The sequence below is a fragment of the Leptodactylus fuscus genome, chromosome 8 (assembly GCF_031893055.1).
Source record: "Leptodactylus fuscus isolate aLepFus1 chromosome 8, aLepFus1.hap2, whole genome shotgun sequence".
Lineage (NCBI taxonomy): Eukaryota > Metazoa > Chordata > Amphibia > Anura > Leptodactylidae > Leptodactylus > Leptodactylus fuscus.
The window spans coordinates 81648514-81709958 of record NC_134272.1 but is presented as its reverse complement, the minus strand read 5'-3'; the positions used below and the strand labels follow the sequence as shown (position 1 = coordinate 81709958).

Here is a 61445-nt window from a genome sequence, read left to right as displayed (position 1 = left end):
CGGTGCCGACTGGAGGGGGTCAATGCCGGGGGGTGGGGGGGTTCCCTGTGTAACAAGGCAAGTAACGGGTCTGAAATTTAGTCTGATTCTTAACTGTTGGACACTTTGCTAATGTTTAGTGATTTGTTATTTTTTTTATACATTTTTTTTATTTTACCTTTTTTGTATTTTTTATACCATTTCCTGTAAAACGAGATGTGTAGTTCTCCTCTCTATCAGAATGTTCGTCGATGCACTAGTTCAGACAATTTTTTTCCCTGTTACTTGTTCTTGATGAGTGAAAAACTGCAGGGAAATAAAAACAAACGGAAAAAAAAAAAACATAAAAAAATTTCTCGGATAATTTTGCATACCTTTATTATGCCGATGGGGTCAAGACTGAAACACTTGCTGGGGTCATGAGAAGAGGAAGAAACACTATGTTTCCACAGCGTGGGGTCTTATCCTAACGCTGAGGCCCCACGTTGCGGAAACGCAGATTTTTTTGTTGCGGTTTTTTGAGCCAAAGTCAAGAATGGCTACAGAAGGAATGGGGAATGTATAGGGAGTTCTTATACTTCTTCCTTCTGCTCAATCCACTCCTGGTTTCGGCTCAAAAAACCACAACAAAATCTGCAACAAAGAGAAGTTGCGTTTCTGCAACGTGGGGCTTTAGCCTTAGGCCAGGGCCCACCAGCCAGAAACCCCACAATTTGGCCTTATCAATTATTTTGGCACAGATTACACCTGAACTTTCCGTCTGGTCCAACCACAAAGCCCTCTTAGGCTAAGGCCCCACGGGCCGTAAACACAGTGATAAAGCGCTGCGTGAACACATTGCGGTTCTTTCCGCAGCGCTTTGAAGAGAAAGTTCACAGAGTTTTCCTCCGCGGACTTTCTCTTAACATTATATCTACGGGAAAGCCGCAGATGTTTCCGTAGATATAATTGACATGCAGCGATTTGCAAAGCCGCAACGGCTTTGCAAATCACAGCGTGTCCGCGCTGCGATTTCTTCTGCAAAGTGGGGATGGGATTCGCATGAATCCTATCCACTTTGCTTGCACTGTACAGCGGCGTTTACGTGGCCTTAATAGTCACGGCCAGCAGGAATCTGTGTGGAATTAAGACGTTGCAGAATTTAAAGGAAGTGTATAAGCTAAGACAAAGGGTCTATGTAGAATTTTTGTTTATTCTCCTTCCTGACACAGCGCTGCACTTGTCCAAAGGCCGTGCCTGTTATTGCAATTCACTTTAGAAGTAAATACTGCAATACTATATAATGGTGATGGAGAGCTGCGGTGCTGATTCTGGAAGCCGACCCTTTGTCTGATCCTCCTGCGAAAAGTTTATTTACACAGAACTGGAAAATCTCTTTAAACGGGCTCTATCAACAAAATTATGCTGTATGAGCCCGACATATGCATGAAGGCTATTCAGGCACTGCTAGTCTTATTTTAACCCCCCCCCCCCCCGTTTTAAAATAAAACTATAAAAATATATATGTAAATCATACCTTGGCGTGCACGCTGGGTGGTGATCCACGGTCTGACGTCATCTTCTGGCACGCCTTCCTCTTCTTTATTCTTCTTTCGGCGGCGCCCTCTGGTCCTGGCTCTTCTCTGGCTCTATCGTCGTATTCTTCCGGCGGTTCAAATCCGGCGCTCCCTCCAGCGCCATTTTTCTCAATGGCAGTGCGCTCGCACCAGATTGGATCCAATCGGATTTGAACAGCTGAAAGAAGATAACAGTGAAGCCGGGGAAGAGCCAGGACCGGAGGGCATCACCGAAAGCAGTAGAAAGAAGAGATAGGTGTGCCAGAAGATGACATCGGATCGTGCACGCCCACCCAGCGTGCACGCTAAGGTATGATCTACCTATATGTCTTTATAGTTTTATTTTAAAACGGGGGGGGGGGGGGTGTTAGAATAAGATTAGTGGTGCCTGAATAGCCTATTCACACACATGTGGGGCTCATACAGCATAATTTTGCTGATAACGCCCCTTTAAGGTTTGGGCCCATGGCAGAAACACTGCGGGAAAAATTGTGGCATTTTACAGTCAGGGCAAAATGGATGGGATTCTAGCAAATCCCATGCCCACTTTGTGGTACAAACCGCGGTGCGGACACGCCATGGTTTTGGAAGTCGTAGCATGTCTACGGAAAATCCGGCGGTGTCCTCATAGGTGTAATTGTAACAAAGTCTGCAGAGGAAACCTGCAAACTTTCTAAACTGTCTAAAACACTGCGGGAAGAACCGCGCTGCGTTACCGCCAAGGTTTTTCCCCACAGTGTTTTTTTTTTTTTATTGCGGGATGTCCCGTGGATCCTTAGCCTAAGAGCGGGTTCACACCAGCGCCCGGTCTTCACTTCATGGGTTTCCGTCTTCTGCCCGATAAGCTAGACAGGAGACGGAAACCCGGCAGTCAGTGTCCGCCTGTGAGTGTCTTCTGGTCTCCGGCGAAACCGTTTGTTTTTGTTTTTTAACCGGACACAAACTCCTGCATGTCCGACTTTGTGTCCGGTTAAAAAAAAAAAACGGATTCATCGCGGAGAGGCAGAAGACGGTCACGGCAGGTCACTTTGCAAACCCATTCAAATAAATGGGTTTGAAAACTGCTGGTTTCGTCTCCTGTCCAGTTTCTTGGGCAGAAGACGGAAACCTGCAAAGCAGAGACCGGGCGCAGGTGTGAACCAGCCCTAAGGCTGAGGCGCCATGTTGCAGAAACGCAGCAGTTTTTTGAACCAAAGCCAATAACGGCTACAAAATGAATGGGACTTATAAGGGCAGTTCTTCTACTTCTCCCTTCTGTTCAATCAACTCCTGGATTTGACACAAAAAGAACTGCTTTTCCGCAACGTGAGGCCTCAGCCAAAAAAGGATTTTACCTTCGCCTTTTGACCCATAGTTTTGGGATTTTCCATCTGTCCGTATATGGCCTGTCTACATATGGAGTTACTGATCTTATCCTGGTTCCTGCCAGGTCTGTGGGTTACGAAGCTGAATACTCCGCCATTGCTAATATGGGGCCATCACAATAGATTGGCGTGTCGCCCTGCAATGCTTTCACTCGTGTTAGTGAATGGGAGTTACATTGTTAGCCCCAGGGTCAAAATGTGACTCAATTAGTTAACATGAGTGCAGGTGTCCCGGGGTGAGACTGCAATCTTTTGTTTGCTCAGCGTTGCGGCTAAAGTCCCCAGGTGGAACGATCCTTAGCTTATATTAGAACAACCAAGGGTGAAAAACGGATGTTGCGCCCATTGTCCTGGATCCCTCATCCATTACTATATAATGACAAAAATAGACCTATACGGACCGTCAAAATATCAATCATGTAAATGGCCCCTTATTAAAACTGAGAATTGCAGATTTTGCTGCGGGGATTATGACTTTAAAATGAATCGGAAATATTAAAGAATCTCTTATTCTTCTCCCTCCTGCTAGAAGCGCAGCAAAATCAGCAATGCAAAAAAAAATTCAATTGGAATATGTGATCTAGAGCTCTTGGTGGTATGACCAGTAGGGGGCGCTGTTCCTTTAAGGTTCTAGGCAGTTATTCCAGTTATAAAGAAGTCCCCAGGCCATCTACATCCTATACAGAGCCTATAGTGACATTATTAGAGGGGAGCGAACACTCTGACGTGGCGCTGCTTGTGTATTATCTCTTTTACTGGCAGGTGATGACGGATGAACATGAACGTCTTTTCCAGAATTATTTTAATAAAGCAAATCCTGTCTGAATATTACACCTGAGAGATCTGTGTTATATCCAGGCCGCGACCTACGGGCAGCAAGAAAAATCGTGCAGGTCATATCGGAAAGTAAAATGCTTAGGGGCGTCAGCATGCAATGGGTGTCGTGTACTGCTAGGACAGAACTTAGAAGAGGATGGTGGGGGTGGTAGTATGGAAGTGCGAATGTCACAGATTTTGGAAGGTGCTTTACATGGCTGTATTTTTGGTCAATGTTGCTTATCTATGTGTTTTTTTTTGGGGGGGGGGAGTTATACAACGTATCAGGTCTTTGCATAGTCTCAGGGTTCTAGGGAGCTGATGTATGGCAGCCATAGACTTTTAAAGGGGCATCGCTTAGATTGGAGAGGGGAACAGTCTCTAGGTTTCCATGTGGCTTTTCCCATACAGTACAGACCAAAAGTTTGGACACACCTTCTCATTCAAAGAGTTTTCTGTATTTTCCTGACTATGACAATTGTAGATTCACACTGAAGCCATCAAAACTATGAAGTAACACGTGGAATTATATACTTAACAAAAAAAGTGTGACACAACTGAAAATCTGTCTTATATTCTCGGTTCTTCACAGTAGCCACCTTTTGCTTTGATTCCTGCTTTGCATACTCTTGGCATTCTCTTGATGAGCTTCAGGAGGTAGCCACCGGAAATGGTTTTCACTTCCCAGGTGTGCCCTGTCAGGTTTAATAAGTGGGATTTCTTGCCTTATAAATGGGGTTGGGACCATCAGTTGTGTTGTGCAGAAGTCAGGTGGATACACAGCTGATAGTCCTACTGAATAGACTGTTAGAATGTGTGTTATGGCAAGAAAAAAGCTAAGTAAAGAAAAACGAGTGGCCATCATTACTTTAAGAAATGAAGGTCAGTCAGTCTGAAAAATTGGGAAAACTTTGAAAGTGTCCCCAAGTGCAGTTGCAAAAACCATCAAGCGCTACAAAGAAACTGGTTCACATGAGGACCGCTCCAGGAAAGGAAGACCAAGAGTCACCTCTGCTGCGGAGGACAAGTTCATCCGAGTCACCAGCCTCAGAAATCGCAGGTTACCAGCAGCTCAGATTAGAGAGCAGGTCAATGCCACACAGAGTTCTAGCAGCAGACACATCTCTACAACAACTGGTAAGAGGAGACTTTGTGCAGCCGCCGGCCTTCATGGTAAAATAACTGCTAGAAAACCACTGCTAAGGACAGGCAACAAGCAGAAGAGACTTGTGTGGGCTAAAGAACACAAGGAATGGACATTAGACCAGTGGAAATCTGTGCTTTGGCGCAGAAAGGGTGACCGGATGGGCTCTACATGCCTGGTTCCCACCGTGAAGCATGGAGGAGGAGGTTTGATGGTGTGGGGGGGCTTTGCTGGTGACACTGTCGGGGATTTATTCAAAACTGAAGGCGTACTGACAGCATGGCTACCACAGCATCTTGCAGCGGCATGCTATTCCATCCGGTTTGCATTTAGTTGGACAATCGTTTATTTTTCAACAGGACAATGACCTCAAACACCTCCAGTCTGGGTTAGGGCTATTTGACCAAGAAGGAGAGTGATGGGGGGCTACACCAGATGACCTGGCCTCCACAGTCACCAGACCTGAAACCCAATCGAGATAGTTTGGAGTGAACTGGACCACAGAGTGAAGGCAAAAGGGCCAACAAGTGCTAAGCATCTCTGGGAACTCCTTCAAGACTGTTGGAAGACCATTTCAAGTGACTACCTCTTGAAGCTCATCAAGAGAATGCCAAGAGTGTGCAAGGCAGGAATCAAAGCAAAAGGTGGCTACTTTGAAGAACCAACACAACCGAGAGGCACAATAGACAAACACAAGAAATAGCAGCTACTCCAGGGTGCTGCACATGTGTTCTTAATAGAGGAGGAAAAAAGGTCAATGCCAAATATCACTGACAGCAACTTATCTCCCTGTGATAGGTGCCTTATATTAGCTCAGTAATACAAGGGCTCCATTGCATGGGGGCATTATACCGTGTGAAAGCACTAAGGGGACATTATATTATGTGCAGCAGTCCAATATAAAGTATGGAGGGTGTAGCAAAAGAATCTTGGCATTACACCGGCCAGAATAGAAGAGCATTCTGCATTATTTTGTCTAGATTTTTTGACCTGTAAATAGGGGGCAGTTTCTGTAAACGGGGGACATTGCGCGTAAACATGAGTGTTGTCTAAACTTTGGGCCCCAGAAATCGCAGATTCCACAATGGGTCACTTTCAACTGCCATCTCTTCTGAGCGCCCCTTATATGATAAGAGGGACATATAATGAAGACCGTCACAACAGAGGCGGCCTGGAGCAAAAGACAATGGAGCCCAAAATCCTGACAACATGAAGGTAAGGTCAGATATAAGGCTGGAGGTGAAAAAATGTACCCCAAAAAAGGTGCAATGGGATTGGTAAAGTGTCTACAGCTGTACGGACCCACACACAGGGCGGCTACAGCAGTGCGGACCCATATACAAATCAAGTATTGTACTGTATGGAGGCATTATAGTGTAGGGGCCACGGTGAGGGAGCATTATAGTGTGGGGGCCACAGTGATGGAGCATTATAGTGTGGGGGCCATAATGTTAGTGTATTGTACTGTATGGAGGCATTATAGTGTAGGGGTCACAATGAGGGAGAGTTATAGCGTGGGGGCCATAATGTTGGAGTATTGTACTGTATAGAGGCATTAGTGGAGGGGCCACAGTGTGGGAGCATTATAGTGTGGGGGTCATAATGTTGGAGTATTGTACTGTATGGATGCATTATAGTGTAGGGGCCACAGTGAGGGAGAATTATAGTGTGAGGGCCATAATGTTGGAGTATTGTACTGTATAGATGCATTATAGTGTAGGGGCCACAGTGAGGGAGAATTATAGTGTGGGGGCCATAGTGTTGGAGTATTGTACTGTATGGAGGCATTATAGTGTAGGGGCCACAGTGAGGGAGAATTATAGTGTGGGGGCCATAGTGTTGGAGTATTGTACTGTATAGAGGCATTATAGTGTAGGGGCCACAGTGTGGGAGCATTATAGTGTGGGGGTCATAATGTTGGAGTATTGTACTGTATGGATGCATTATAGTGTAGGGGCCACAGTGAGGGAGAATTATAGTGTGAGGGCCATAATGTTGGAGTATTGTACTGTATGGAGGCATTATAGTGTAGGGGCCACAGTGAGGGAGAATTATAGTGTGGGGGCCATAGTGTTGGAGTATTGTACTGTATGGAGGCATTATAGTGTAGGGGTCACAATGAGGGAGAGTTATAGCGTGGAGGCCATAATGTTGGAGTATTGTACTGTATAGAGGCATTAGTGGAGGGGCCACGGTGTGGGAGCATTATAGTGTGGGGGTCATAATGTTGGAGTATTGTACTGTATGGAGGCATTATAGTGTAGTGGTCACAATGAGGGAGAGTTATAGCGTGGGGGCCACAGTGAGGGAGCATTATATTCTGTGGGGACACAATAAGGGGGATTATGACATAGGGGACCATGATGAGGAAGCATTATACTATGTGGGGTCAGATGGAAGGTGCATTATACTGTGGGGGGCCACAGGGAGAGGGTATTATACTGTGATATGGCCACAAGGGGGCATGATACTTTAGGACCTTTAAGAAAATTGATGTTTTTCGCTATTAACAAGAATCAGTAACTGCTCATCTCCTGCCTGCACTGAGCCTGATAGGAGTTGTAGTCTCCTCCGGTCAGCACAGTCTCTCAGGCGGCCCCTGCACCTGTCAGTCTCCCCGGACTACACTTCCCGTCCTGCAGTGCGGGTAGGCGGGCCGGTGGGCGGAGCAGTGGGCGGGGCTCCGCTGATGCAGTGAGCTGGGGATGAGGCGGCTGGTGCTGATGCAGGATGGCTGAGCTGCTGAGCGCACACACCGGAGCCTGAGGCGGGAGCGGCCCCGGGGCTGGCTGTAGGGGACAGGCGGGAGCGCTGCGCCTTCTTACACTGGGACATATTGATGCGCTAATTGACTCTCAGGGAAGATGGCAGACCCCGCGGAGTGCAGCATCAAGGTGATGTGCCGCTTCCGGCCTCTGAACAGCGCCGAGATCCAGAGGGGCGACAAGTTCATCCCAGCCTTCAAGGGAGACGACACCATCGTGATCGGGGTGAGTGAGGCATCGGCACCGCAGTCTCTGCATCATCATCATCACCTGTGTGCGGGGGGAGGGGGCGCTATGTGATGGATGGATACAGTGTATATACACCAGGGAATCACACCTATGTATATGGCTGTACAGATAATAGGGATGGAGGGGTCAGTGGGGTATATACTGCTGGATATGGAGTATACAATGTATATACATCAGGGGCTGGATATGGGAGCTGTATATATGGATGGATATATAATAGAGACATAAAGAAAATCAGTGATCAATAAGTAATGTATATGAAAGAATACAATGTATACACATCAGGGACTGTATATAGGAGCTGCAGGCATCAGGCACTTCTATAAGGGGATAGGTATATAGTGGTCAGGGGTCAGTGCTATATAAGAGTGGAGGCCATACGCTTCTATATAGGGATTGACACAATGTGTTTGTATATAATCTCAGGGCCTGCACTGTATATGTGAACCTATACACAATATATAGAGGTGGTGCAGACCTAGAAGTTCTTTCTGCACACTCCATCTACAGCACAGGTATATAGATGTACAGGGAGGGGTGCAGACCTTAAATCAATGGACCTATGTGGTGAATAGATATATAGCAAATATATACGTAATAAAGATGTACAACAAATCAGGGACTGGTGATATATATAAATATGGATAGATATAGTGTATATACCTCTGGGCCTGTGCTATATGTGACAGGATGCGATCCTCAGGACTATATGGATGGAGCCTGCACCAGGGGCCTGTGCTGTATAGAGAGCTGCAGACACAATACATTTGTTAGGCTGCAGTCATCAGATGCTATGAATATATATATATATATATATATATATATATATATATATATATATATATATATATATAACGGTGGAGAGAAGCGTTTGACGTGTATCCAGAGGGCGCAGTCCTAATTCACATGTATGTACAGAGACAAATTCTATATATATATGCAATATATGTTATATATATATATATATATATATATATATATATATATATATATATATATATATATATATATATACTCCATATGGAATTGTCAGACACTTTGTGTGATATATATGTATACATATACAATTCTTTATATGTACTTGTGAAGGATGGAATTACCATATTCCTGTATATCATGGCAGTATGCACCATATGGAGAGGAAAGGTATAAACCTGTGTCTCCTAAGGATGCCATGTACTTGTACATAAGACGCTGTTCACATGGTCATTATGCCTTTGTGTTGAATCTGAGAGGAGGCGAGCAATCATCACAACATACAAGAATGTATATATAATATATACTGTGCAGATAATACTCATAGACCGAGGTACACATGAAGGGCATGGTGAATATATGATATATGAGGAGCGGTTTAGGTGTCATTGGTTTATATATGTATCCTACAATTATATAACCTATTCACAAGCGCTGTGTCCTTGTGTTATATAAGGGGAAGGGGTTTCTGTTACCTGTATATGCCTGTCAATATCTACAGAGGGCATATACATCAGTACATCTCTGTATACATGAGGCACAGGCTACATTGTTATGGGGTCAGGGTTAGGGTTGCAGGGTATAATAGAGGAGGGGGCTGTATTTTTTTCCTTGTATTGATTATACATGGGTGGGGGCTCTCCGGCTTATTCAGCAGATCACTAGGGAGGGGGGATGTGCAGATCTGAGGGGGTTAATTGGATGAATCGGATCAGAGAGGTTTCCTTTGGAGACCTCCTGGGATCTGGGGCCTGACCTGCTGACGGTGTCCTTCATTCATTGATAGATAATACCCTGCATCCAGATTCTGGGGCCACATATCTAACAGGGGCCACAGGCATGACCATTGTTATTAGGACTGTGTGAGTGGTGGGATGGGGTTGATTTAGTATTGTGCTTCATCTGTCCCGTCCACATCCCCATCATCATCATCAGGCATTGTATGCCGAGCCGGAGAGCCGCTCCTCATCCTCACATTATTCCCTGGCAGCCGGGGACATTCTGGCTGTTTCTGCTGCAGCCTCAGGATGAAGTCATAGAGCTGTGGGCATGCTCAGTGCGGCCCCTGCAGAGGACCAGCTGATAGACACATTGCTGCCCCCATGGTTTGGAGTGGTCTAGGCCACAAAGGATATAGAGAGCAGAGTATTTGTTACATTTGTATCCAGTCCCTGCAGCCTGGAATCCGTAATGATACATTTCATCCATACTGATACATTGTAACAAACTAGCAGGGTGGGATAGAGATTTGTGTTGCTGATGTGTGGGATTGTATCCATATCATTAGATCCATCACTCTGCGGTGTATTTGGCATGTTCAGGTTTTCACGTCCTGGATATAAAGGAGAACGCAAGCGAGGTGGAGATCTACAAGTGATGAGATGAAACACATTATGCTAAGGATGTCAGATTGTCTTACAAGGTCGTAGTCTTTTGACATAGCTTCATGACTGGGGGGGAGGGGGGGTGATGGCTGACAGATGGTGACCTCCATCAGGGCAACTTTTAATTCCTTGTTCCCCTCTAAAAAAAAATCTAGGACCTTATTCACACAGCAGTGAAAAACTGCCACTTTTTTTGTAACCCCCATCACACAGTCACTTTTTGGAACAGAACCCCTTTCTCTGGATTGATGGTGGTCTCAGTGGTCGGACCCCTAACAATCTGCAATTTATCCTGTGGATAGAGAATAAGATGATTTCAGGGGCAGACCCCCTTAAAGGTGCTATATTTAAAGGGGATGTACTGGTTCACAAAAACAAACTGCTTTATTCCAAAAATAACAGCACCCCCTATCCGCAGGATGTGTGTGATAGTGTGGCTCATCCCCATTCATTTCATTTTGGCCAAACTACGATACTTAACAAAATCAAAGGACAGATGGGGTGGGGGCAGGGGAGCCAGATCCCCCTGTGGGTAACTAGAATGGCAGAGCACCCCGTCCTCAAAAGCTTCTTCCCAATTATGATGGATCATTTGAATCTGTTTATGTCGAACATGTCCAATCTTCTCTTGTAAGGAGAGCTATGTGTTGTTATAAGAGTCTGACAACAATGTTCTGGGTAAGTGTATATGGACAGATAGTTGTCAGCAGAAATAAAGTGATCATACTTGTGCAGCAACATCCCGCTGTATACTGATATCACATGATTGATGGCCATGTTATTCCAGTATGGCTATACTTGGTCCACAGTGATGCTATGTGACTATGGTGGACAGTCTTCTGGCGGGGTGACATCACGTCATGGTGGTGCTCATGTCTGTAGTGACGTCACTTATAGTACCGCTCAGTTCTTGCTGACATGGTGGCGTTTGGTCCATATTCACTTCATGTGACCATGTGGTTGTATTCTGTCAGTGGAAGGGAGGCAACAATGACGCCGGCGCCCCCTCCCTCCAGTGACAGGATACAGGTGAGGTCACGGCTCCGAGGAGAACAGATGTGAGGAATCCCAAATCCTGTCTCCCTGCTTTCCCCATTAGCCTGCTTGTAACGGATGCCATTACTATAATACATATATACCGTACAATTCTGTAATCCGATGTGGCGGAGAGAAGTTGGGGTTTATTCACACTGTGCAGTAAAATATATATATTTTTTTTGCTATTTCTTTTGACAAAGAATGACCCCTTAGAAATCTATAAAAATCTTAGGATACATTCACATCTGTGTGTGGAAATCTGAAGCAGAGACCACATAAAATCATGGACTGAATGACCTGTAAGCATGACTACAACTCCCAGCATGCTCCATTCACTTCTATGGGCGTTTCGAGGAAGGATGCATGCTGGGAGTTGTAGTTTCGCCACAGCTGCAGTGCTGAAGGTTGCCTTTTCCTGTAATATCCAACTGTGAACATCAGATGTGCAGCCCAAACATAGTATGAACAGAGGCTAAGACTTTTGGACGGTATTCATACCGAGTTGTCGTATTTCAGATTTTGCAAAATTTGCAAAAAACACAATATGGCCGCATGATGTGAAAACCAGAATCAGGTATTAGGTTAGACCATAGGTAAAGGTGAAAAGTAAATCACTGTCTAGATTTAGGATCTATTCATAGGGTGCACTTTTCGTCACAAAAACTGGTCTGTGTGAGTAGACCCCTAGGGTGAGGCTTTCTAGATCCCCCCACCAGAATGTATATAGTTAATCGGCCTATGAACTTTTTAGGCCTGGTCAAATACCCAGTAAATATGTTTTGCCTGTTTGGACGTCGGTCTCCATTTCTTGGAATGAGGACTTTGCTGGCCTCAGCCGTTTCCCTCGCGTGCTTTTGTTACAGTGTGTGCGCTGGGGCTGGAAAGATTAGTGATGCACAATGGGAACGTACTGGAGAGCGGCCGATTCCTGTTTGTCTCATTTATACCCAATATGTTTTTCTTTTATTTCAGCAAGGGAAGCCTTACGTCTTCGATAAAGTTTTGCCCCCCAACACGACCCAGGAGCAAGTATATAACGCCTGCGCCAAACAGATTGTCAAAGGTAAGGCGACCCTTGTTACTATTACTGGCAGAACCTAAGGAGCAAAATGTCTTTGTTCACTCTCAGGCCAGAGATGGGACAGCTGAGTCACGTCCATGAGTGGCCATAGTACCTGGTCTGAACTGGCCTGTGTGCATAGGAGTCTTTGCATTGCAGCGGCACGTAACAAAGTGACGTAACGCCATCACCTCATTACTGTAATGATCGGGCCATTTGGGAGCTCACCGTATGACTATGCATATGGGCCGGATCACTACGGGTACTACGGCCCGCATATGGACTCCTTTTGTTATGTGCAAGGAGTCTTTTTGGTTTAGGAAGCTGAGCATCCATGCTGGAGCGCTCATTTGGGTTACGTGGAGGGGACACGCTGTGATCACCTACTAATTTTTGGCCTCCTGACTAAAATCAGTATCAAGGGCAAGCTATTATACTGTTCTGCCATTTTGTTATTTGGAGGGGGTGAAAATCGCTGGTGAACACAAATGGGGTGAGGGGTATTTTTTTCTGTGCCAGTCTTTATTAAGAGGCACGTACCTCTTAAAGGGGTTGTCCACTTGATTTTTTTTTGATGACCTATCTTTAGGACTGGACAACCCCTTTAATAAATCCAGTGCTTTGTTGCGTATCGGTGTATATTTGAGGTGCAGGTTCTGGTAAATCCGCTGGGCCCCAGGAGATGGCCCATTACATGCCCACTTTTCTGGGAAGTGGTTTGCTTGGAGGTTTCGTTACCAACTTGGGGATATTGTGACTGATTTCTAGTTGCAAAAACCGATCAGTATTGTTTTTTTCTACTTGGTCACCATCAGGTCACAGTACGACTCCATTACGTTAGTGAAGGATTCTCGGCGTAATGTTGCGATGGTTGGTCTTGTAGTAGGAGTTGCGGCCAATGTTCCTGTGAAGTCTTGGTCTAAATTGGAGTTCCTTTACGTTGCGTTTATGGTGTTTGTCAGATGAGGACATTAGTATTGGCTTGTGTATAGCTCCATGTAGGCCATTGAATAGGTAAACAGTGGCCTCCATAGGTTCCCGTGTTAAGTGTATGTATATACAGGTATATCTACATATACACCATGTAATATCTGCTGTTTTTTGTTTTCTTTATTATATGGTGCAGGCGACTATTCCGTGTGAAAAAATACGTACTCCGGCCTGAAAGAGGTCCAAAAAAACAGAGTTTTGGCTACCTTGGGATGAATAGGGGCCTATGGATATGTTTCACATATACGCCAAGACATTTCCCAATGCATATATTGAATGCCCCATATAAAAGCAGCGTAATTGCACCATAAAGAGCATTTTATAAAGCTGGGTAACCAACCAGCGAGATGTGAAGTGATTTACTGTAATTAAAGGGCTTCTCAAGAGCCTCCTGTTTCAGCCCATTGATATGGAGACTATGAGCACGGCGATAGTCAGGGGGAACCCTTGTGTAGGATAATTCCGCAGCAGTAAACCGCATCAGTACGTCATTGCTTGTGGCCGGCGAGTTATTAGCGAGCGCTTCCACAGTTGCCAGGCAATAGCTTTTTATGAAGTGACTGAAGTCTGCCGTACGCAGGCCGTGCTTTCCCTGAATTATAGGTTTTCTCCAGATTATGTCTGTCTGCTGTTTTTTGGTTTGGTGTCCATGAATGGTTGATAACAGGGAACAACGGCTTGCACAGGAGGACCAGGCATAGAAGTTACTATAGGAGCCAAATAAAGGGGCCCATCTCCACTTGGATATAATGTGCTGTTAATAATCACAATGGATAATAGAAGGGAGTGTGAAAAATTGGATATACCCCCGTCCTACATCGTAATATGGAGCCCTATAAGTTCCCAGCTGTGTACACCATCTCTTCTCTGCTGCATGACCTGTACTATGACATCATAATGCTGTAGCCTGACATCATTACACCTTTTTTTTAGTTGCCTTTGTTGTGATGTCACAATGCAAATGGTTAGTTTTTGTGTGACATATTCCTGAGGTAAAGTGTCATGGTGTGCAGTATCCCTGTACTCTGACATCACTGTGTGTATTATCTCTGTACTGTGACATCACTGTGTGTATTATCCTGTACTGTGACATCACTGTGTGTATTATCCCTGTACTGTGACATCACTGTGTGTATTATCTCTGTACTGTGACATCACTGTGTGTATTATCCTGTACTGTGACATCACTGTGTGTATTATCCCTGTACTGTGACATCACTGTGTGTATTATCTCTGTACTGTGACATCACTGTGTGTATTATCTCTGTAGTGTGACATCACTGTGTGTATTATCCCTGTAGTGTGACATCACTGTGTGTATTATCTCTGTACTGTGACATCACTGTGTGTATTATCCTGTACTGTGACATCACTGTGTGTATTATCTCTGTACTGTGACATCACTGTGTGTATTATCCTGTACTGTGACATCACTGTGTGTATTATCTCTGTACTGTGACATCACTGTGTGTATTATCTCTGTAGTGTGACATCACTGTGTGTATTATCCCTGTAGTGTGACATCACTGTGTGTATTATCTCTGTACTGTGACATCACTGTGTGTATTATCCTGTACTGTGACATCACTGTGTGTATTATCCCTGTACTGTGACATCACTGTGTGTATTATCCCTGTACTGTGACATCACTGTGTGTATTATCCCTGTACTGTGACATCACTGTGTGTATTATCCCTGTACTGTGACATCACTGTGTGTATTATCCCTGTACTATGACATCACTGTGTATTATCCCTGTACTGTGACATCACTGTGTGTATTATCCCTGTACTGTGACATCACTGTGTGTATTATCCTGTACTGTGACATCACTGTGTGTATTATCTCTGTACTGTGACATCACTGTGTGTATTATCCCTGTACTGTGACATCACTGTGTGTATTATCCCTGTACTGTGACATCACTGTGTGTATTATCCCTGTACTGTGACATCACTGTGTGTATTATCCCTGTACTATGACATCACTGTGTATTATCCCTGTACTGTGACATCACTGTGTGTATTATCCCTGTACTGTGACATCACTGTGTGTATTATCCTGTACTGTGACATCACTGTGTGTATTATCCTGTACTGTGACATCACTGTGTGTATTATCCCTGTACTGTGACATCACTGTGTGTATTATCCCTGTACTGTGACATCACTGTGTATTATCCCTGTACTGTGACATCACTGTGTATTATCCCTGTACTGTGACATCACTGTGTATTATCCCTGTACTGTGACATCACTGTGTATTATCCCTGTACTGTGACATCACTGTGTATTATCCCTGTACTGTGACATCACTGAGCAGTCAGTATGTAGAGATATATTTGGCTATTGATAAGAGTGGAGCTGTAACTACCTCTGTCAGTTTAAGGAACTTGAGATAGGTTGTCATCAGGGATTGAAAAATACTGTTGAGATATACGGTACAGTATACAGTAGACAACAGATAGCTGCTGGTCTAACGTTCCATATATATATATATATATATATATTTATTTACACACTTCTGCTGAGCACGCCTGTTTATTTCGTAGCTGTAGGAGGAATACTATCTCTTCTATCTGTCCAGTCCTGTCACAACCTTTATTAGCTATTGCAAAATATCAGATTTCACATGACTTGTACAAGGGAGATTCAGTTGCCCATAGCAACCAATTAAGTTGCTCCTTTCATTTTCCTCAGGCCCTCTAAGATATCTGGTTGCTATGGGTAACGCCGCCATGTTTCTTTTGCTCTAGGATTGATTGTTTTCCGTCATTGGTTTTGTCGGAACCTAATTGTAGCAATTTAGAGGGTTTTACCACAAAAGATGGGTTATGGACCCCATTTCCAAGACCCCTGACCATCGCAAGGACAAGACATGGTGATGAGAGAGAGTGATCAATGATCACATATTTATCTCCCAATCTGTGGATTTTCTGTGTGGGGAAACTCTTGTAGGCCGAGACCACATGATGGTTGGTTACCTCATACATGCGGAGGGGGCGGCCATTTACACCAGCGGGTCTGCGGAGGTCCCTTAAAGGCATGAAACCCAAAGTGACCAACGTTTGGGTATTAACGTCCAGGAGAATGGTGTGCACTGCCCACCACCAAATGTTTGGGTGTTACCCACACCCTTCCTGTCACATGACAGACCTAGCGTCCATGATAAATGTCTACCTCGGTCCTATGAAGGGCCTTACGATAGGCTCACACAGATCCTTTGGGGGATCCAAATGTCGGAGAGCTGGCCTGCCATAACAGCGGTTACGCACACAGCCTGGTGGACCCCATTGACTTTAATGGGGCCTGTTGGGTGCCGCCATTTTGAAACTGACAATAGGGTCCTCTGTGCAGGACTTTTTTCATTGCTGATATTCGGCGGTCTCTGTGACACCGATGTGAACCAAGCCTTAGTCGTATGACTGAATACCAATTCCAAATATGACCATCCCATGGCTGCTGTGTGAATGAAGCCTTAGTCTTAAAGGGATGGTGTAAATGCTATAATGACTGCGTAAATGGTGAGAGTAGCGGTCCCCAGTCTGTAGCTCTACGCAATTTCAAGCATGCCATCAGCTGGAAGGCTATGCTGGGGGTTGTAGTTTTGTCACCATTGAGGACCTGCTATTTGGATACCCATGTGGCGAGCAGACGGTTTGTTGTTACGTATATTATCGGAAACTAACGATTATTTGGTGAATACCTTACAATTCAGTAATGGAAGCGATTTTTTTTTTTTTTTTTCCTGTCCGCGTCCTTGAAGGTGTAGTCAGCCGTCTCTATATGATATTTGTCTGTATGGGGGAGGGGGGGTCTTTGTATAGTCCCAGTTTTCGCTTTTCTTCCATTGTCTCCTGAATCTGCTGTATAATGTGTTTCTTCGGCAAGCGCTTGCTTGCTAAATGTTAATAATTTATGTGTACGGTCGCTCTTCCACGCCACGTTACTTACTGCTGACATAGCTGGTGGTGGTTATCCCGCTCCATCGTCTCATGGCGTGTAATTATGGCGCTTTTTACACCGTTTTAGGATAATAGGCCCCTAATCGCAGGTGTAAACGGGTATTTTGTATATCAATGTGATGGATAAAAAATGTATGCGCATTTTATGTAGTCAGATGTGGCTATTATCGAACGTTATCAGCGCTCGCACTCAAGGGAGCGACGTGTGTGCGAAGACCCGACCTCCATGTTAAATGCTCTGTGTGTGGGGGGTGGGGGCGTCTTCCAGGGTCACCGGTCTGACAGCAGATTCTCCAGTGAATATTGCGCTTGGCTATAAATCAATGGTGCAGAAATGCCGCTCTTTGTTCCATCGGAGATTTTCTGGAGATGTCAGTACTAAAGATGGTGTCTGGCGGGTTTTAGCATGCAGAGAGGGTATAGATTTCAGCATTGTTATGGATGTCGGGTGAGGCGACAGTCTGAAATAAGGAGGAATTACAACTAGTTTTAGATATTACTGAACTACACAGAGTATTCTTGTAAGTGCAAAAGTCACCATCTCGATCGCTAACTAAGACGCTGTGAACTAAAAAGGGTTACGTACCAAGTGAGAAGAATGCGGTCACTTTTCTTCTGTCCCTACGTATTATTATAGCTGTATTTGGTAACTGAATAATAACGGGTTATATCGTCTTCTAATCTACATTGTCTATTACATTGTTGTGGCTTGTTTGTGTATCTCTGCTTGATGCCATTGAATGGAATCCATCATTGGTTTCTGTCCTGGTCATGTGATTGGTCACGGTTATTGATAGTTTCTATAATTTAGCCGTATTAGACAATAAAGACTAAAATAATTAAAGTACAGATCCAGGTTACGAAACTTGCCCATCTGCAATATGATCTCTATTATATAATAATCTCTCCAGTTTTGGGGGTCATTCTTACATCGCTATGGGAAAACACATTAACCTGAATCATACAACTGCACAAGGGGGTAACAAAAAATGTACAGTTGTTTTAGTCTCCTTTAAACATAGGAATAATGTACTTTGTGATGTCACAGTACAGAGATAATACACACAGTGATGTCACAGTACAGGGATAATACACACAGTGATGTCACAGTACAGGGATAATACACACAGTGATGTCACAGTACAGGGATAATACACACAGTGATGTCACAGTACAGGGATAATACACACAGTGATGTCACAGTACAGAGATAATACACACAGTGATGTCACAGTACAGGGATAATACACACAGTGATGTCACAGTACAGGATAATACACACAGTGATGTCACAGTACAGAGATAATACACACAGTGATGTCACAGTACAGGGATAATACACACAGTGATGTCACAGTACAGGGATAATACACACAATGATGTCACAGTACAGGATAATACACACAGTGATGTCACAATACAGAGATAATACACACAGTGATGTCACAGTACAGGATAATACACACAGTGATGTCACAGTACAGGATAATACACACAGTGATGTCACAGTACAGGGATAATACATACAGTGATGTCACAGTACAGGGATAATACACACAGTGATGTCACAGTACAGGGATAATACACACAGTGATGTCACAGTACAGGGATAATACACACAGTGATGTCACAGTACAGGATAATACACACAGTGATGTCACTGTACAGGATAATACACACAGTGATGTCACAGTACAGAGATAATACACACAGTGATGTCACAGTACAGAGATAATACACACAGTGATGTCACAGTACAGAGATAATACACACAGTGATGTCACAGTACAGGATAATACACACAGTGATGTCACAGTACAGGGATAATACATACAGTGATGTCACAGTACAGGATAATACACACAGTGATGTCACAGTATAGAGATAATACACACAGTGATGTCACAGTACAGGGATAATACACACAGTGATGTCACAGTACAGGGATAATACACACAGTGATGTCACAGTACAGAGATAATACACACAGTGATGTCACAGTACAGGATAATACACACAGTGATGTCACAGTATAGAGATAATACACACAGTGATGTCACAGTACAGGATAATACACACAGTGATGTCACAGTACAGGGATAATACACACAGTGATGTCATAGTACACAAAAAGTTCACTATGTCAGCATATGAAGAATGTCACATGCAGGTATTGTGATGTCCTAGTAATGAGGGCACATTCAGTTTTCCAGTAGAAGTGGCCTCTTAGTTGTTGTTGCTGCCCTGATAGTTACGCCAAAGCTACATCACTGTTTCTTATAATGGGCTGTGACCACTTTGTCAAATGTTTTCAGTTGTCACCATTAGTTTATTAAGTTTCTATCAGTTCTGATTTGTATGAGAACAACTTTGATATGTGAGGTCCAGTCCCAGTCAGGGTTCTATAATCCATACTATGTCCTATGGTCAGTGGGCCGGTAAGCGTGTCAGTTATATGTGAGATTAAAATAATCCGTTTTTATTCTTCTCACTTGTCTTTATTCTTTTCAGATGTTTTGGATGGCTATAATGGAACCATTTTTGCCTACGGCCAGACCTCGTCTGGAAAAACCCACACAATGGAGGTAACATATGCATCAAGATTTGTGATGTTGGTCTTCATGTGGCTTCTCCTACAAGACTGACTCTGACATGTTATCTTATATGCGGGAAATGGTAGCCTATAAGGAAGGCAGGAATGGGTGAACAAGCATGCAAAATCCGAGTACCCCTTTCTAAACAAAAATGACTTGATTCTATTCTTGAGAATATGATCATATCCCCGCAGGGTGCGCATATGACAGGTTGAGAACCTAAGGGGAGACCTAAGCGGCTGCCAAGTAAACTTTTATCTATTGGTTGTAATGAAATGCCATTTTGTCTCCCCAGGGGAAGCTGCACGATTCTCAACTCATGGGAATTATCCCTAGGATTGCACGTGACATATTCGATCACATCTATTCAATGGACGAAAACCTAGAATTTCATATAAAGGTAAGTTTGACATGGCTCTCTGATTGCCTAGGGATAGATAATAAGTTGTTACTGTGGGATAACCCCTTTAAAGCTTCTGTATATGGCCATAGTACATGGGGCTGGATACAGAGACTAACCGAAAAAATAGTGTTACATACTGTATTAGGACTAGGCGGTTACAGGTAGTCCTCGACTTACGACGTTGATGCGTTCTTACACGGCGTCGTAAACCGAATTTCAACGTAAGTCGGAAACATACCATACTACGCTGCGTAGGAACGGATCAACGTGATTTAGTGTGCAGCGGCTCGGAAACAAGGAAGACTGTAACATATACAGTATAGTACAGTACAGTCTTCCTCGGTTCTGAGCCACTGCACACTAAATCACATACTGTACAGGGAGAGCTGGCAGCTTGCTTTTATGCGGAAGCTGACTTTTTCTCATAGGAATGCATTGGCCAGCGTTGATTGACCAGTGTACAGCATTCGGCCAATCAACGCTGGCCAGGAGGCGGAGTCTAAGATCGGACCACAATGGAGGAGACTGCTGTGGTCCGATCTTAGACTCCGCCTCCTCACAGACGAGCCTCCAGCAGAACCAGCATTGATTGGCCGAATGCTGTACACTGGCCAATCAACGTTGGTCAATTCATTGCTATGAGAAAAAGTAAGCTCCCTCATAACTGCAAGCTGCCTGCTCTCCTGACTAGCAAGGACGAGCCTGCTGCAGAACCAGCGTTGATTTGCCACAGGCTTATCCTTGCTAGTCGGGAGAGAGCTGGCAGCTTTCTGTTACGAGGGAGCTTTACTTTTTAGCTCATCTCTAGTCGTAACCACGAAACGTCGTAACCCGAGGACTACCTGTATATGGCCATACAGGCTCAGGACAGGAATCTATCTATCTATCTATCTATCTATCTATCTATCTATCTATCTATCTCCTATCTATCTATCTATCTATCTATCTATCTATCTATCTATCTATTATCTATCTATCTAGCTATCTATCTACCATGGAGATGCATACTACTCTTCAAACCGACTCATAATGATAAAAACTTGTAAAGTTTTGGCAAAGTTTCTTCATTTTGGGTAGATTGAGACAATCCAAAAATGTCATTTTGGTGATATCCAAAGTCTTACAATAATGTGACCCTATCATTGCTGGCCATAAATACTCTTACTTTTCTCTGACAGGTCTCTTACTTTGAAATTTATTTAGACAAAATCCGGGATTTGCTGGATGGTAAGAAGCTTATCTGTGTGCAAAAAATATCTAAAACTGTTATCTGTGCTGTGCTGGTTGTCCAGATGTGGAGCTGTGCACATGAACAATCTGTAGTATGGAGGATCCAGAATTTCAGAAAAAAATTATTAAACAATAAAAATTTCAGAATTTGTAAAAACTTTCTTTTTTTGTGTAATCCTTCACAGTGTCTAAAACAAACCTGGCTGTGCACGAAGATAAAAACCGGGTCCCCTATGTGAAGGTGTGTATACTGTCTGTCCGCTTTACAATAGAAGAAGTGTCTGTTCCTGCCCTATTAGAGTTCATCAGTCCCAAGTGTATCTTCTAAGTCCTCTCTACATGGACCAGATTACTCAATGCCTATATTACTATATTATAATATGGCTTCTGAGTATCCACATACGTTACATTTTCTTATAGATAATTTCATATGACGGATGTAGCAGAGCTGGGTTTGTCATATACCAGCTCTGTGATAAATGGGTCCAGATCATGCAGTATATTTACCTGTCTCACCGCTATAGTGTAGTGGATGACGTATATATTTTTAATTTTCTTGCTGTATAACTAGGGCTGCACAGAGAGGTTTGTATCAAGTCCAGAGGAAGTGATGGATGTTATAGATGAAGGGAAGACAAACAGACACGTTGCGGTCACAAGTAAGTTACCGATGAATTTAATGCCACATTTGTCACTGTCATGTTTGTCAGTGTCTGGTATTGTAGTTTACCCATTAAGGTGAATGCAATATCAGACACTGCCTATAGGAATCAGTGGTGCTGGAAGGAAAAACACTGGCCCCTATTTCTAATATCTCTACAAGCTCTTTAATGTGTAAGGAGTTGTCCAAGACAAATCAAAGTAAAGGTGAGACACCCGAAAGCCTACACCGATCCACCGATCAGCTGATTTTGCTGCTGGATGACATATAATGGAGATGGACACTGCAGCAGTGTTTTTGGGGAACTGCAGCTCTTCTCCCATTCACTTCAATAAGAGCAGAGCTGCTTCTACTATATACCACATTTAAGGGTCCATTCACACGGAGGAAAATGGTAAGGAATTTCAGCAGCTGATTTATCCGATAGGTGCAGGGCTCGGGTGTTGGATCACCTCCCATCAGATACTAATGAGCTATCCTATGGACACGCCATCGGTATCTAGTACCCATAGGTCTCAGACAAACCTTTTAAGATGACTTAATGGACCTAATATCTTTTAGTTAAAGGGGCTGGTTGTGCAGTAATTTGGTTTGTGCTTTTGATTTTGCTTGTTATTCCTCGTTCACATCTTGCATTTGTATTCCGTTCGGGGGAGTCCGCATGAAGACCCCCGCGAACGGAATACCAAACACATTTGCAAGCGGTGTGCAGTGAAAGCGCATCGATCCCCATAGATCATAATAGGGTCCGTGTACTTGCTGCGAGATCTCCTCAGGGAACATGCAGACAGGAGAGTAATTCACAATCTACTTTCCTATCCTCATAATTCGTGCGGGCTGTGCGCGGCAAGCACATGGACTCCATTATAGTCTATGGGGTCCGTGTGCTTTCACTGCACAGCGCTTGCAAATGCATTTGGTAGTCCGTTCGGGGGGGTCCCCATGCGGACTCACCAAACAGATTTCCAAACGCAGATGTAAACGAGGGGTAAGACTGAAGTCTGCTTCCTGCCGTCACCATGCTTACACTTGAGTTCACAGTTACGGTACAAACTATGTTACATATGTAAACGTTACTTGCTTCCAGCTTCAACTATCTTTAAAATCCAAAATGCCCCCACTACAGTATCGTGCACAGGTTCTGTGATGTTGACTGGGTATTGTATTGTTGCCCAGAATCCTGAAATGTGAACGGTAACATTGTGGGGACTCTTAGGACTACAATATAAATGGATATGCCGCCTGATGTCATATTGTTATTTCCTATGCAGATATGAATGAGCACAGCTCTAGAAGTCACAGTATTTTCCTTATTAATATAAAGCAAGAAAACGTCGAGACTGAGAAGAAGTTGTGCGGGAAACTCTACCTGGTTGATCTTGCGGGAAGTGAAAAGGTGAGGATCTGTCTATGGCGAGTAATCTACTCACATCAATTAAAGGGGTTGGGCTGTTAAGAACACTTATCTGGGCATCAACAGCTGAAAGTTTCCCTACTGCCTCCTTGTGAATGGAGCTCCAGTACAGCACCACAAAAGTGAATGGAGTGGCAGTCGTGCAAGGACAATGGTACTCTACTCACAAGGAGGCTTTTGGTCCTCCACCCTCCCTGATATCTGGAGGACCAGGCACTTGGGCTCCCAGTGACAACACAACCCCACTAATGCCACTATATGAATAGAAATATCTAAGTTTTTCTCCCTAGCATTTTACTTGAACTCTTACTCTTCTGTCATCCTTAAGGTCAGCAAAACCGGAGCCGAGGGAGCAGTTTTGGACGAAGCTAAAAACATCAATAAGTCTTTATCCGCACTGGGTAACGTCATCTCCGCCCTGGCTGAGGGAACGGTGAGCACCAGGTTCTGGCATGGAGTTTTATACCCATCCTTAATTTCAAGAGGACTGCAGTACTATATATACTGGCTATTTCGTACTGTACCAAAGTTGCGTGATGGCTAATATGATCGCCAGTACGATACTTAGGTAATGCTGTGCTTTGCTTTTCGAGAGTGGTGAAAGGGTAACCTGACTAATTAGTAAGGGCTATATCCCTGCATAACTAGGCGTAGTTGCTAGAGATGAGCGAACAGTAAAATGTTTGAAATTCGATATTCGTTTCGAGTAGCCCCTCAATATTCGACTACTCAAATCGAATATCGAATCCTATTATACTCTATGGGGGGAAAATGCTCGTTTCAGGGGTGGCAACGTTCGATCAAATTATACTTACCAAGTCCACGAGTGAGGGTCGTGCTGGATCCTCCGAGAAGTCTTCTCCGTGCAGCGTCCCCGCGGCGTCTTCTGGCTCTGAATTCACTCTGCCAGGCATCGGACCTGGGCAGAGCCGACTGCGCATGCCCGCACTACAAGCGGGCATGCGCAGTCAGCTCAGCCCAGGCCCGATGCCTGGCAGAGTGAATTCAGAGCCGGAAGACGCTGCGGGGAAGCTGCACGGAGAAGACTTCTAAAGGGAGAAGAACCAGCGTTGATTGGCCGACTGTATAGCATTCGGTCAATCAATGCTGGTTCTGCATCAAACTTTTCCATTCGAATAGTGAGTGGTACTCTACCGAGTACGAGTATTTCGAATACCGTAGTATTCGATCGAATACCTACTTGATTGAATACTACTCGCTCATCTCTAGTAGTTGCCATTCAAGAGACTGAGATAGTTGTGTGATTCTGGACACATGCCCGTATTCCCATCTACGTCGGGGCCTCTTAATAATCGGGACCATATCATACTAGTTGGGGACTTTATTAAGGCTAGTGTACCAAACTCTGGTTTTAATAAATTCTCCCCATTTGCTGTCACTCAGCTTTCCCAGGATCCCGGAATTGATCTATATCATTGACCAAGAGATGGCTTGTATATCAGATATCTCATTTTGTACCATCAGTGTTTGGTCTGACTGATCCTGAGGATGGAAGTGATGCAGCGTTGGCATAGTGCTGTGTGTCCTATTAGACTTTCTTTGCACAGCGGTGCCCTGATCATCTGGCTGTGCAGGTGCTAGCTATAATTTTGGTGTTGTCTTATGTCACAGAGAGTCCTTTGAACCTTATCAGGCTTCAAGGCCTGATACCGATTGCTCTCTCTGCACCCCTTCTACTTACGCCCCTGAATCAAACCCCCACCAATCATGGGAATAACTTTTTGAGTTTTCCGGCCTTGTCTTGTTTGCTTCCTAGAAAACCCATGTTCCATATAGAGACAGCAAGATGACCAGAATACTGCAGGACTCCCTTGGTGGCAACTGTCGGACAACCATCATCATCTGCTGCTCCCCGTCTGTCTTCAATGAAGCCGAAACAAAATCCACGCTCATGTTTGGCCAGCGGTAAATCCATGTCCGTGAAACCCATGGACCCCAGCAGAGAAGCCATTCTTGTTGCTAATATAAGTGTCTCTTGTACCAGGGCCAAGACTATTAAGAACACCGTGTCTGTTAATCTGGAGCTGACTGCTGAGGAGTGGAAGAAGAAATATGAGAAAGAAAAGGAGAAAAACAAGTCACTTAAGAATATCATTCAGCATCTTGAGATGGAATTGAACAGATGGAGAGGCGGTAAGAAAATGGCTTTCAAAATGAATAGTGGATAAGTATTAGGAATACATTTAAGAAAAGGACAGTGTGATATGGTTGTGCTGCCATTAACTCCTTGCCGACATCCGTCATACTATTCCGACCCTCGGAGGGGGCTGCAACAGCTGATCTATGCAAGGTCTGGGTGTCGGACCTCGACAGATATCTAGGACTTGGAGTCAGAAAAACTCCTTTTACCCTTTAGATGCTTCAGTCACTATCGCAAAAAATTTGATTGGTCTAGGGCTGAGTTTCCGGCCCCTATTGATCATATATTATTGGATAGGCCAAAAATATAAATAAGCCAGAAAATCCCTTTAAATATGCAGTGTGGTCCAAAGGTACGGCGCCACCAAGGTGATCTAAAAGTATGGAGACACCTGAATAAATGGAAAATGGTGGTTGGGGGCAGGGCCGGCTCCAGGTTTTTATGGGCCCTTGGGCGACAGAGCCTCAGTGGGCCCCCTTGTAAAGGAGGTGGGGGAGTCGAGACACTGTGCGTTGCAGATGAAGCGAGTGACGTCATGCAGGAGTGTGGCGTCACCAACGCCATACCTCCCAATCTTTTAAAGAGTAGAGTAGCGCCGCTGCAAATTTAGCTCCACCCACTTTTATGTTGATTCCACCCATTCTCATTCATTTATCATGTGCTCCCACACAGTATAATCCTCCTACAGTCACCTGTAAATTATATGCCCCCCCTCCATCTCTCCCCCAGTTTCATATACACCCTTCCTCTGCCCCCAGTTTCATGTCCCCCCTCCATCTCTGTCCCCAGTTTCATCACGTTCTCCCCCTTCATCTGCCCACAGTTTCATGTCCCCCGTCTCTGCCCCAGTGTCATGCCGTTCCCCCCCTCCCCTTCATTTGCCCCTTCAGTTTCATTGGGCCCCCTCCAGTTTCATTGGGCCCCCTCCATCTGCCCCAGTGTCATGCCGTTCTCTCCCCACCCCCTCCATCTGCCCCAGTGTCATGCTGTTCTCCCCCCCTCCATCTGCCCCAGTGTCATGCTGTTCCCCCCTCCCCTTCATTTGCCCCCCAGTTTCTTTGGGCCCCCTCCATCTTTGTCCCCAGTTTCATGCCGTTCTCTCCCCACCCCCTTCATCTTCTCCAGTGTCATGCCGTTCCCCCCCTCCCCTTCATTTGCCCCCCAGTTTCATGGGCCCCCTTCATTATGTTTCACCTTAATATGTAATAAAAAACAAACACTTACACTCACCTTCTATCACTCACCTTCCATCGTTCCCCCGACGCTCCTCTCTCTCTCCCTCCAGTCACATACGCGATGCAGGAGCTGTGAGATCAGCTCCTGCTTAGCTGCGGCCCGGCTTGCGTGTGTAAGCGTGATGTGATGACGTCATCGTGCCTACACACGCAAGCCGGGCCGGAGCTTTAAAGCAGGAGCTGATCTCACAGCTCCTGCATCGCGTATGTATTCCAGCTCATCGGCGGACGGACGCCGATGAGCTGAAATCGTGACAGGCAAGTGCCGGGGGGCCCCCAGAGGCTCTGTGGGCCCCGGCACTTGCCCGACTATGCCGTGCGCTGACGCCGGCCCTGGTTGGGGGAACCATCCTGTGTGCTAAGGGGAATGGGTAAATCTGTGTGGGGTGGTGGCCATATTTCTATTTGCCATCTTAGTTCCAAGTCTGTGTTTTCATATGGGATATTATGCATGTGACATATGTCTCTGATACACAAACCTAAGCCTAGCAGCAGGCCACATACAGAATGGTGTTTCCAACCACCGCTTTCCATTTATTCAGGTATCTCCATACCTTTTGGACCATCCTATTGTCTCCGTACCTTTGCACCACTGTGGTGTCTCTTTTAATGTAGATTGGGAGCCCCATATAGGGATATACATATAGGGATCACAATGCACATTTTTTTCCCTATCAGTATGTCTTTGTGAAATGGGAGGAAATCCATGCAAACATGGGGAGAATATACAAACTCCTTGCAGATGTTGTTCCTGGCAGGATTTGAACTCAAGACTCCAGCGCTGCAAGGCTGCAGTGCTAACCACTGAGCCACCGCGTTGCCCCTGGGTCTCCATACCTTTGGACCACCCTGGCGAAATGGGTCTCCATACCTTTGGACCACTCTCTACGTTTTTAACACTAGAAGTCCCAGACATTTTGAGCTCCCATTTGAAGCAATGATAGAAATGTTAAATGACCGCTTTCTGGGACTTCTAGTGTTAAAGAGTCTCAACAGCCATAGGGTCACATTTCATAAACCGTTCCGGCCTGACTAGTGATAGTTATAGGTATATTCAGCCTTGACCTGTTATTTCTGTACAAGCCGTGCCAGTGGATAATAGCTGCTAACGCAATTACAGCGGCGGCCATGGTAACGTATGTAATTCCTCTCTCCACGAAGGCGCTCGCACGGATTTAATAACTCATTGAGCCAGACGGTTAAGAGCCCCGACTATTGCCGGTAGTCAGATGTAATGTATATGCATGTGGCAGTCTGGCGATATAAATGGGTACCACATTGACCTTTATAGCCCGTTAAATAACCACAAATCTTTCGTGCCTGCGTCCCGTTCACGCTTTTCATGGCGAGCTGGGTCTCAGGGGTTTCGCTGACTGTATAGCGGTGGATGTTTTTCTGATTAGAGCGGTGACGTTGCCATGGTGAAGCCGGCTGGAGATTGCCGGGAATATTACTCATAAATGTGATTACAGCTTCGGCGGAGACTCGGTCACGTCTTCAGGACCATGACAAAGCAAAGGAAATGAGTTAGCGAGCTGTGGGCGAGCACGGAGAGATCCTCGGCTCTCCTGTCTCCAAATTGACGAAGTAAAATTTGGATTTTTTTTGAGAAATTAATTTTAAAAATATAAAACGTGCCCCTATTCTGACCAAAACCCGCCCTTTTAAGGTTCCTGAATGAATCTATGTTCACATATGTGCTAAGGAGCCTTCAGGCCATATGATATTAGTGCCATGGACAGCCATGAACTCCTCAGGCTTCGGGCCCTCAATGATTTGGTATTGCTGACCTGTCCTAAGAATAGGACCTCAATATATTTCTGAAAACACCCCTTCAACACCAGGCCAATTTTCCAGGACCAGACACATTTTTGGTTTTTTTCGTACATGCAGGTTTTGAGGGCTATAACAACATTTTTTTTTTCTTTTGGGTTATTTGACTAATTTTTCGTCCCTTTTACAGTGACCACATAGGGCTTTATTTTTATGTTATTTTTATTTTTGCGTGTTTTTTTTATGTACTAGAAAACTTTTTTAAGAACAAGGCTAGCCCTCTGCAGCAAAAACTGCATTTGCCTGTACCGGCTAATCCCATCCACACGTTGCAGAAAAGAACTACAGCAAAAATGCTGCGTTTTCTGTATAGGGGTAATAGGGGCAGAGTTTTCCTTTGCAGACCTTCCTTTGGGTTGCGTTCACACGGAGTAAAATGGAGTGTATTTTGGAGTGTAGTTTTACACATGTAAAAAATTTACGCGCGTATTTTAGAGCATTTTTTTACACGTGGCGTTTCAGTAGCCTTCACAGAGCGTTTTTTGGAGCGTTTACGCGTGTAAAATAAACGCTTCCATAAATGCTACTGAAACACCACGTGTAAAAAAAAAAAAACGCTCCAAAATACGCACATAAATTTTTTTACACGTATAAAATTACACTCCAAAATACACTCCATGTTACTCCGTGTGAACCCGGCCTTTCTGTGAAAAATGCTACGGTGTTTCCATCGCTGTCTTTTTGCCGCAACTTGCTACGAGGGACCTTAGCCTAAAATAGTTTTCCCTCTCGGTTATGGTAATTTTTATTTAGTATTGTGCTGTCGGAGGTGGGGCTAGAACCTGTGATTTTGGCATGGTATTGGAATATTAATTATTATTATTATTATTATTATTATTATTATTACATACTTTAAATTATTTTACTTTATTTTTTACTTATTTATTTATTACATTGACAAAAAAAGAAAAAAAAAAAAAAAAACGGTTCAGTATAATATTACATATATATACCGTATATAGATTTCTATTTATTTTTAGTCCTCCTAGTGGGTCTAACGAATAGTACAATATACTGCAATACTAATGCAGTGGACACTGATCATAGACATCGCTGTTGGGTCTCTGCTATGTGACAAGGTGTAGACCTTGCAGCTATGGCGCCTGCTCGGCGGACGTCATATTTAAATCAAACATCTGATTTATTAGTATGGCAGATGTCAGGAAGAGGTTAAAAACAAAACATAAAAATGAGTGCCCCCCCTGGGCCCTTTGGCTTCTCACTCAGATTTACAGGTCTCTCCCTGCACATGCGGGTGACGGCAGAATTTTTTCATCCCCTTTGCAGCCTTTAGCGTTTTTTTGTCCTCTGACCCGTTACTTGTGGTTCTATAATTCCAGTATGTCGTGTTTGATGATTTTCTCACAGGAGAAGCCGTACCTGTGGATGAACAAATAGGCTCAAAGGATCAAAAGACGCTGGAACCATTCGACAACACGCCAGTCATTGACAACCTGCCCCCAGCCGTTGCTTGTATCTCATCTGAGGAAAAGAAGAAATATGATGAGGACATTGCCTCTTTGTACCATCAGCTGGATGATAAGGTTGGAACCAGGCGGTGGTACTCAGTGTCTTGTGTAGTCTACATTATTTCCTTAAGAAATGTGTCCGCACTGAAGAATTCATTGGAAAAGGCAGACCTATACACACAATGCAATGCAAATGTATCACACGCAATGCAATGCAAATGTATCACACGCAATGCAATGCAAATGTATCACACGCAATGCAATGCAAATGTATCACACGCAATGCAATACAAATGTATCACACGCAATGCAATACAAATGTATCACACGCAATGCAATACAAATGTATCACACGCAATGCAATACAAATGTATCACACGCAATGCAATACAAATGTATCACACGCAATGCAATGCAAATGTATCACACGCAATGCAATGCAAATGTATCACACGCAATGCAAATGTATCACACGCAATGCAATACAAATGTATCACACGCAATGCAATGCAAATGTATCACACGCAATGCAATGCAAATGTATCACACGCAATGCAATGCAAATGTATCACACGCAATGCAATGCAAATGTATCACACGCAATGCAATGCAAATGTATCACACGCAATGCAATGCAAATGTATCACACGCAATGCAATGCAAATGTATCACACGCAATGCAATGCAAATGTATCACACGCAATGCAATGCAAATGTATCACACGCAATGCAATGCAAATGTATCACACGCAATGCAATACAAATGTATCACACGCAATGCAATGCAAATGTATCAAACGCAATGCAATGCAAATGTATCACACGCAATGCAAATGTATCACACGCAATGCAATGCAAATGTATCACACAAAATGCAATGCAAATGTATCACACGCAATGCAATGCAAATGTATCACACGCAATGCAATGCAAATGTATCACACGCAATGCAATGCAAATGTATCACACGCAATGCAATGCAAATGTATCACACGCAATGCAATGCAAATGTATCACACGCAATGCAATGCAAATGTATCACACGCAATGCAATGCAAATGTATCACACTCAATGCAATGCAAATGTATCACACGCAATGCAATACAAATGTATCACACGCAATGCAATGCAAATGTATCACACGCAATGCAATGCAAATGTATCACACGCAATGCAATACAAATGTATCACACGCAATGCAATGCAAATGTATCACACGCAATGCAATGCAAATGTATCACACGCAATGTAAATGTATCACACGCAATGCAATGCAAATGTATCACACGCAATGCAATGCAAATGTATCACACGCAATGCAATGCAAATGTATCACACGCAGTGCAATGCAAATGTATCGCACGCAATGCAATGCAAATGTATCACACGCAATGCGATACAAATGTATCACACGTCACAAAATCCTCTCCTGGGCAGCTGTGGAAGCACGTAATACACATGTCCAGCATCTGTATACAAGTGCACCACTATATCTGCATAAGAGCACCACCTAGTGGTGTCATCTACAGGCTCAGGAACCTTGTTTTAGGTGTTCTGAGATACTCCTGATTTTGGCATAACCTATTATGGACTTCTGACTTCCTCCACAATGATAAACAGATCAAAGGGTGTCCTGCTATTGTGACCCCCAGTAGTCAGTTCTCAGTGCCACAACAGGCGACATGAGGCATACACTGCATGGACTGTCCCTATGCACCAAATTTGATGAAGTGTAATACTTCATGTCACCTGTTGTGGCACTGCAGGCGTGTACTATACCAGAATACAGCTGACTGCCGAGGGGGTCATAAGATCAGGACACCCTCTGATGAGTTTATCATTGTGGGGGGTCCTTGTGTTCTTATTAATGAAAAATTCCTATGGGAACGTCCTGATCTGGATTTACCCTGTACCATCTATTATAATACCCGCTGTCTCGGAGGCGCCAGTATCACTGCTGGAGTAGTTACACGTCATCTCGAGTACATTTACTTTCTTACTTTTTAGATTCAGAGCTATAATTAGTAATAATAATGGTCCGCCGCCTCATAATTATGTGTTTTTACAGTGTTAATTGTCTTCATTTGCTGAATACGCCGACAATATCTTCAGCTTCCAGTGTATCATTGTAATACTAATTGGTAAAACCACTTATTAAAAGGCAGGGTTTTTTTTCATAATGCACAGCTGTGTTATTCTAAGGGTGTCCTGACTTCTTACATTCATGCAGTCTCATCTGGAAGTATAAGGCGTAATACTTCACCTATAGAAGTCCCTGTGATGCAAATGTACCTTGTGTAGGATTTCTCAGGGTCATCCGGCACCAGCAGGGGGCACAATCACACTCATACTTTAGTTTGGGGCAGGTTACAGGCTGATTTATAAGAGTCTGCCATCTGCATCACATATGCAAACTATGAGCTTAAAGGGGTTTGCAGGTAGTTCAATATTGATGACCTGACATGTTCAGATGAGCGCCTCTTCTGCGTTACAGGTCAGTGACGTCACCTTCATCGGTCACTGCATTGAATGAATGTAGCTGAGCTGCAATACCAAGCAAAACCACTACACAATGTACGGCGCTGTTCCTAGTGCTGAGCAAAGTGGCCGCAGCACTCACACAGCTGATCGGTGGGGGTTCCAGGTGTCTGATCCCCACCAATCTGATATTGGTAACCTATCCTAAAGGAAGGCAATCAGTGTTACAGTACAGGACATGTAGATTTCTAACTAATGGCTTCAGTAAAGGGGTATTCTCATCTTATCACAGGATATGCCATACTAGGGTGGGGGGTGAGTTCAATCTATAGGATCCCCTTGATCCAGAGACTCAGCAGTGGTATAGTGCTGTGTTCTCTTCTAAGTTTTCCCTGCACCATGTCAGCCCCAGCAACCTAGTTTTGCAAGGAACCCCTACTCAGTGCTGCAAGTAAGTGGGCACCATTGTACAGGGGAAAGCGGTGAAGAGAACACGACACTAAACCAAGGATGGGTTTTATGGATTGGTGGGGTCCCAGTGCTCATATACCACTAGCATCTCCAAGCTATATGACATGACTTTACAGCAGACGTCTCTTGACGTGTTCACTTTAAATATCTCCCTGATACCAGAAGTGCACCAGACAGCACTTCCCATGTGCCAGTTATGGTCGATAGTAATAAATCCGCTGGTGCTGTATATCTGTATACTGTATCTATACAGAGATATTAATATTTTACCTTTATTTATTCATAGGATGATGAAATCAATCAGCAGAGTCAGCTCGCCGAGAAGCTGAAGCAGCAAATGCTGGATCAAGACGAGGTAAATTCCCCGTAATTCTGGATGGGGTAGTTTGATATCCGAGGGTCATCGCTTTTATCTTGTATTATAAGGCATTTCTGCTCCACATCTACGTTCGCCATCTGACTCCATCCGCCATCTTACAGCAAAGATCCTCAACTTTGGTTTTCTATATTGTAATCCGTATTTCTTTGAGATGTTGTAACAAATCTATACACAGACCTGGCTGATATGTATCCGACCGCACCGTTGATGGGGGATTTATTTTGCAGCCACAATGTTGCGCCGTTTGCTAGGACACTATGACAGAGGGTCTTGTTTTTTCTTTTCTTTCTGTACATTTGATGCAATTTTTTTTGCTTTGACAGCTCCTGGCATCAACCCGCAGAGACTATGAGAAAATCCAAGAAGAACTTACCCGGCTACAGATTGAGAATGACGCTGCTAAGGATGAAGTCAAAGAAGTTCTCCAGGCCCTTGAGGAGCTGGCTGTAAACTATGACCAGAAGTCTCAGGAGGTCGAGGACAAGACCAAAGCCAACGAGCAGCTGACAGATGAGCTGACACAGAAAACGGTAGAGGCCTGATCTGTATATGACTTGATACTCCTTAAAGGGGTTGTATCATTATGGACACTTATCCCCTTATCTACAGAACAGGGAATAAGTGCTCGACTGCTGGGTCACCCTCTAAGGCCTCCTTGTAAATGGGAGTGCAAGTGCACTTGTATGAATGGCACTCCAATCACTTCTATGGTGCTGTGGGCGCTGCTGGAGATTACAGTCTCTGCAGCCCCATAGCAGTGAATGGAGTTCTGGTCATGCTAGCTCACAAGGAGGCTTTAGGGGAACTTTTGGTCCCCGTCCTGTTGATCACTGGGGAACCCCACAATTTCAAGTTCTTTCAGACAATTCTTTGGTGCAAATTTTGCCATAATTGCATTGCATTTTGCATACTTAATCCCTTAGTATGCAAAATGCATTAGAAAGTTACAAACTGCAAACAAATCTTTAATCCTAATAACATCCTCTCCATTCACAGACCAGTCTGATTGCAACACAACGTGAACTCAATCAGCTGCAAGAACTCAGCAGCCACCAGAAGAAGCGGGCGACCGAGATCCTAAATCTGCTGCTGAAGGATCTGGGCGAGATTGGTGGCATTATTGGCACAAATGATGTCAAAACGGTAATTTTTTTACTTTTCTAGATTTTTTTTTTTATTTGTTTTACTTTTTTAAGGACTGGACTTCATCAGTTCATTCATAAAAAACATTAAAGAGGTTGTCCTTAACAGTCAAGGTGCTGCATTCCAAAGTATTGGAGTATATGCATATACATACGTGGTGCAGTTTTGGTTCTGTTATTGTGCAGTTTGACCTGTAAAATTAAGAAACTGCACTAAAAACATATCAAAACTGCATGCAGTTTTTGCATTTTCTCATGCAATTTTACATGCTCCCTCATGCACCATGTACATACACCCTTACAACCCTATTCACTTTAAAGGAGCTGAGGTGCATTACCAAACACCACCTATGTGTGTCGCTGTTTCTGTTCGAAAGTGGCCATGTTTTTCGAATCTTTGTCAACCCCCTTAAGAGTCCAGAATCTCATTGTGCAGCAATTCATGTTTTGTTGTGTCTTCTATATCAGATTTAACCCTTTGATTGTAGTTGGCTGATGTGAATGGAGTCATCGAAGAGGAGTTCACCATGGCTCGCCTCTACATTAGCAAAATGAAATCTGAGGTCAAGTCTTTAGCAAATCGCAGCAAGCAGCTGGAGACGGCACAGATTGAGGCAAACCGCAAAATAAATGCCACCGAAAAGGAGCTTGCGGCGTGCCAACTCCTCAGTTCCCAGGTAGGTAATGTATCCATATTTTCCAATGCAGTGGTTATAAATAATTGCAGTTGTGGATCAGTATCCACAAGCTGTTGTCTCTTCAGTGGTTGCAGAACTACAATTTCCAGCATGCCCTGATAGTCTGTGGCTGCCACGGTATGGTGAGAGCTGTAGTTTTGCCATCATCACACTACTAAGTGAAAGCCAATGAAGAAATATAGTTAGAGGTATTGATTAATTCTATAGCACTCCCGCAGGATGTTGGTGGTACTGCGCGCAGTTAAAGATTTCCTATATTAAACTACATTTGAAATTCTGGAGAGAAATTTTTAACTCTGGAGATTTTATATATTTCCTCCCAGCATGAAGCAAAGATCAAATCCCTGACCGATTACATGCAAAACATGGAGCAGCGGCGCAGGCAGCTGGAGGAAGCCCAGGACTCTCTCAATGAAGAGCTGGCAAAACTCCACGCACAAGGTAATGAGTCGTCTCCAATTAGAGCTCATTAATTGGGAATATAATTTTATTACAGCCTTGTATTATGCATGACCTCTGTGCACATGATACACATGTTCCCTGCTGAGTAGTTCATGATTTTGCTAGTTCCGTATTAATACGTGAATTCTGCGTTTATTAGAATTATTTGCTTATAAAGAGATACAGTTTATAGAAACATTTGGGAATTACAACGTCGAGTTGTTCAGAATATTAGTTTCCTCTTGGAAGTGTGGTTGATATTATAGAAGGAAACTGCACATGTGTGATATAGCAAGCTCCATTGTCCCTACACTCTGGTTGTTGGTGGGGTCACTGGGTTTAGACCTCTACTGATCACAAATTAAAGACCTTAAAGACCTTTAAGGCCAAAATTCTAAATATAAAATTTATGGTTTTGGAAACGGCAGAGTAGAGAATGAAAATCAAAAAATAAAAAATGGCTGCAGCAGGAAGGGATTTATACGAATAGAAAAATATGACTTTCAAGGGGCTGTGTCTAGTATTGCAACTCAACTCTAGTGATGAGAGTAGGATGAGCTGCAATATCTTACACAACCTGCGGACAGGTGAGGCGCTGTTTATGTAAAAGAAGAGACTTCAGTTCGTTGCACTTGAGAAAGGGCAAATTCGTGCCCAAAACGCGTTGTGTGTCCGAACTAATGAAAGACTGAATTTGTTCTATGGGTGAAGTGCAGATTGTTCTTTGGTCCTTGCAATGTTTTTTAATATGTCGTGCATTAAAGGGTTTTTCTGTATTCTCTATTGGTATATATGGATGTAATAGAGAAGCTTTGGCAGATTTATGTTTTACATGCGGGTTTATGTATTGCATCCATTGACATCAATTTGTGTCTGAAGCAAGGCAATATCTGGCACGTAATACATTTCTGTGTACTTATTGCTGTTTATTTCTGTACAGAAAAAATGCATGAAGTGTCCTTCCAGGATAAGGAAAAGGAGCACCTGACCCGACTTCAAGATGCCGAGGAGATGAAGGTTGGTCATGTCTTATATCACTGTGTTATATGACCTTTGTATAATCAGATTATAGTATGCATCAAAGAGAGGTGAAAATTTACATTGTGGACAGATCCTGTTAACATTAGGGAAAACCGCCAACTAAAATCTATTGAGCCCATTGACCGTCCCCCACTATCTCTGTGAGACCCAAGATGAGATACGGCTGGATTTGGAGGGATACAGGTTCTGTATACACATATATCCACAGATGTTACAGTTGGGTCTGTAGATCCTGCACATTCGTAGGTTGGTGACATCCCAGCTGGTCCCAGAAATTCTGGATCTGGTGACTGGGCAGGACCAGGAAATGTTGTAATCTGGTGGAGGTATTCCTAGGGAACCCTTGTGTGTTTGGGCAAGCATTATCCTGCTGGTGCCAGTTGCCCGCCCTGCCATGAGAGACCACACATGTAGCAGTGCCAGGATGTTCTGTACATATCACTGAACTGTTAGTGTTCTCGTATCACTACTAGGCATGTACTATAGGAAGGTGATAACCAATATAACAATCTTGTGTCACCAGAAAACTTTGGAGCAGCAGATGGAGAGTCACCGAGAGGCGCATCAGAAGCAGCTGTCTCGCCTACGGGATGAAATAGAAGAAAAGCAGAAAATGATCGATGACCTTAAGGAGTAAGTAGGGAATGGCGGCACTGTTACCCATCTCATACTGCCTGTATAGTAACACCGGCTGGTGGGATGGGTGAATATAGCGGAGGTATTTCAGGCAGTAGAAAATCCTTACTGATCTGAGGTGTTAAACTACATCTAGAATGTACACCCACACCTATGCTGGTTCTGGTGACACTAACCTATCTATCTGCAGGGCTGGGGTGATATGTTAGTTCTGGTAACAGTAACCTATCTATCTGCAGGGCTGGGGTGATATACTGGTTCTGGTGACAGTAACCTATCTATCTGCAGGGCTGAGGTGATATGCTGGTTCTGGTGACAGTAACCTATCTATCTGCAGGGCTGGGGTGATATGCTGGTTCTGGTGACAGTAACCTATCTATCTGCAGGGCTGGGGTGATATACTGGTTCTGGTGACAGTAACCTATCTATCTGCAGGGCTGGGGTGATATGCTGGGTCTGGTGACACTAACCTATCTATCTGCAGGGCTGGGGTGATATGCTGGTTCTGGTGACACTAACCTAACTCTCTGCAGGACTGGGGTGATATTCTGGTTCTGATGACACTAACCTATCTATCTGCAGGACTGGGGTGATATGCTGGTTCTGATGACACTAACCTATCTATCTGCAGGACTGGGGTGATATGCTGGTTCTGGTGACAGTAACCTATCTATCTGCAGGGCTGGGGTGATATGCTGGGTCTGATGACACTAACCTATCTATCTGCAGGGCTGGGGTGATATGCTGGTCCTGGTGACACTAACCTATCTATCTGCAGGGTGGGGTGATATGCTGGTCCTGGTGATAGTGTCATCATCTGCAGGACTGGGGTGATATGCTGGGTCTGATGACACTAACCTATCTATCTGCAGGACTGGGGTGATATACTGGTTCTGATGACACTAACCTATCTATCTGCAGGACTGGGGTGATATGCTGGTTCTGGTGACAGTAACCTATCTATCTGCAGAGCTGGGGTGATATGCTGGGTCTGGTGACACTAACCTATCTATCTGCGGGGCTGGGGTGATATGCTGGTCCTGGTGACACTAACCTATCTATCTGCAGAGCTGGGGTGATATGCTGGTTCTGGTGACACTAACCTATCTATCTGCAGGGCTGGGGTGATATGCTGGTCCTGGTGACACTAACCTATCTATCTGCAGGGCTGGGGTGATATGCTGGGTCTGGTGACACTAACCTATCTATCTGCAGAGCTGGGGTGATATGCTGGTCTGGTGACACTAACCTATCTATCTGCAGAGCTGGGGTGATATGCTGGGTCTGGTGACAGTAACCTATCTACCTGCAGGGCTGGGGTGATATACTGGGGTCTGGTGACACTAACCTATTGAAAACAACGTTTCAGTAGGTATAATTGACATGCTGCGATTTACAAAACCAGTTTGTTTGTTTTTTTTATAATCGCAGCATGTCCACTACAGATATTTTTCTAAAGTGTGTGGATGGGATTATCCAGAATCCCATCCAATTTGCAGGTACTGTAGAACCCTACATTTTTTGGCACGGCGTTTCCACCAAGTGAGGCCTCAGCATCAAAATCTTTCATGCACAGCCATTCACTGATCCTGGCTGCTATTCTGTACAGAAGAATAAGAATGTGCAATACCTCAATAGAGGCCAAACTGAAACTCTTAAGCCTCTGTTAGGTGAATGGCGGCCTATGGGATATGTTAGATGTATTTGCTAGGACCTTCATACAGTGTTTGGACAGTACAGTCTGAATACCTCCAGTTTTTGTCTGTGTTGTTGTGCAAGAGCTGAAGTGCAGGTTACTTATTTTTACTTTTCGCATTACCTTTACAGCCTCAACCAGAAGCTGCAACTCCAGAAAGACAAACTGACCTCCGACTATGAGAAACTGAAGGCCGAGGATGAACAGAGAGAGATGGAACTGCAAAAACTTGTGTAAGTGCCCCAACTCCCCTCTTTAGGCAGATGGTTACATGATAATATTCTGTCTGCAGCCACCACTAGGGGGAGCTCCCTGTAGACTGGCTATACATTGAACTCAATAATAAAACTGTAAATGGGAAATCAAATTAATGTCCAGAAATAGCAGTCACTATGTGAACCTTCACCATCAGTATGGCGACATACGTCAGCCAATGTCTAACTTTTAAATGATCTTCTCCTGAAGTGTGAGGTTTTGTTCTCTGATATATTGCCTGACTGTATTGTATATCTGTACTATCTGCCCATCGTAGATGGTCAGGCAGTATATGGGATTATTGTCTCTGTCTTACATCCATAGGGAGCTGAATGAGAAGAGGGAGCAATCACGGGAGGATCTCAAAGGCTTAGAGGAGACGGTGGTATGTAGCCTGCATGAGCTCCGACGTCATTATCATGTTGCTTTGTGTTACGTAGTTATGGAGTATGGTAACATCTCTAAGGTTAATTCATTTGGTCAAAAGACATCTGAACAGACCACCTGCTTTCCCAGGCCAGACTCACTTTCCCTATTTGTCACATTAGGGTGTCTCCCCACTTCTCCAGTGCAGGCTTTACGTCACTGCCATAGTCTCCTATTTCCGCCTACATCACTGGTCCCACCTGTCATATCAGGGTCTGTTCACACTTCTCAGTCCAGGTCCTACATCACTTCCCCCCATCAGTCACAGCAGGGCCTGTCCCACTTCCCAGTCCAGGTCCTACATCACTGCCCTTCATCAGTCACAGCAGGGCCTGTCCCACTTCCCAGTCCAGGTCCTACATCACTGCCCCCCCCCATCAGTCAAATCAGGGCCTATCCCACTTCTCAGTCCAGGCCCTACATCATTGCCCCTCATTAGTCACATCAGGGTCCTGTCCCACTTCTCAGTCCAGGCCCTACATCATTGCCCCTCATTAGTCACATCAGGGCCTGTCCCCACTTGCTCACCCCCAACCCCACATCACTGCCGTTCCTCCCCATTATTCTCTAAACATCTCCAGTAATTTGTTGTTTGTGATAACATATTAGATTTTTTTAAATCCTGAAATCTCTTGCCATCTTTCCTCTATAGGCCCGTGAACTTCAGACCTTACATAACCTGCGCAGGCTCTTTGTTCAGGATCTCACCACCAGAGTGAAGAAGGTTTGTGTCTTCTGTGATATCTTCCTAGCAACAGAGTCATTCTCTAGTAAATGCCGACAAACCCCTGGGGGTCGTACAAGTACTTAAGTGCTAAGAGAATGCAATGGGTTTACCTGCAATCCTAACCTAATGGAAAACCATAGAAACCAGAATCCTAATACTACGGTGTATTGTATCTAATGACAAGCTCTACTGCATGTAGAAAACTCAGCTCTGCTTCTGCTAGGAGGCAGAGATTACAGCAGGGAGCTTAAGGGCTTGTTCACTTGGGGGCCGGTGGGGCGGATCTTGGCACCGGGAGTGACGCAGGGAGCCGCGTCACTCTCGGTTCAAAACCCGCCTGCCACGACCGTCGTGGTCGCGGCTTCCCCCTCCGGAGTCGGCTCAAATGAATAGGCCGACACCGGAGGTTGCTTCCGCCTGAAGCAAGGGCAGCTCGCTTCTTTTTTCCGCTATCAGCAACATACAGATAGCGGAAGAAAGAACGCTAGTGGTCTCCATAGACCACCATTGTATGGAGGCGGATTTTGAGGCGAAATCCGCTGTCAAAATCTGCCTCCTTGCCCCCGTGTGAACTAGCCCTAATAAATCAGCATCCTACTTGATCTTTCCGCGGATTCCACATCCAATTCAGATTCCACGGCTTCATTGATCAAGTCCATTGATCTGGGTCTAATCGGCAGTAGAGTGACATGGACTACTTTGTGCCCGAACATGGCAGTGGAAAATGAATAGAAATTTCTCTCCATTTTCTGGCATGTGAGCGTACCCTTAGCCTTTGTTACATGATCAAGTCTCCTGCCTCTGGGGATTCTTCATCATGTCAGATACAAGTGTTTGTTTTCTCACCCTTTATGCTCCTGGATTAAGATCTTGCTATGTTTGCAGAGTGTGGAGTTGGACAGTGATGATGCTGGAGGAAGCGCGGCACAGAAACAGAAGATTTCCTTCTTGGAGAACAATCTGGAGCAGCTGACAAAAGTTCACAAACAGGTGAGAGCTGAACCCTGCTGACTGACAAGCTGTTCTTTGCAGTGATCCGCAGCAGAACACATCTGGATGTATGTGTATAGTACGTCCACTAGGTGGCGCTAGTCCATAAGTAAATGCAGGTCACTATTGCTGCTAATGTCCATTCTAAAGTCTACGGGCAGAATTATCTAGACTGGTGTATTATAGTTAGTCTTGATGATCCCATTGATGGCAGAGGATTCACCTGATACATGATGAGATGCCTTGTTATAAATCACGTGCATCCCCTGCTGGGTTGTTCCTTCTCTGCCGTAATCTTTGCCAGCTCAAAAAGCACAAAAGTGAACATAGTGCGGACGATGGCCCTGCTCACTTTGTGGTGTAAAATCATAATCTGCCACTATTTTATTGCCAAGTGGTGTTAAAAAGGTTGCAAAACGTGGGTTACAAAACAAGTCCCCCTAGTGGCTGCCATTATGATTACAGGGTAAATCGGCATTAACATCACATATAAACAAGCACGACTAGGCCATAACTAGCACATAACAGACGGCATACATACCGGACATGAGAAGACATGTGCAGGTTGCTAAAGCCAGGTCATAAATGTCTATAAGAGAAGTCCTTGTGATTGCTGGTAACCTAGAGCAGGGGCGGCCGGAAGGTGCGCTCTGACCCCTGATCTTCCAGATATTGGACATCCTTAATACCAGACGCTGCCCCAATGTTGTGGCTGTTCTCCTGATCCTCTTGTGTTCCTTGCAGCTGGTCCGGGATAACGCAGATCTGCGCTGTGAACTTCCTAAACTAGAGAAACGTCTTCGGGCCACGGCTGAGAGAGTCAAAGCCTTGGAAGGTGCTCTTAAGGAAGCCAAAGAGAACGCCATGAGGGACCGCAAGCGCTACCAGCAGGAGGTTGACCGCATCAAGGAAGCTGTGAGAGCGAAGAACATGGCACGGAGAGTGCACTCTGCCCAGATTGGTGAGCAGCGGGTTGGAATGAGCTTTGTCCTTGAGATCTGTATTGAGTAGTTGTCAGCGGAGTGCTCCTTTACCTACATTTATTCCTTCTGACCCCTTCCTATACATATGCACTCTGGACTGAGTCTGCACATGTTCACAATAAGGACAAGGGAATAAGCCGCTGATGGAAACCTCTTATGGATACTTGTCTCACAAGAGGACAAAGGATAGGCCATGTTGAAATCCAACTGCCCAATCCTTTCCTCTGTTCTCTGCCTTGGGTGACAGTCAACATCCCAATGCACCTTCGATGGTCTTCACATTCTGTAAACATTTATGTAAAGTTTAGCCACTTTAAGACTGACTATAGATGTAGTGTAATTAGATTAGATTATTTACATGTCATGTAACTTTTCATTTAAACCTTAGTACTGGCGCCACCCTTGCCTTCAGGTTGTATCTGGTATTGCAGCTGAACGCCATTCAGGACTTTACTGTCATACTAGTCACAGTCCGCGGCTTAGAGTGGCGCTCTTTGCAGGAGGGAACATAGACAATTTTTCAAACCTCTTTAAGTGGTCAAAGGACGTTCCAGCCATGTTTTCTCATCATGTCGGGATGAGGCTGGATTAGGCTGTTTTTAGCAACAATCATACTTATTAGCAATGTCTGTTAGGCCGGGTTCACATCTGCATTTGGACCTTTCCCTTCCCCTATCCGCGTGAAATATGCAAACAGCTCTTTTCTCTACGCATTTTTTGTGCAGAAACTACACGGACCCCATTATAGTCTATGGGGTCCGCGGGTTTCCTTAGGTAACCACTTTTTTATGCGGATTAGGTTTCCGTTCAGGGGGTCCCCAAGCAGACTCCCCGAATGGAAACCCAAACGCAGTTGTGGTCCAGGCCATATAGCAGACCATAACCCGTGCTATTTCTTTGGGTGCAACATCTATAAGTGACCTGGTTAAACAAACTTTTTTATATTAATCCAGCAAAACCAATTCGCCCCGGACATTACCCAGCATCCTCTCCTACAGCGGTACACGCTATCCGAGGAGGTGGAGGTTCATCTTACTACCACAACACAAAATAAGTGACAAAGGTAAGTGAACGTGGATGAGAACTTATCAGCATCAGTGTCATCTAGTCATGCCCATCACTATACCATTGTAAAGGCTGAGGGAGACGAGGTATAAACTGACACATTGTAACAGAATATTCCATACACTGGGTCACATACCTTGTACTGATCCTGCACTAGAATTCACTGCTGTATTCATAGTTCTGCAACTTCAGAGCTGAAATCTCACAGCTGCTGGTAAGTGCTTTCAATCATGGTACACTAATTCTGTTATTCTTAATATCGCCACTAGTTGGCGCTGTCAGCTCAATTTAAAGGGAATGTGTCACCCTTTTAAAATGTATTAAAAGCAGAAATGAAGTGAAAAGTAAAATACTGAATTTATCACTTTTTTTGTAATTTGTTTTTATTTTCTGATTGCGGATTGATTAATTCTATTCCCTTATAGGGCTCGGCCATCTTGCCTGAGCTTCTCCTCTGCTCTATTAACAGCATTTAGTGATCTGCTTTACAGCATAATCATGGCCATAGGCAGCAATAGTCTGGAGCCGACTCATTGAGGTCTATGGGAGAGTTTTTTTTTGGACATGTTCTTTGTAGGGAGGGGGAAAAGATAAGATGTGACATCCTCTATTGTCAGTAGTGATGTAATGCTAGCTCAGTGGTGTTACCTATAGAGAGGTTATCTAATATTGCAGTCTCGTCTGTGATGTAATGTTGAAAAGAAAACTTCTATAGAATTGGTGAGTGTAAGTCTATTATTAGGCTTGGAGACCAGAGTGAAAATTGCGGGATTTAGTACTTTTTAAAATATAGATGGTGGCGTAGAAAATAAAAAAGTAGAAATAAATACATATTTTATTTATAATTATTATATGTCATTTCCTGGTGACACGTTCCCTTTGAAGTGTATGGAGTCTTTATGCTTATGGTATACACTACTGTATATGTGACTGTTACTTGTAAGAAACCTAAAGATGGGTACACGTAATAAACTCACATTTCTCTATGCTGGCTCAGGTAATGTTACCCTCTCTGTACTTGTGGATAGGTCTATCAGATAGTCTGCCTGACATGGTCCATGTAGTTCTCCTGGCTCCGCAGTCCTCTGCACTTCAGTGACTTCTCATGGTTATGACCTCCTCCTCCATTACTGGTGTACACATCTGATATTGTGTCCTGTGGTCCATGTCTATCACCTCTCTGTATACAGGGTGTCTCTACTAAGCCTCGCTGGGCTAATGAGTGTGGATTAGTAATTGCACATCCTGTACAAGGAAATTGAGCAGCTCCGAGGAATTTCTGGTTAATATTTAGTAGTAATAACCAGGAGATGGCAGGTAATGGAGGACGGGGGCACAGGAATGTCAATACTGTGTGCAGGGGCCACTATGGGACATAATACTGTGTGCAGGGGCCACTATGGGGCATAATACTGTGTGCAGGGGCCACTATGGGGCATAATACTGTGTGCAGGGGCCACTATGGGGCATAATACTGTGTGCAGGAGCCACTATGGGACATAATACTGTGTGCAGGGGCCACTATGGGACATAATACTGTGTGCAGAGGCCACTATGGGGTATAATACTGTGTGCAGGGGCCACTATGGGGCATAATACTGTGTGCAGGAGCCACTATGGGACATAATACTGTGTGCAGGGGCCACTATGGGACATAATACTGTGTGCAGGGGCCACTATGGGGCATAATACTGTATGCAGGGGCCACTATGGGGCATAATACTGTGTGCAGGAGCCACTATGGGACATAATACTGTGTGCAGGGGCCACTATGGGGCATAATACTGTGTGCAGGGGCCACTATGGGACATAATACTGTGTGCAGGGGCCACTATGGGGCATAATACTGTGTGCAGGGGCCACTATGGAGCATAATACTGTGTGCAGGAGCCACTATGGAGCATAATACTGTGTGCAGGGGCCACTATGGGGGATAATACTGTGTGCAGGGGCCACTATGGAGCATAATACTGTGTGCAGGGGTCACTATGGGGTATAATACTGTGTGCAGGGGCCACTATGGGGGATAATACTGTGTACAGGGGCCACTATGGGGGATAATACTGTGTGCAGGGGCCACTATGGGGCATAATACTGTGTGCAGGAGCCACTATGGAGCATAATACTGTGTGCAGGGGCCACTATGGGGGATAATACTGTGTGCAGGGGCCACTATGGAGCATAATACTGTGTGCAGGGGTCACTATGGGGTATAATACTGTGTGCAGGGGCCACTATGGGGGATAATACTGTGTACAGGGGCCACTATGGGGGATAATACTGTGTACAGGGGCCACTATGGGGGATAATACTGTGTACAGGGGCCACTATGGGGTATAATACTGTGTGCAGGGGCCACTATGGAGTATAATACTTTGTGCAGGAGCCACTATGGGACATAATACTGTGTGCAGGGGCCACTGTGGGGTATAATACTGTGTGCAGGGGCCACTGTGGGGTATAATACTGTGTGCAGGGGCCACTATGGGACATAATACTGTGTGCAGGGGCCACTATGGGGCATAATAGAGCACACAGGAATGCATAGGAGGGAGGGGGGGGGCATGTCAAAAGTTCGCCACGGGGCCCCGCCATTCCTAGTTACGCCACTGGCTGCAGTACCTGATCTGGCTTCTATGCAGAGATCAGCGCTGTCTGCTTCCTGCTCCATTCTCTGTATCAGCTCCTGAGAAAAGCCGATCAGTGGGGGTGCCACATGTTAGGCAATCACAGATCTGATATTTAGGACTCAAGCCTGGACAACTCCTTTTAAATACGTTTCACCTGTAAAACTAAGAAACTCCACCAAAAATCACAGTAAAATTTGCACAGAGAGTGTACCCTAGGGCGCCATTCACATGTATGTTTGTGAACTCCTTATACAAAGTGCATTGTGCCCCACCTATTGTAATAAGAGGGGCCTGAGCGCAGCTTTTACTTCCGTCCATACTTAAACATGCTTGTCTCTCTCTCCCAACAGATTAGAAGATCATCGCTAAGCATGTGGCGCCACCAACCTCACGCTCGCCAGTCGTACACATGTCATTGCACCTTTCTGAGCTCTTAACAATCATGAAAACCAGCCCCGACTCTCGCATTTTATCCAGCTTCATCGAAAAGCCCATCAATGTACAGAGTCGCACTTATCTCAGCCTATGTAATGTATAGAACATATGAGTTCTGCCGCTGTGACCTTAAGTGACCCGCCATTTTGGTGCTGTCATTTTGCCCTGTATGTGTTCTTGTTACCCCTGAAAAGGTTAATTGGCCTAAAGATGGGGTCATTGCCCTGTTACGTCTTACCCACCCTCCTTACAATGGTTCTGCCTAAATCAGGAGACCAGAGCAATTTACAGGGTACGGCTACATGAATTTAGAGAAGAGAAGAAGGTAATATTATAACTAACGTAAGTAGTAAATACGAGGATGACCAAAGCCGCCATTTGTCAGCCAGGTCTAGCCTATGTCTCTAAGGTCATGGGTAGGTATGGAGAAAGGGGAGGGGCTAACATTTTAAAGGCGTTGTCCAGAATTGGACAAACTTCCAGAAACGGCGCCACATCTATCTACAGGTTGTGTCTGGTATTGCAGCCATGTGTTTAGAAAGCAGCCATGTTTTTCGTATTCTCTTCCACCTCTGGTTAACCGGTTGCCCTTAATATCAATTAGCTTTTCAGAACAAATTCCCGGTCACAGCGGACACATTTTTTTTTTTTTTTTACTTTTTTTTCAAGCACATTGCAAAAGAGATTTGAATGTATTCGACAAGCCCTATACCACCGTAGCCGATACGGCCGCGCCCAGGGTAAGCTTGACACCATTAACATTTGCAAAGATGACTTTTATGCCTTCTTTAACCCTTATGTGCCAGTTCAAAAATTAACAAAAGAAAAAAAAAAAAAAAGGAAAAAAAAAGTTTCTTTAAGGAGTAACTGCCAGTGTGTAGTCTTAGTAGGTGTATCTTTCTTTACAGAACTTTAAGACTTCTATTAGACGATTTGCGGTGAAGGAAACGGAAACTGGTGGACGGGCCTGTCCTGTACAATACGCTCCGTGTACAATATTCTAATGTTGTTATGTTTTTTTGGTTAATTTATTGGTTTGGGGTTTTTTGTGAATAGTTTTTTTTTTTCCGTTGCTTTAAATGTTAATTTATAATGTAAATGAAGCGAATATAGTGTATAACGCAGGAACATGTATACCCCATGAGTGATGGAGGCAGGAGGGGGGAATGTAACATTTGGGGAGGTTTCCAAGGACTGCAAAATTAATGGCCTGTATATGGGATAGGCCGTCGGTATCCGATCATTGGGGCATCTTCATTGATCAGCTGATTGGGAAAGGGCCATGGCACAATGGTGTGGCACAGTGACTGTGCCTAGTAGCAGCTCAGAGCATTTTGAATGGGCCCAAGCTGCAGTACCAGGTATAGCCACTATTGGAAGTATGGCGCTGTGGTAAATAACAAAGGAAACACCAGACTCTCTGTAGCTGATCATTTGATTGTCGGGGTTTCCAAGTTGGACCCCTTTGATCTGATATTGATGATGCATCCATAGGATCAGCAACCAATTTTTTTGTCCTTGGGAACCCCTTGAAGAAACTAATTTATTTTGTACAAACTTTTAGAAAATAAATTCAGTATTTTTATTGAATTGTTTCAATAAGCATCACAAATCTTAGAAATATTTATTAATCTTAAAATCAAAAAAAATGTTAAATATTTGTGCTCCCCTAGAAGAATTGTCATAAAGCTGGTGTCAGAGGTCAATAATAATACAGATTTCAACTCACGAGATCCTGGACCTTGCCAATCAGATGATTAAAGGGGTCTCCTAAATTTGGTTCATTAGAACCACAGATGCGGTGGGGAGGTGTGAGTGTTGCCGCCACATTATGGACATCTGAGACCAGAATACAGATTTAGTTTGTGACCTCGTTCAGGCAGTAACTCTGATTTTCTGCAGTGACGCCAGTATCTGATCAGCCAGTCAGATTTTCTGGCTCATTGTGGATTATTTTTCAGAGTTGGAACTGAAGGGAGTTCTACGGGATTGCAGTAACATGACAGCCCAGTGACTTGGGTGGCGCTGTTTTTGGAAAAAGGCTACCATGTTGTTTTTTTAATCCTGGACATGCCATTTAAGCAAAAAATATTTTTGCTTGTAAAATGAAAAAAAAAAAAATTAAAGGGGTTGTCCAGGAATTGAACAAACCCCTGGGGGTGGTGTGACATTTAAAAAAAAAATCCATACTCCTCTGTGTGCAGTGCTCCGTTGTCCTCTGCTGGTGTCTGGTCCTCTTCGCTGGTTGTCCCCCGCCCCGCATGACCATTGAGACCAATTGGTGGCCTCAGCAGTTGCTGGAGAGGTTCCTTAAGACAACTGAGGCCACTGATTGATGTCAGCGGTCACACAGGGCAGAAGACTTATGGCAATCAGGACACCGCGTGAGAACGGAGCGGGCAATGGGGTGCCAGAGACAGGTGATAGGTAGTATGTTTTTGTTTTTTGTTACACCTCCCCCAGTTTCCAAAGGGATTTGTCCAACTCTAAGACAACCCCTTTAAGGTGGTTGTCCAGCAGATAAATTTATTTTGTTACAAAGGGGTTAAAAAAAAATCAAAGAAGCAATGCTCATGTCGGCACTTCCCATCCAAGTACCTGGAAGTGTCAGAACTGGAGGAAGTCGGTGAGAGGAGTGACTTCTTTTTGTTTATTTTTTTTAATCCATTCTGAGCCATTTGTAGAAGTTTTTTTGTTTTTTTTTAACCCATTGGACAATCCCTTTTAATTCTAATCACCTTCCACTACTACAAGACGATACGGAAATATCAGATGAAATTCCTCAGAATTTCAAATATTTCAGGTTTTTTTAAAAAAAATGTTTTAATTGTTAAATAATTTATTATAAATTGAATCTATTCAGAAATACTTTATCCACTCCGACTGTAATTACAAATCTCTGGTTACAATGCCGTTTCTTTCTATTTTTGTCGATTTCTTTTTGTAACTGTATATATTTTCTGTTTTCCTAAAAACAGATTTTTTTTTTCTTCCAATATTCATTGTTGGATTAGACGAAGAAGCTTTTTGTAGCGCTGTATATGTCCGATGGTGGTTGTGTCCCGTGTATATGTGTCGTAGCGTTCATTTTAGGGAACAAATAAAGGAAACGTCATTTTTAGATGGAAGATCAAACGTAACAAAAACATCAGATTTTTTTTGCTCTATAAAGGACTTTTTTGCTTTTGCCGACAGATTTTATCTGTAACATATTTCAAACTGTTCCGGCTGCAAAAGGGTCTCGCAGGAATCCCCCCCAGGACACGTCTCCAGCTCTTACTATGACAGATGTATGATACACTGGCAGATTGCATGGTATTTTATCTGAAAATGTCAAACTGAAAAAAAAATCTAATAAAATTGAATTACAGTTTACGTCTCGTGTCCGCCCCTTACTCCAAATAATGATGGGTTGAAAGCACGAAACTGAAATTTTACTGTCTCACTTTTTGTAATGTTGATGTGACCGCTCAGGCCAGTGATTGGCTGATGGAGTTACCTGAGAAGTTTGGGGTGGACTGGAGGGAATGGGGGAGGGGCACATCCCAAATCGAGGTCAGGCAAGTATATATAATTTCTTATTGTATTTTATCCCAATTCTGGTCCCCAGTTAGTTTCTCAGTGATCTCATAAAACCCCTTTAATTCAATGTTACTGCCTTTGTGATGCAGCCCCTTTAAGGGCTCGTGCACATGGAGTTAATGCAAGTGCGTTTTAGCATAATACACGTGTATAGAATACACATGTTAAAATAACTCTCCCATTGACTTCAGTGAAATTTTTTACATGTGTATTATGCTAAAATGCACTCGCGTTAACTCCGTGTGCACGAGCCCGTATATGGGATACCAGTAGTTTTGGGCGATGGGGGCAGAGTTAGAACTGCGGGGTGAATCGGTGGTGACTATTTGGAACAAGTTATTTATATGGGCTACAGTATTTGAAATACACCCCAAAATGATTACAAACCCAGAACAGTTTTCTTTAAGGGAACCTACCATATTGCAAATGGAGTCCATTTACAATATGGTAGGTATTTAGGTCCATATTGCAATGCAGATTGATATATAGTCTTATGGGAAAAGATTCTGTATATACTATTCTCAATATTTTGAATATTCTTTTATAACATTGTAACATTTTGTTTTAGATTTTTGTTCTATATTTTAAATGGATGTTACAGTTTATTGTTTAACCATTGAGAATGCTTAAAGGGATCCTATCATTGGATACCCTTTTTTCTGACTAACACGTAGGAATAGCCTTAAGAAAGGCTTTTCTTCTCCTACCTTTAGATGTCTTCTCCGTGCCGCTGTTCGGTAGAAATCCCGGTTTTCTTCGGTATACAAATGAGTTCTCTCGCAGCACTGGTGGCGTCCCCAATGCTGCAAAAGAACTCTCCAGCGCCACCTCCATCTTCTTCTGGAACGCCCTCTCCCTGTCTTCTCCTCTCCTGGGTTTCAATCTTCCAGGCCTCAAGCCTCGGGCAGAGCCGACTGCACATGCCCAGTTCACAAGAAAATAGATGCTTACACAGTAAGCTGGTGTAAGCGGCCATTTTCTTGCGGCCACTTACACAGTAAGCTAGTGTAAGCGGGCATTTTCTTGCGGCCCAGACATGCGCAGTTGGCTCAGTCCGAGGCCTAGAAGATTGACACTCAGGAGGAAGAAGACACAGAGAGAGGGTGTTCCAGAAGAAGATGAAGGCAGTGCTGGAGAGTTTTCTCGCAGCATTGGGAACGCCCCCGGTGCTGCGAGAGAACTCATTTGCATGCCGAAGAGAAACGGGTCTTCCAACAAAAGGGCGGCACAGAGAAGACTTTCTTAAGGCTATTCCGACGTGTTAGTCAGAAAAAAAGGGTATCCAATGTTAGGATCCCTTTAAAGAGAGTCCATCACCTCCTCTAGTCATTTTAATCCCCCAATGCTAGGGTGGCCACCAGGGCAGTGGGAGTTTATCCTCTCGCCTCACCAAGACATCAGCAAAGTCCCATACATGCACAGTATGGTTTTGTAGTCCTCGATGTATTTGTGCAGGATTTCACTCATGATTTGGCAACATCAGACCAACGGGAGGACCTGAGGAAGACCCCTGCAAGACTAAGGACCTGAGGGTAGAATCTCCGATTGATCCCCAGCCGAATAGATGAGTATACAGTATTTTATGTCTCCGTAAGGGTTAGTTTACTGGAATAACCCTTTAAGTGATTTTTGTATCCATTTCTTAGGTCCAATAATCCAGAATCTCGAATACCATATCTGTTATGCCCCATTGAGCTCTGATTAATGTATATGTATTTGACATCTGAGTGCAGTAGATTTTTGGATTTCTTTAGTACGTGTCCGTAGAGATTTCGGAGCCATTTATCGCCTTCCTAACTATTTTTCACCTATTCTGTACTGACACGGCTTTTAATGATTTTGGCCCTGTACATTTTCGCTGTAGAGGTTTCACCTTCCATCCACCTCTTCACTTATCTCTGAGATGTCTCTTTGATGGACGGGGCGAGTCCTCGCTTTGTTTCCCTGTTTTAAATTGGCTTGAAAATCTCAAAACTTTACAATATCTTCATATAGACTTATTCACAGATCTCCAGACGCTGTACAATCACCTTCATTCCCGTAAGGGCCAGTTCTACATATAGATGTGACTTCCAAACTACATACTGGCCTGCTAATGCCTCTGGGCCGGTGGCTTTGTCTGGGAGGATGTGATATTGTATAATTCTGTCGCTAGGCCTCACGTCATTGCTTTGCCTAACGCCCGGCTCCGGTTACCGGCGTCTCGGGTTCCCTGCACAATGTTTTATCTATGTGACTCATCTCCAGATTCTGAGAAATCCCAAAAAAGGACTGAATCCTCTTCATATTTTATAGGAAGGCAAAGTGGAAGAGGTAAAAGAATTTTTTCAATTGTATATAAAGTTATAATTTACTTGGTGTCTGCACCTGCTGTGAAATATATATAAGTTGTATTTCTGTCCAACCCCCTGATTCATTTCTTACTATATAGTATAGCGGTCAGGGTGCTGTATTTCTGACAAAAGGTTCCAAATCCTCTACACAGAGACCTAAAACATTCTGTCTACCAGCAGCCACCACTAGAGGGAGCCTACTACATACTGGTGAGTTCAGTGTAAGTGAGCTCCCTCTACTGGTGATTGCTGGTAGCCAGAAAATTAGCCTCATACCTCTGGCTAGTAGGAGACCTGGACCTTTGTGTCAATGCTATGACTGTCAAAGTATATTAATAAAATTTAGACGGCACAGAATGTACACAGAGGTACATATATACATTTCAGATCTGTTACTCTCGTCCACAAAATCACTTCATAACTGCTTTACTTCCATACATCACCTGCTTTGTCACTGTCTAATGCTCCACCTGTCCTCTCCATACCAATGTTCTTAGACTTGTACACTCTGTTTCCTCATTCTCATTCCCGTTTCCAAGTCTTCTCTTGAACTGCACCTCTTCTCTGGAATGCTCTACCCTGGATCATCAATGTAATACCCTGCTTTGGTTAGAATTATAGAGTGACATTGGACGCGGTTGGTGTTATGCAACCAAAGATGTCTGTGTCACCCTATAACTCTATCACCAATATAAGTTTACACGCTTACTATCTATATATCCTTTAAAGTTCAGCACAGTCAGATATCTACATGCTGTATCTAACTGTATCTCAGAAGCCTGTTCTCTACATTGCAATGTATCCAACTAGATCTAAGCTCAAACTTGTTATGCAGTCTAATAGACAGTGGGGCGGAGAACATTTTTGTAAGCTTAGATACAGTTAGATACATTGTAATGCAGGGGAATGGAATGTTAGCTTAGATATATTTAGAAACAATGAGATACATAGAATTAAGTTACCAAACTAGATGCAGCATTAGAAAACAGTTTGTAAAGTTAGATACAGTTATACTGATGTAGAGAACATAATTGTAAGCTTAGATACACTGGGTCGCTGGTAAGTTTAGATACAATTACATGTACTGATTCAGAGAACAGAATTGTAAGCTTAGATATACTGAATTACTAGTAAGCTTAGATGCACTAATTCAGAGAACAGGTTTGTAAGCTTAGATTCAGTTAGATACTTTGATGCAGTGTACTTGGCTGGAAGCTTAGATACACTAATGCACAGTACTGTGTTATAAACTTAGATACACTAATGCACAGTTTAGGGCTATAAGCTTAGATACACTAATGCACAGTATAGGGCTATAAACTTAGCTATACTAATTCACAGTACAGAGCAATAAGCTTAGATACACTAATGCACAGTATAAGGCTATAAGCTTAGATACACTAATGCACAGTACAGGGCTATAAGCTTAGATACACTAATGCACAGTATAGGGCTATAAGCTTAGATACACTAATGCACAGTTTAGGGCTATAAGCTTAGATACACTAATGCACAGTTTAGGGCTATAAGCTTAGATACACTAATGCACAGTATAGGGCTATAAGCTTAGATACACTAATGCACAGTTTAGGGCTATAAGCTTAGATACACTAATGCACAGTACAGGGCTATAAGCTTATATACACTAATGCACAGTTTAGGGCTATAAGTTTAGATACACTAATGCACAGTATAGGGCTATAAGTTTAGATACACTAATGCACAGTATAGGGCTGTAAGCTTAGATACACTAATGCACAGTATAGGGCTGTAAGCTTAGATACACTAATGCACAGTACAGGGCTATAAGCTTAGATACAGTTAGATATTCAGATGCGGATTATTAGGTTGTAAACTTAGATACATATCAGACTAATAAAAGCAGGCTTGTAAGCTTAGATACATTGTGATGCAGATGCTCTACAGTTGCTATCCTATACATTGTATCTCGGTGTATCTGAGCTTGCTCTCTAGTACTGACACCTGGATACATTGTTGTAGACCCCTAGAGCTGTTAGCTCGGGTGCCCCGCCCACTTAGGGGTGTATGCAGTCGGGTCACCGCCCCTCGCTGCAGACAGCAGGCTCCCGGGGATCGCTCAGGACTTGCAGTGCCGGAGCTGGCAGGAGCTGGTCGGGGCTGGAGCTGCCACTGTGGGGTGACTCGGGTGAGTGCTGCCCTCCTGGCCCATCTAACGCTATTTATATGTCAGGTGCTTTATATACAAGGCCAGAGCTAGCAGGGCACTATATGGGGCCCCCATGGAAAGAGTCAGGGGCCCCAACACCAGCAGATCAATGACATGCCAGCACAGTATAATAGGTCACAATATTATCTTATAGTTTTGGGGGCCCCCTAACACCCCCAAAGGGCTACTCCAGTTACCACCTTTATGAGCCACTATTACGGTGATGATTTTATATGTTTGTGTAGATTACCCCATAGAAGGGGGGACCCCAAAAATCAATGCCCAAGAAAATAGGTGACAGCACCTGGAGCTCTCATTCATTCTCCAACAGCGTCAGACAGTAGTACAACAAGTCCCAGCAGGTCCTGTTACAAATAGGAACATTCTATTTCATTTGTTTCCTTTTTGTAACTTTTTTGTCCTTTGTTATGTTGTCATCCTGGGGTGCGACCGCTGTGATCCATAGGGATGAGACCCCTATAAGTGACATTTCCATGTGAGTGGGAAGGCCTACTAGATTTACAGCTATGTGGGACTTTTATGATCCAAAAAATGTTTGCAATTTTTTGTTACATATGTGAATATTTCGGACACTCTATTATATGAGGAAATGGGCACCGTGGTCTTCTCCAACCTGTCACCGTCTAGCAGCCTCAGAAACCACAAGTCCTCGCTGTCAGTGTATGCTGGGAGTTGTAGTTTTGCCACTGCTAGAAGGCTACCGGTTTGAGAAAGTGACCCCTTCTGGTAGAAAGGGTTAAATGATGAGTATATTCTGTGTATTGTGACATATTAAGGTAAAACTGGTGAAAAAACCAGTTTAGGATCAATCTACTGGATAGACTGGGAATAGTCGCACTTCTTTCCAGCATGTACTGCTCCAGTTCACATTGTGTTCTTACACTTTTCACCTGTAGGTGGCAGCAGCTAGTTTCCTTGGAATGTTCCCAGCATGGGTTAAATGCGGTTTTCCTGGGAATCCAGCGGGATCTCCTTTGGTTAACAGAGTACATGACTTTGTTTAAGCTTTACGGGATTTATTGCCGGTGTCTGGCTATGGCTTATGTGGGGGTTGGTTGGGATTTACAGTAACATGTCACATCTGGTGGCAGGAGATATATATATATATATATATATATATATATATATATATATATATACACTGTACCTGCATCCTCCTCCCTGCGCCTTTAAATTCGCCTTCAACGACTGATTAAGAATTGCCATTGTTGGTAAAAACAGTATTTTTGCATCGTGGGCCTACAAGAAATTTAAGACTTTTTGAATTTTTTTTTTTTACTCAATTCTGACCCAACTTTTTGAAAATCCAAAATTCAAAAATTGACAGAAATATTTCAAAGAGCTTTCAGAAGTAATTTTATGAGATGTGTTCACCATTATATGGTCTGTATGTGTCTATACAGTATATAGTCCTGCGTCCACGGAGCAGCGATCGCCAAAAGTCCAATTATTGGGCAAAATTCACAATACGATTGATGACAAAAAGTATCATCCGGACCTGAAAGTTAGCACTGTTGTGTGTCGATGGGAATAAAGCGACGTTCCTGTTTCACCAATTTGCAGGTGCAGAGAGTACAATGGGAATTGACTGCGACATGTAGGTGAATGGAACGGTGCAATCATCTTCTTGGGCACTGTATGCACGTTATTAGTGGTTTCCCTTTAGAATGGAAACTGTTAGCTCTGTCATATGGCGGATATCATTGGCAACCGTCTCACAATGTTGCTGGTGGACAGTAAAGCATGGTGCGCTTTTTTCTTATATGATAGAAACTGCGTCATAAATCCATACAGTGTCTCGTATCGCCGGTATGTTCGGTGCCTCCATATTAGATCCCATCTGCCCTCCACCTTATTCTATATACCCTGGACTTGCTTGCTTTCAAGGCTATTTGGGTTGTTGCGTCCAACCCAGTGAGCAAGCACTTGTCTCTCCATTTAGACCACATTTTCTTCCAGTGGTAATACACGAGGATCGGCTCGGTGTTGTTTGTTTTTTGCCTTCCTTATTAAAGGGATTGTCCAGGAATCTGAGAAGCCTGTCAGGAGGCTGGGGACGGCGTGAAATTAAAAAAGTAACGCATTTTTGTCTGTCTCTTGCCGGTTTTGCGCCGATCCCTGGAGACGGACAGTTGAGTGTGCTTTTTTTTTTTAATATTTTTTATTTTATACCTTTATATATTTTTTTTGTCTTAATTTCTGGACAACTCCTTTAAGAAGCTGTGACCAGGTCAGGGATTGTCGTAGTAAATTTGTCGGGCCTGGGTGTCCCCAACTGCACTTGGTTTCTGCCCAACTCAGCGCCAAAGCTACAACCATCTACACCAGAAAACTGAATGTTATGGCGCCCAGTAGGGGGCGTATTACATCAGTGGGGTTTGTCCAGTGCCGGTGGTATTCGTCATGTGACTCTGCGTCCGGATGTGCGTTGTTGTTCCTATTGTAAACAGAAACCTTGACACAAGTGTGAACAGAGCCTAAACCGAGTCTTCCTTTCGGGCCATTAGCTGAGTGTGGCCCTTATTTACACACAGGCCGGTACAATTAGTTCAGTGTCTTAGGCTATAAATGTGTAACAAAACACAATAAAGACGCAGCAAATTGCTTGAATAAGTCACAAGGCAGTAAAATCTGTCAGTGTGGACATGTCCTTAAAGGTGTCCACCTGCAATAAATGGAGTAGTCTAGTAGAGTGGTCTCCGGCTGATCTAGTGGGCCGCCATACCGAGGGTCTTGGAATAGACTGGGGATGCGACTGTGGTTGCACATTAAAGGGTTAATTGTCATTTTCACAAGTGCACACAAGGCCTCGCAACTTTCTAAGATGATGAAACGTCTTTGTGCCTGACCCTCCCTATTACTAAACAGTCTCGGGCAGCTCCGGGCCGCGGGGAGGATTGTGTTTGTTTTTTCTCTATTTATTACTGTGTTTTTCTGCCGTTTTGTACATATTTGACTTCTTTTTTTTTTGCACTGGCGCCAGCGGCTTTTATGGGAGAATAATCTAAGAAGAATCTGCACCTTGTCCATGTATAAAGGGGTTTTGTGAGAGGTAAATATTAGTGACCCGTCCTGGGGCAGGTCATTGATATCTGATGGGTGACCCGAGGTGCTGATCTACGGGGGTCCCGGGTAAATAATATTAATAAAGACGGCCATAAACATGCTAGGCCTCAAGAATAGAGAAGGTGACCGTAGCAACCAATCAGATTTCTTCTTTCATTTTGTAACCTACCTTTTGAAAAATGAAAGCTTTATTGTTTTTGTGAGGATCGGTCCTAATTCGGAGTAGGGGCTCGTTCACACGGAGTAAACGCGGCACGTTTGCGCCGCGATTTTGATGGTGCATGTTTGCGGTCGCGTTAGCGCCATGTAAATGCGCGTTAACGCAGCGTTAATGCAACCGCAAACATGCACCATCAAAATTGCGGCGCAAACGTCCCGTAAACGCGGCACATTGCGTGCCGCGTTTACTCCGTGTGAACAAGCCCTAAGGGCGCATGTTCATGTTATGGCTCTATGACTGACCGACATCCATGAGCCCACTACTATAGTCATGGATATTCGTGAAGACTGACATATTCACTCCAGTCTTCATTTCCCTGGCTTCGGCACAAGAGATGCCTCATTTATGACAAGGTGCGTCAATAAACGCCAATGGAGAGGTTACTGCTATGGAAGTATATGGGCGTTATGGAAGTCTAGCAAGGAGCAAATGGAGGTGACTGGACCTTGTTCTCCCAATAGGTCAGAGTCCTAGAGGTTGGATATACCCTCTATTGAAAAATGGCGCATGCTAAACAATGCATTTTTTGCACCACCTTAGACAGAACCATACGCCCATGTTATATATGTGCGGGAACAACCAGCACCCACCCCAAATAATTCACCTTGGTTGTTGTTTAACCCTGGCCATGATAATGATGACAGACACCTTTTTGTGCTCCGTAGCTGACCCCCTATAGTCCTTCCTGTCACTGCGGCTTCAGTCAACAAACCAAGTGACTAATAAGAGACATGTATTTAACCATGTGCTGATTTAGGCCGTATTCACACATATTGTGGCCGTGTGATGTCCGTAGTAATCACGTACCACCTGATCCTGCTCATTTTTGCTTCATGTATTGTCTGTGAAAAACAGATCAACTTTTTTTTTTTCTATATTTTCTTTGTCTCTCGGATTAGTTAATAACAGAGAGCACAACCATGTCGTCAATGTGTGGTCCGTTATGCGCATGGACATCGCCAGTGGTCTGGAAATAAAGAACAGATGTATGCCTGCGCCTATTATGGGTGTGCATGTAGACTATGAATAACATGGACATCCACATAAAATGTGAATAAGGCCGTACATTGTGTGACGTGAAATGTTGGAATCAACAAGTCGCCACATATTCATCCATTCGTCAGTTGTGTCTTCCTGGATGAAACCCTATTTGGATGCCATAACAGATCCAACAGAACTGGTCACCCAGCTTTTCCATATTCCTGAATGGGATATCGCTATAGTTAGTAATGTATCTTCACTTCCCCTGTTCTAGGGCCTGTTTGACCGAATCCCAAGAGCAACCTGAACATACCATTAACTTCTTCACTGTCCTAGACCACCTGGGGATGTAACATGGACCCCTTTGCGCCCTATGGGAATTTACAGTTAAATCTTTCACTGTCTAAGACCACCAAAAACTCTAAAATGTGTAAAACTTCTTGCTTTGCTGCAAGTTACAGTATAACGAAACTATACAGATTTACTCTCAGGATCCTAAGTCAGGCATGTGATGGCGGCCATATTGGCCATTGCCTAAAAACCGACTGAACTAAGAAACAACTTGACAGAAATCGTCTTCCCTTTGATGAGACATTTATAGGATCATACGGGAAGTTTTTCTTCTTCTGAAGCCCCGGATAACCCTGTTCATGTAGCAGCTTGTTGGTGTCTCCATGTTCCAGGGCCATTAGCGTGTCAGGCCCTCTCGCTGACAGGTGGACTTTCTCTGTTACGCCATATTAGATGGTCGGATAATATTCTAATTGGTTCCTTGTGTCTTAATTACCCAGTCTTTGCTAATTACCGGATTTTCCCACTCACTATCCTCATGAAGCCCCTTTAGCGCCGTACAGGATTTACCACTGCAGACCTGAACAATCCAGACACGCCTGATGTCAAAAGCTAGTGTGAGATTAGGCGGCCATTACAATCAGTGCATATTCACTGTCACACTTGTGATTACGTTCATTGTGGACGCATTATGTATGCTCATTTCTGCCCTGATCTGGGGAGTGACTGGAATACGAAAAGGCCGCTTATTGTGGATTTTTCTATGCGCTTTGCAGGCCTGTAATTGGCCTGTGGAAAATTCACTGTAGCCATTAAACTAAGACTTCTTCTATATACAGTTTTCCCAGGCATTTATGGAGGTCTTGGAGGTCTCCTAGGTGCGTAGGGATAATGTTGACATTATCGTAGTGGAGGAATGAGGCCGGCGACGATACGTGATATAACTTTAATGCGTTCGCTCCGTAATTTAGGTCACTTTTTGTTTGGTCTGGCACAACTTGCATTAGTTCATAGGCGGAGTATTATAAATGCGTTGAATAGGTTATTTGTATACTATGGCATTCCCCCTGACGTGTCGTAAGCCTCTCCCTCATGACTTAAAAAAATTAAGACCTATTTTTAGCGTATGACGCCCGCACCCCAAATTTTTATACACCCTTTTTTGTCTGGCCCATAGTTTTAGGGAATGAGGCATCGATACCCCCATTACATTGTCATCACCATAGTTGCAGGAGGAGGGGGCGGAGCGAAGGGGGTGGGGCTGAGCGGCGTTACAGGCAGGGACCTGCTCTCTGCCTAACCGTGAGGGGAGGCCGCTGGAGCAGCGCTGCGTCCACAGGGCCTCCCCAATCCACCGCTCGGTGACGCTAAGCCAGTCCAGGACAGCTTGTCCTGGACTGGCTTAGGTAAGCAAAAACGCCGCCCTCCCCGGGGCCCTGGCATAGCGCCGCCTGAAGTGGTCGCTTCAGGTCGCCTCATGGGAGGTGCGGCGCTGCATAGTGCCTACTAAAGATGACCCTATAACCTATAACACTGTGCATCCATCATAAATGCCCCCCTAACAGCGTGCAGCTAATTTAATTGCCCCCATAACGGTGTATATATGTCATAAATGCCCCATAATAGTGTGTAGGTGCTGTAAATACCCCTATAAGTTACAGCTGGTACTGGCTGGGGTAGGCAATGGTACTCATAGGTATAGTGTTGCCAGAAAATTGCCTAACTTTTTAATTACGTTTTTGTATTAAACATATTTTTGGTGATGGTTTTAATTTCCTATGTTGTTTTCTATATTTAAACAAATCCTAAAAATCTTAAAATTCCAACTCTTACTACTAAGCCTAAAATAGTTTGTGACTTCCTTTTTCCTAGAGCTGGACCATGGGCCATAGACACAATGGTCTAGAGCAGACTCTATAGACTTCTATGGGAGAGTTTTCTTGACATGCTATATGACCTGTGCAGAGAGGGGAGTAGATTAGAT

General features: G+C 44.0%; 1 protein-coding gene across 1 annotated transcript; it reads left to right on the top strand.

The window, feature by feature from the left end:
- Positions 1-7556: 7556 nt before the first annotated feature.
- Positions 7557-47016, top strand: KIF5C (kinesin family member 5C). Its single transcript, XM_075284514.1, has 26 exons — positions 7557-7849; positions 12244-12334; positions 19797-19870; positions 20175-20279; positions 21461-21509; positions 21698-21753; positions 22084-22171; positions 23445-23569; positions 23916-24020; positions 25365-25513; positions 25593-25741; positions 30185-30360; positions 33522-33590; positions 33938-34144; positions 34611-34757; positions 35245-35433; positions 35778-35895; positions 36836-36912; positions 37460-37569; positions 39400-39501; positions 39848-39908; positions 40602-40673; positions 41562-41666; positions 42411-42627; positions 43603-43712; positions 46695-47016. The coding sequence occupies exons 1-25, from the start codon at positions 7724-7726 to the stop codon at positions 43701-43703; spliced, it is 2868 nt and encodes a 955-aa protein (XP_075140615.1). The 5' UTR covers positions 7557-7723; the 3' UTR covers positions 43704-43712; positions 46695-47016.
- Positions 47017-61445: the final 14429 nt, after the last annotated feature.

Excerpts from the sequence above, each read along its gene's own strand:
- KIF5C (XM_075284514.1), top strand. The coding sequence starts at position 7,724 with ATGGCAGACCCCGCGGAGTGCAGCATCAAGGTGATGTGCCGCTTCCGG. Across the intron at positions 34,758-35,244 it reads GCACAAATGATGTCAAAACG|TTGGCTGATGTGAATGGAGT; the intron begins GTAATTTTTTTA and ends CTTTGATTGTAG. Across the intron at positions 35,434-35,777 it reads GCCAACTCCTCAGTTCCCAG|CATGAAGCAAAGATCAAATC; the intron begins GTAGGTAATGTA and ends ATTTCCTCCCAG.